We start from the raw sequence: 60,948 nt of genomic DNA on the forward strand, positions 1-60,948 counted from the left end.
GGCTTTGTTATTTGGTTTAAATATTTCTTCTAATGTTACCTTTTTTATTTTTGTTTTACCAACAATCAATTGTACAAAAAAAGTTATATAATAATTCTATTTTATAAAATGCTCTTCAGTGTTTTGCTTGATTTTCTCACTCCAAAATGGAAAAGTTAAGATTCCACAAAGGTGATAAATATGATACCAGCTATAATGTTTATTCTCCTTTTAATCAGCATGTTGTTTATTTGGATCTATGATATTCAATTTAAATTTAGTCGCAGAATTCAAAAATTGTACTTAACTAAAGATGCCCTTTTGCATGCTGCTAACTGCTATAGATAGTTGGGTGGAGTAAGATAACCCAAATAATGTGGAACTACTATAAATAATATAAATGCTGTGAACTTACCTATAAAATCAGAAATCAGTAAGGCATGTGTAAACATTATCTAAAAGGGACAAAACAGCTCCCAGACCCACACAAGGTGGCTATACCCTAATTGAAAGTGCTCTAACATTATCTATTTTAGAAGACAAATGGAGCTTCATTCAGAACGGGCACTGGTCAGCCACTGGTGTACAGGACAGGTAAAAAAGTTAAACTGGGCAAAGTCCACTCCAGTATATTCTAGGTGAGTTGTCTGGTCTTAGGGTCTGGATGTTTCTGATCTGGAAGTGAGACTGTGTAAATACGGCTGCCTGAGGCTATCTTTGCTGATGTTATCAAATCTTTGAATCCTAATTCATAATTCCTGTTAATATTGCAAGTGTCATACCTGTTTTCTTAATATTTTCATAGAATTGCACTGAAAGGCTTAATGGTCATATAATTCAAATAGAAACTCAATCTGCAAGCCTTTCACATGAATTATTATCAAGACATGCTCCTCTATTCACTAATTCTATTTTCTGGCTTTCTTTAAAAAGAGCTCTGTTAAGAAATAATTAAGAATAAGCTGCACACATTTAAAGTGTACAACTCAAAAAGTTTGGACATATGTGTATTTACCTGTGAAACCAACATCACATCAAGATAGTGAACCTCCTAAATCTGTCCTGCCCTTTTGTATTCCTTTCCTCCCTTCCTTTGCTGTCTCCTCTGCATTTGATATGCTTCCATTGCTATATAGCAGTTATATTTTCCAGAATTTTTAATAGGTGTAATATCTTCTTTTTTGCCTGGCTTCTTTCACATAGCATAATTGTTTTGGGGTTCATACACATTGTTACAAATATTGCTGAGGAGTATTCCATTATATAGCTATACCACAATTTCATTATTCAGTTACCTGTTGATAATCACTCTGGAAAATGGTTTTAGCAACTTCCTAAAAAATACAAAAAGGCTGGGCATGGTGACTCATGCCTGTAATCCCAGCATTTTGGGAGGCCGAGGTAGGCAAATCACTTGAGGTCAGGAGTTCCAGACCAGCCAGGACACCATGGTGAAACCCCTATCTCTACTAAAATTACAAAAATTGGCTGGGCTTGGTGGCACACTCTGTAATGCTAGCTACTCGGGAGGCGGAGGCAGGAGAATTGGTTGAACCTGGGAGGTGGAAGCTGCAGTGAACCAAGATTGCACCACTGCACTCCAGCCTGGGCAACAGAGCGAGACCCTATCTTAAATAAATACATAAATAAATAATTTTTAAAAATTTTTAAAAACCTACCTACCATTTCATTCCTAGAAATTCACTCAAGAGAAAAGAATGCATATGTTCATATAAAAACTTATACATGAATATTCATAGTATCTTTATCCAGATTAGCTAAAACTTAGAAACAACTCATCTCCATCTACACATGCACAGATAAACAAATTGTGGTATATTCATAAAATGACATACTACTTGGCAATAACTACTAATACACATGACAGACAATATGGATAAATCTCAAAATAACTAAGCTGCGTAAAAGAAGCAAAACAAAAATATGAGTACTTATTTCTTGCCAATTCTTTTTTTAATGACCTGGTCACGTTTATAGCCTCTTACCTTTTACTTATTTTTTATAATCCCTATTTTATTTATTGAAATATATTAAACCATGTACATATGTATGTATTTATATATACAGACAAACAAGGTCTCGATCTGTTGCCCAGGCTGGAGTACAGTGGCGTGGTGATGTCTCACTGCAGCCTTGACCCCTGAGGCTCCAGTGATACTCCCACCTCAGCCTCCTGAATAGCTGAGTCTACAACCACACCCAGCTAATTCTATTTATTGTAGAAACAGGGTTTCACTATATAGCCCAGGCTGGTCTTGAATTCCTGGGCTCAAGCAATCCTCTTGCCTCAGTCTCCCAAAGTGCTGAGATTATAAGTGTGAGCTACTGCACCTGGCCATAAACATATTTATTTCATGTACTGTATATTTCTAATAGTTGAAATATCTATAGATCTCTTTCAGTTGTTTGCTGTTTATGCTGACTCTTGCTTTTAGTGTTTTGAATTTTTCCCCCCTTGCTACATTTTGTAGTTTTAAAATATGTGTATGAGCTTATTTGTTAGAATTTTAACTACAATTATTTAATCAATGCATTCCTCCATGCAGGATTTTCTATTGTTTTTACCAGGTAACCTAAGAGTATTACAGACTTAGGCCCATTTTGAATTTAAATCCTCCACTTCTGGAGTTTTAGAAACTATAAAAATTGTATAAATTAGGCCTCAAATTCAGGAGAATGTGAGCTGATAACCAGGAATTATTAGGGAAGATTTTAAGTCTACCCAGAGCTGAATATTTTTGCAACATGGTCTCTAATCAGGCTTCTTACCTTTATATGGGACCCAGGGATCTTTTTCTCTAGTCCTCATTCTGCTCCTTAAACAAAGCTTCTGTGCTAACAGAAATCCATGGATGCTCCCAAAGCATTCAGTGACTTCAGCACCTATTTTCTCACAGGATATGTTATACTTGTTCTGTTTCTAGCCCCAGAAAGTTTAACTTATTTTCTTAATAGGCTCATACATTCATGTTAAAGGATACTTTTTATACTGAATCCAGTACTTTAAATGTTTGGTGGAGGGAGGAATTTAGGCTCTCTTGTCTATCATATTGCTACAAATCAGTCTATTACTTCTGTAACTGCTTTATAAAATTTAAATAGAATATTATATTTATTCCTGATACATTTTATTTTGATATGTTGGGTATAGTCTACAAGTCTGTCAAGAGCATTTAAAATCTTGATTGAATCATCATAGTAGCTTACCTTAGAAGTCGTACATCATTTGCAAATTTGTTTCAACCTTCTTAGCCTTCACCAAAGTCACTGATCACCACAGCTTCTGACAAAAAGAAAAGCTTTAATATTAATTTTTAAAATCTTTATAGCAAATCCAACATAATTTCTTATTGCTCTCAGGTATACGGAATCACAAAGTAAATTTCCATCATAATCAAATACTAATAAATCAAATTAAAACAGGTAAATCTTCACATCCCAATTACTTCAAGTGACAGACCTTTCTAACAGTAGTATTTAACTGAATGAAAAATATATTTATCATCAAGGGAAACCATTAGAAGTATAAAGGGTTGGCCTGGGTAAAGGGGGCTCTAGTACCTCTGAAATCTCCAACAGCCCCCATCTTCAAAAGGAAGAAACACGGTTTATTTAAACTAGTACCTTAAAGGTCAGTGTTTACAAAAAGGCTGTGTGAGGCTTTCCTGAATAAAGCATGCTTTCTTTGCCTTAAATGTTCAGTAAAATTTTAGCTCTTCTCATATTTCTATTGTTTCATAGCACAAAACATAGAAGAGCACTGAAGGATCATAAAGGGAAGCTTCGAAGGGTTTCTTGCTTTTAACAACATCATGAAAACCCATGCCTGCTAGATTTTTTTCTTTTCTACTTCACCACTTTTAGTTCATACCTTTTACTAATTTCAGTCACCAATGGCAATTTCTGTAAAATCTATCTCCAACATAAAAGCATGTATATATGTGTGCTTATTTTCCCATCAGAAATAAGAGAAAACTTACACTTCTCTCCTTTAGTGCATTGCATGAAGAACGAATAAACCACTGATTTGTGGTCTGCATCTTTACATTCCGAGTAGCAACTTAACAGCCTTAAATAGAAAACTTTGCTCTTGATATTCTTTCTTCTCAATATTTGATGGATATCCTGCAATAAAGTGGGGAAAAAAAGCACAGGCTTTGGATTCACATCAAGCTGGGTTTAAATCTCAATCTTCTACTTAGTTACTGGCTAATCTGAAGCAAATTTTTAATCTCTCTGGGCCTAGGGAAAATAAGATGGGTCTTAATATATATCTGCAAGAATCAAATGATATAGCATATATATAGTGTCAGCAAAGTGCCTAACACATAACATACACTCTATTATGTTAGCTTTCCTGTGTAATTTTATGTTTCATTTTCAGTTTACTAAATCTGTCAAAGGAATTTCCAGGCTAAATTTTCTTACGTTATAGCCTTGATTAATTCTATAGTTCTGTCCAACAATTATCAACATTATAGGCCAGGCATATTTGGCTCACAACTGTAATCCCAGCACTTTGGGAGGCTGAGGCAGAAGGATCGCTTGAGCCTGGGAGTTTGAGATCAGCCTGAGCAATATAGTGAGACCTCATCTCCACAAAAATAAAATAAAATAAATAAAAATAAAAACAAAAAGATTTTGCAACACTTAATACTTTCAAAATAGCAGCACATCAATACTACTACTACTGAATATATCCCACCAAGAAAGTACATTTGAAAAGCTATATTCTAAAGTCACTGGAATTTGTTCCTTTTTGTGTGTGGTTATGTCATCAAAACATGATATAGTTGTGTAAACTTGTTTCAGCTCCTTTTCAGATTTTTTTTCATTCTACCTTTTTATTTAATCCCACTTTTGAATATGTGGAAATACATGATGATTCTAGGATCAAAACTATAGAAACAACTTCTGTAGTTGTTTCTTATCTCTTCCATCGTTGGCACCTTTACCCTGCTCCTTCCTTCTGCAGATAGATCGCATAGTATTCCACGCCTTTGTTTTTTCCACTCCCTAATGTATTCTGCAGATCATTCTCTATTGGTACATAGAGACTTTCTCCATTCTCTATTATGACCTCTATAGAAAGAGAGTGTCTTGGAAGGGGCACCATCTACCTGGAGAATGTTGTACTGTCTGGACGCACCTTAGTTTATACAACCAGTTATCTATTAAGGGGCATTTTGGTTAATTTCCAACCTTTTGCAAATGCAAGTAATATGCTGCTGTGACTAACCTCCCTTTGACTATTCCCTCTCATGCAATTTATGCTTTTGTAACCAGCAATGTATCAAAGTGCAAAGTGCCTGTTTCCCCACAGTCTACACAGGGTATATTGTATAGCTTTTGGATTTTGTTGAGAAATGCTTATCATAGCTTTAATTTGTATTTTTCTTTGTATGATTGAAGGTGGAACATATATTTTATTTATTTTTTTGAGATGGATTCTTGCTGTGTTGCCCAGGCTGGAGTGCAGTGGCGTAATCTAGGCTCATTGCAACTGCTGCCTTCTGGGTTCAAGCAATTCTCCTGCCTCAGCCTCCACAGTAGCTGGGATTATAGCCACCCACCACCATATCAAGCTAATTTTTGTATTTTTAGTAGAGGTGGAGTTTCACCATGTTGGCCAGGCTGGTGTTGAACTCCTGACCTCAAGTGATCTACCCCCCTTGGCTTCCCAAAGTGCTGGGGTTACAGGTGCGAGCCACTGTACCCAGTCTGGAACATCTTTTATATGTCTGTGATATGCATTTCTTTTTTATATCTTTGGCCCATTTTCCTACTGGGTTGATGGTCTTATTTGCCTGGAATTTTAGGAAGTTGTTTTCACCAAGAAGGTTAGCTCTTTGTGATATAAGTCCAAATATTTTTGCTCGCTTTGTTGCTTGCCTTTTGACTTTGCTCATGGCATTTTTCATCATTTAAATACTTTGTTAAAATCAATATAGTAGGGTTTATCACGGTTTTTATTTTTAGAATGAGTCATAGTTATAAAATCCTTGGCTCACACTTTCATAGACTTTAAACATGCTGTTCCATGGCTGTTTTGCTTTGTATGTTGCTGTTTAGAAGTCTGTTGCTAACCTCTCCTTTCTGTCTGGAAGCCCAGAGGAATTCTTCATCATTTTGAAAGTCCAATTGTTTTACTAGGACATGACTTGGAGCTGACCATTCTGGATCAATTTTCCCAGTACACAATGAGCCTTTTCAACATGTTAATTGTAGTCAGCTCTTATTTCCAGAATGTTTTCATGGATTGAAACTTAAATACTAGCTTTGCTATTGTTTTTTCTTCTCTACTTTTACTTATCTTCTATATTAATCACTTTCTATTACTTTTTAACCTTTTTTCATTTAATTTTCATTCTCTTGGTTGCTTGCATACATTTTCTCAATGCTCCTTATATTCAGCCCAATATTTTATGTACCCTAGAATTCAGCTTCATTTCTTCTTTATGACTTCTTTTTTTGAGACAAGACACTCTATATTGCCCAGGATGGCCTCAAACTCCTGAGCTCAAGCCTCTCAAGTAGCTGAAACTACAGGCGTGTACCACCTCACCTGGCTTTAACTTAATTTTAAAAGCTGACTCTTCTTTTGATTCCTTTTATTTCCTGAGTTCAGTAAATTCACTTTTCATATCTTCCCCTTTTTGTCCTTTTGTTTTGCAGTTCTGAATTTGGATTTGAGAGTTTTTATCTCTACAAATGCTAGTTTAAGGATATTTTAAATTCTGGTAGGAGTGTTGTGTTGTGCTATAGCTGGATGTTTCAGGAAGAGCTTTCATCAGCTAAAGTTTTTTTAAAATATTTTTTTCTTATTTTTTGTAGAGACTAGGTCTCACTATATTGCCCAGGCTGGTCTCAAACTCCTGGGCTCAAGTGATCCACCCATCTTGGCCTCAAAGTGCTGGGATTACAGCTGTGAGCCACTGTGCCTGGCCCTGTTGAAATGTTTTGACTATTATTTTGTTTTCTAGCTAAAGTAACTTTATATGGATGTTGCCTGCCATCTTCTGTTCATCTTGAAGTATTTTATTTTTCCTAAACCAGATATAGTTGTGTACAGGCAGGAGCAAAGAATTTAGATAACTTAACTGGATTTCTTAGTTCAACAGTACCTAATAAAGTGGTTTTTTTTTTTTTTTTTTTTTTTTTTTTCAAAAAAAATTAATGACTCCTTTTTGGGTGGGAGAAATGTTCTATTTTCTATTTTGTTTCACCAAGATCCTTAATTTCTACTACCTCTTCTCTTTCCCACCAAGCCTCCAGGTAGATGGTGACCCTTCCAAGGCAGCCTCTTTCCTTTCCCCAGAAGCAGTACTTTCCTGAGACTGCCTCTTTGGTCTCATTTTCTTTCAAGTCTCTTATTTTGTCTAATGAATCTCATACCTCTTTTCACTTCTCTATTCAGGGTGGGGCTTTCTCTTTCCGGGAATTATCCGTATTCTGCTACCCCTAGGTCCTGCAACCTCTCCTCTTTTACAGTCTCCACCTCACTTGCCACCTCTCAGCGGGTTCCAGTATTCTGCTAGACTGCAGTGTTGATTTCCCTGCATGCCCATAATTTGACATTGTGCTAGCTATTAATGTATGCTTACATGTCAATAGATTTATATGCTTTTTCTCTTGTTAATCTATTAGTTTATTTCAGCCAACTCAGTTATCAAACCTTCAGAAGGGAAATTTAAACTTCCTTGAAAATTGCTGGTTATTATTTAATATTGTTATTATTTTGCCCAGGCTGGAGTGCAGTGGCACAATCACAGCTCACTGTGGCCTCCTGGGCTCAAGACCTCTCAGCCTCTTGAGTAGCTGGGATTACAGGCGTGTGGCACTATGCCCAGCTAATTTTTTGTATTTATTTTTATTTTTTAGAGACAGGGTTTTGCCATGTTGCCCAAGCTAGTCTCGAACTTCTGGGCTCAAGCAGTCCTCCCACCTCAGCTCCCCAAAGTGCTGGGATTACAGGCGTAAGCCACCACACCCAGTTGGTATTATTTTTATTAGTGTTTTATCTTGTACTTCTGAGTATAAGTTTCTACCTGTCAGCTTCAAGGGCTTTTTGCTCCCAGCTAATTCCTAAGAAGCAAACAATCTTACTCTACTTCTCATCCACCCTCTTCTCCTCCCATTTTTTTGTGGGTTTTATTATTTCTATAATGTTAGACCATGTAATATTTACATACTATTCTATCATCATTATCCCTATCTTTTAATCTTGATGCTACACACAACATATATTCAATTTACTCACCCCCTGACCTTATGTTGAAGACTTTCCAATCATTTCTTGGTTGTCTGAATTTGTTCTCTAGTATACTCTTCAGAAGCATTCATGGGAACAATTATAGCCATTTTCCTTGAATTATTTCATGTTTATAAAGGTTTGTCAATGCCCTGAATTCTTGAAGGGTAGTTTGGTGAGATAGGAATTATTTTATTTCTTTGAATAAATACTTTCTTAATATCTGGCATAAAATGCTCCTGGCCAGGCACGGTGGCTCACACCTGTAATCCCAGCACTTTGGGAGGCTGAGGCGGGCAGATCACGAGGTCAAGAGATCGAGACCATCCTGGCCAACATGGTGAAAACCCATCTCTACTAAAAGTGCAAAAAATTAGCCAGGCGTGGTGGTGCGTGCCTGTTATCCCAGCTACTCGGGATGCTGAGGCAGGAGAATTGCTTGAAATCGGAAAACAGAAGTTGCAGTGAGCCAGGATCATGCCACAGCACTCCAGCCTGGTGATAAGCAAGCCTCTGTCTCACAAAAAAAAAAAAAAAAATGTTGCTGCCAAAAAATCTAATCCAATCTGATTTTCTTTCCAAGTGACCTGGTCTATTTCCCCCATCAATGCAAAAAGGTTTTTATATTTTTAAAAATCCACCAATTTTACAAGACCAATCTCAGTGTTTACTGTTGTGGGTTGATTTCTCCAGATTTACAGTGTGCCTTTCAACATATGTAGATTTGAACCTACTTTAATGTTAAGTGTTCTTGAATTATAGACCTAATAGTTGCTCTGGTCCATTGCTTTGGATTACTTTTATTTTTATTGTAGTAAAATAAGTAACACAAAATTTACCGTTTTCAATCCAGTGGCATTATGTATATTCAGTGTTAACATAAATGTCATCATTATCCTTTGGCTTACATTTGGGGAGCTCATTTATATTTATTCTGACTCTCTTTGCCAGTCTTGTCACCTCTTGACTCCTTTTTAAAAATCTTTTTGGCCAGGCGCAGTGACTCACATCTGGAATCCTAACACTTTGGGAGGCAGAGGCGGGTGGATCACCCAAGTTCAGGAGTTCGAGACCAGCCTGGCCAACATGGTAAAACTCCATCTCTACTAAAAATACAGACATTAGCCAGGCATCATGGCACATGCCTGTAATCCCAGCTACTGAGGAGGCTGAGCAGGAGAATCGCTTGAACCTGGGAGGTGGAGGTTGCAGTAAGCTGAGATCATGAGATTGCTCCATTGCACTCCAGCCTAGGCATCACAGTGAGACTCTGTCTCAAAAAAAAAAAAAAATCTTTTCAATTTTCTTCATTGCACCTTCTTCTATGGTGTAGCCATTTCATTTCTTTTTTTCACCCCCTGAATACATGGAAAAAAGTGAATTTTATTTACTTTTTTATAATTTCAAGTTTTCTTTTAGATTTGGGGGTACACTTACAAGTTTGTTACATGGGTATACTGTGTAATGCTGAAGTCTGGAGTATGATGGATCCTGTCATCCAGGTAATGGACATTGTACTCAACAGTTAGTTTTTCAACCCTTATTGCATTCCTTCCCTGCACAGTATTTCACGGTTTATACGTAACCAGTCCACCCCTGATGGACATGTAGGTTGACTCCACATCTTTGCTATTGTAACTAGCACTATAATGAACATATGAGTGCATGTATCTTTTTGGTAGAACAATTTCTTTTGGATATGCACCCAGTAATGGGATTGCTGGTCAAACAATAGTTCTGAGTTTCTTGAGAAATCTTCAAACTGATTTCCACAGTGGCTGAACTAATTTACATTCCCACCAACAGTGCATAAGGTTTCCCTTTTCTCCACCTCACTCACAACTGTTGTTTTTTGACTTTTTAATAAGAGCCATTCTGACTACTGTGAGATGATGTCTCATTGTGGTTTTGATTTGCATGTCTTTGATGATTAATGATATGGAATATTTTTTCATCTGTTTACTGGCCACTTGTTCTGTTGAGAAGTTTGTCTGTTGATGTCTTTTGACAACTTTTTAATGGGGCTGGTTTTTTTGCTTGATGAATTAACTTCCTTGTAGATTCTGGATATTAGACCTTTGTCAGATGCATAGTTTGCAAATATTTTCTCCTATTCTGTAGGTTGTCTGTTTCCTCTGTTAAAAGTTTCTTTTGCTGTGCAGAAGCTTTTTAGTTTAATTAGGTCCCACTTGTCAATTTTTGTTTATGTTGCAATGGATTTTGGGGACTTGGTCATAAATTCTTTCCTAAGGCTGATGTCCAGAATGTTTCCTAGATTTTTTCCTAGGATTCTTACAGTTTGAATTTTTACATTTAAATATTTAATCCATCTTAAATTGATTTTTGTATGTGGTGTAAGGTAGAAGTCCAGTTTTAGTCTTCCACACATGGCTAGCCAGTTATCCCAGCACCATTTATTGAATAGGAAGTCCCGTCTCCATTGCTTACTTTTGTCAACTTTGTTGAAGATCAGATGACTGTGGGTGTACAGTTTTATTTCTGGGTTCTCTATTCTGTTCCATTGGCCTATGTATCTGTTTTTGTACCAGTACCATGCTGTTTTGGTTAATGTAGCCTTATAGCATAGTTTGATGCAATTTACACATTCAATAACACTGAATGTGTGATTGTTTTGGGCAGATTCTTCCAATCCACAAGCATGGAATGGAATGTTTTTCCATTTGTTTGTGCCATCAATGACTTCTTTCAGCAGTGTCTTGTAGTTCTTGTAGAGATCTTTCACCTCCTTGGTTAGATGTATTCCTAGGCATTGTATGTGTGTCTATTGTAAATAGGATTACATTCTTGATTTGGCTCTCAGCTTCAACATTATTGTTGTAGAAATGCTACTGATTTTTGTAGAGTTTGCATCCTGAAACTTACTGAAGTTGTTTATCAGTTTCAAGAGTCTTTGGTGGAGTCTTTAGGGCTTTCCAGATATACAATCAGATCATCAGCTAAGAGAGATAGTTTGACTTCTTTTCCTATGTGGATGACTTTTGTTTCTCTTGTCTGATTGCTCTGGCTAGAACTTCCTATCTCGTGTCTGAGCTCTTATTTCTGATTTATGTGGTTCTTTCAAAGATTTCAACTTTTCCTTAAATTCTCTTAGCTTATTCTGAAATATTTAGATTGTCATTTTTATCTGCTTTGTGGCCACATTTTTGGGGTATGTTTTCATAATCTGATGTAATGTTTTATGGCTTATTTTTAGGATTTTCTTACAATAATTTAGTATATATTTATAATCCCCTTTCCCATATATTTATATGTTTTCGTGGACATATAAATGTATAGGGAAAGGGAATATAACTATATACTAAAAGGAGGTTCCAGGCTGGGTACAGTGGCTCACGTCTATAATGCTAGCACTTCAGGAGGCCAAGGCGGAGGATCACTTGAGTCCAGGAGTTTGAGACCAGACTGGGCAACATAGCAAGACGCCATCTCTACAAAAAATTACAAAATTAGGCCAGATGCAGTGGCTTATGTCTGTAATCCCAGCACTTTGGGAGGCCGAGGCGGGTGGATCACCTGAGGTCAGGAGTTCAACACCAGCTTGGTCAACATGGTGAAACCCTGTCTCTACTAAATATACAAAAATTATCCAGGTGTTGGGGTGGGCGCCTGTAATCTCAGCTACTTGGAAGACTGAGGCAGGAGAATCCCTTGAACCCAGGAGGGAGAGGTTGCAGTGAACCAAGATCGTGCCACTGCACTTCTGCCTAGGCAACAGTGCAAAACTCCATCTCAAAAAAACAAACAAACAAACAAACAAACAAAAGCCAGGCATGGTGGCACATGTCTATAGTTCCAGCTACTCTTGAGGCTGAGGTGGGAGGATCACTTGAGCCTGGGAGGTCAAGGCTGCAGCAAGCTGTGATTGTGCCACTATACTCCAGCCTGGGCAACATAGCAAGATCCCATCTCTAAAGAAAATAAAAAGGAGGTTCCTAGATTATACTGTACGGATGTACTGGAGTTTTAAAAGATCTATTTCCTAGTGGAATCTGGTTGTTTCCATTTTGGGGCAACTACAAATGAAATTGCTACAAATATTTGTGGAGCAGCCAGTATAGGTTTTCATTTCACTTTTCATCAGAGAAGCAAACACTCATCAAAGGGGAAATTAAAACCACAATGAGATACTCATCCATACCTCATATAATGGCTAAAAACTTTTTTAACTGATAATGCCAAGTGCTGACAAGGATGAAAAATTACTGGAACTCTCATATCTTGCTGATAAATTTCAGTCTAGGGTGGGCTTGCTAGATCATGTGGTAAGAATATGTTTAATTTTATAACAAACTGTCATATTGTCTTCTAAGTGGCTATACTATTTGCAGTCTCACCAACAAGACTAAGGTTTCTCCTTGTTGTGCATCCTTGCCAGGAAATGTATTGTTTGTTTTGACATTCTGAGTAAGAAGTTATGTAGTAGTATCTCACTGTGGTTTTAATTTGCATTTTCCCAATGACTATTCTATACTTTTTTCATTTAACACAAAATGGTAACCACTTTCCTGTCATTCAATAGCCTATGCCACTAACTATCCTTTGAAAATATTCCTTTTAAAAGATTGAAAAATATAATGATGGGATGTGTCATAATTTATAAAACCATTCTTCTACTGGTATCTGTTATTACCAATTTTTCACCAGTATAAAATTACACTGTGATTATAAAGCATTGATTCTATCTCTGTTTCCTTAGAAGTTTCTTAGAAAAGATCAAAAGCCATATGAACTTTTGTTTCTTGAGGCACAAGCTGTTTTGACAAAATGTTTTCTAAAAAAGTTATAGAAGTGTACTTTTGTATAATCAGTGACTAAGGATTTCTTTCTCCCTATATCACATACTATGCTATTTTATAGAGGTTTAAAAAATAATTTCATTATTTATTTCTTTAATTACAATTGTTTTTCATGTAAGCCATTTGTTCTTGTTCTGTTATTATGAGCTTATTTCTGTAGTTTGCTCATTTTCTATCAGGGTATTGATGTTTTTATTTGTTGATTTATAAGAGCTGAGCACATTCTGCAAAGCTATAGATTATACTTTTCATGTAAAGCCTAATAGGCCTACTCTGGGACCTTCTCACTCAATTCTTTATTCAACTTGAAATATACTTCAAATGAGCAAACATTTATCAAATGTTATTTGCATACAAAATACTTTGCTAGAATCCAAAAGAATGTGAGCCGGGCACAGTGGCTCACATCTGTAATCCCAGCACTTTAGGAGACCAGGTGGATGGATCACCTGAGGTCAGGAGTAGAGACCAGCCTGGCCAAGATGGTAAAACCCTGTCCCTACTCAAAATACAAAAATTAGCTGGGCGTGGTGGTGGGCACCTGAAATCCCAGTTACTTAGGAGGCAGAGGCAGGAGAATTGCTTGAACCCAGGAGGCGGAGGCTGCAGTGAGCTAAGACTGCAGGGTTGCACTCCAGCCTGGGCGACAGAGTGAGACTCCATTTCAAAAAAAACAAAAGAATGTGATTTTTGGTGGTGTGAACCACTCCTACAGAGAGAAATGCAAAGTACAAAGCAGGCCCCCCAGGTCTGCAAGTAAAAATATAGGCCACAAGCATAGTATCTGAAAGGCACAAGTTACCCTACTCTCTCCCCAATAAAACTGTCAGGAACCTGATAGAACAATCAAAAGTTCATGAAATCCTAACAGCAGTGATACAACTGCTACTTAAAATTTTTTCCTGTGACAATGTAAAAATGATGTTTAAAAAATTAAGGTAGTGAAATAAAATCCTACTCCTACTACCACTTGCAAACATAGTGTCCCCTGCCACAACACATTTTACCCTTCAACTTAAGCATGTAGTATGTGGCTTTCCCTAGCAAGTTGAAGATGAATCTTTAAACTTTCAGAATACCCACGTTTGTGCAGCAAACAGTTACCCAGAACCTCTCAGACTTGCCAACTGAAATCTGGGTTTGTGGATTTGGACAAAGGCAACTTCCTTTTTTTTTTTTTTTTTTTTTTTTGAGACAGAGTCTCTCTCTGTCACCCAGGCTGGAGTGCAATGGCACAATCTTTGCTCGCTGCAACCTTCACCTGCCGGGTTCAAGCAATTCCCTGCCTCAGCCTCCACAGTAGCTGGGATTACAGGCGCCTGCTATCACACCTGGCTAATTTTTGTAATTTTAGTAGAGACAGGGTTTCACCATGTTGGCCAGGCTGGTCTCAAACTCCCAAAATGATCCTCCCGCCTCAGCCTCCCAAAGTGCTGGGATTACAGGCGTGAGCCATCGCGCCTGGCTAGACTGCAGCTTTTTAGGAAACACCATGAGTGCTTCAATTTGAAGGTTCTCAGAATTGTCTGCAGTGACTGTTAGCATTGCCGTAATTGTGAGTGAGGGAGGTGAAAAGTTCCATGAGAAGTAATGGTCTTGGGGACAGAACTCTGCTCAGGGGCCAGGACATGGGGCTCCCTTCCTAGTGGCATTCCCTTCAGTGATCTGCTCCATCCCTGTGGTGAATGTTACTTTCGTGGTTCCTTGGGAACTAGACCTCCTGGTTCCATGTCCTGTGTGGGCCTCCACATGGACTCTGGGTGTGGCCATGAAACTGGCCTTGGCCAATGAGCCATGAGCCAGTATGATGCAGGGGACACGCTGGGCTCGTTCTTGTGGAGCACTCACTTTCAGAGCCCTGGACACTTCATAGAGGTCTGGCCACCCTGCTGGAGAGCCCTGGCCAGCACCCAGCTGTTTTGCCATTCAAGGTGAGGTGCCGGAAACCTGAAAGAAGCCCCGTGGATGGTCTAGCCTCACTGTCCCTGTGCCGGCTGAGCCCCCATCTCAGCTGACCCACCAGGGGCACACAATCATGAGTGACCTCAGCCAGCACCATAGGGAGTGGAGCTATCCTGCTGAATCTTGCCCAAATTCCTGGCTCATAGAATCATGCAAAATAAAATAGTGGTTTGGGCCACTAAGTTTTGGGGGGTAGTCTGTCATACAGCAATAGATAACTGAAATAATCCCCCGTTTTGCCCTCTGTGGAGCTTGTGCTTTTTCTGCAAAATAAAACACTTTCTACCAATACCACAACCAGCATAGGAGTTCTTCATCAGATTACACTAAAGCACATTCTGCTCATCAGAAACGATGTCCTTTCATAAGCATCAAAAAGAACCAGGAATGGAAAAATTCCTGGTCAACAGAAACACTCATATCTGAGAGTAGAGTACTGCTTGCATTATTTTTGTTTGTTTTTTGAGACAGGGTCTCACTCTGTCACCTAGGCTGGAGTGCAGCAGTGTAAGCATAGCTTACTGCAGCCTTGAACTCCTGGGCTCAAGTGATTATTCCACCTCAGCCTCTCTAGCAACTTGAGACTGCAGGTGTGCACCACCACACTTGGCTAATTTTTTAGGTTTTTTTCTTTTTTTTGCACAGACAGGGTCTTGCTATGTTGCCCAAGCTGGTCTTGAACTCTTGGCTTCAAGTGGCCTCCCTGCCTTGGCCTCTCAAACACTATAAAATCTTAATTACATCCATAAAAGGAATTTCTGGTTACTAAAAACAATACATTTAATGCTTGGTACAGTTTCTCTAAATTCCCCTGCTTGTTATTAAAACTTATTTAATCACATCTATACTTATTTACATATATCTTTTCCACCCTGACAAGACATAGAATCTTGAGGTTAAAGGTCCTGGTCGTATTCTTCTTTTTTTTTTTGAAGGGGGGTGTCTTGCTCTGTCACCCAGGCTGGAGTAGAGTGCAGTGGCACGATCTCAGCTCACTGCAACCTTTGCCTCCTGGGTTCAAGTGATTCTCATGCCTCAGCCTCTGGAGAAGCTGAGATTATAAGCCCACGTCACCATGAATAAGGGAGTTAATAGTAAAAACAAAACCGTATAATTTGTAGTTGTATATAAAGTAAATTTTGCTGTGTTGTGTGCTGTTTAATATAAAACCGAATCCCCAGCTCTGCTTAAAATTAACTAACTCCCTGTAAAACCTACATTATCTATTCTCCCACATTCTCAGCAAAGTTCCCAGGTATCTCAAGACTTCTGTTTTTCTTGCTAACCAGCTGCAAAGTCACAGGGCAAGATAACACCCAAAGAATGTACAGTGCTGTACATTCTTACATATTACAAATTAATTAACTGTTCTTTGTACAGTGCTGCACATTCTTACATGCTACAAATTACAAGACATGTTACAAATTAACTGTTCTTTGTTCTGGCTTCTGTAAAGCTGTTAGCTGCTATGTCACCCTGGTTGTATAAAAAGTATCCCATTTTCTTTCTCCTTTGCTCAGCCTTGGGATGCTAATCTGCTGACCAATCACCTGTTGGTCTCTCCAGTCTCCTGAATATTCTGCAACAACCACAGTGGGCTAGGTTTTTTTTTTTTTTTTTTTTTTTTTAAGTAGAGACAGGGTTTTACCATGTTGGCTAGGCTGGTCTCAAACTCCTGACCTCAAGTGATCTACCCGCCTTAGCCTCCCAAAGTGCTGGGATTATTGGTGTGCACCACTGTGCCCAGCCCTATTTGCATGTTTAATGCATTTTTTGAAAGATGTGGAAATCTTTTGGAAACCTTCTAGAGTTTTCCACAAGTGTGTTACACTCACCTTCCAGAGGTTTCCAAAAGATGCCCTGCTTAAGCGTGTAGGATATCTTTAAAAAAAAAAACCCAAACTAGTAGAACTTTCTGGATCCACTAAGTGCAGCCCATGGTGCCAACATGATTATCATAATACCAATCTCTGTGAAGTGGAAGAACTGAAAAAACATATGCCTGTATTTGTTGGGAAGCCAGTTCTTTTCAGTGTAACGTACCTTTCATTCATTTTCTTGAATATCTGATGTACGTCCATCTCTCCAACTAGACTATAAACTCCACGAGGGGAGGGTTTGTGTCTGGTTTTGCTCACCACTGTATCTGTACTCCTCATAGCACCTGGCTCATGGTAAGCTAAGCCCTTGCAAATATTTGTTAATGAATTGTGGCATGTTCAAGAAAAGAACCTGGAGAACCTCCGCTGATTATCATCATGGGTGAAACAAAGTTGGTCAGGAGTTAGGATCTGCTACACAGAAGCCTTCCGGCTCATGGGCTTCCCTTTCTTGCAACTCAACAGCATCAAGCACCACAGTATTTCAAAACTTCTGGCTTAGCTCTTGTTTTTGTTTTTTTCTAACATTGTGAATATGCGCACACACTACACAAGGTACTTCAAGCTATTCAAACCACCCCAGCCCCCACCACACATTAGGTAAAGCCAGGCTGTTTCACTCCACAGAAAGTGAACTCCTACCAGCCTCCTCCCTCTACCTTCTGCTCTTGGGATACATCCCCGGCCAGGGCCTCTCTGGGTGTGGGTGTCAGCACTGGTATGAACTGTGGTTTCTCCCTCATTCATCCTGGACTGGCCCCCAATTTCTGACATGCATGGGGTGGTGGGAAGTATTCCAGGAAAGTCTGGCTCATGTCATTCTGAAAAGACATGTACTTTCCATAACAAATCACTTTGTGCTACGCTCACCAAGGAGCTCCTGTCCCAAGATGGGCTCACTTCTTTCCTTCTCCTTCCCAAGTGTTACGTGGGTTTAGTTATACACATTCCAGGGTCAATAAGCTCATTTATGTATCATAGTGTCACTAAAGACAGAGTTCATGTTTAAAGAGTGTTGGTACCATTCATTGATCCAGAAATAAAGCTAACTTGGCCAGGCACAGTGGCTCATGCCTGTAATCACAGCACTTTGGGAGGCAGAGGCAGAATGATTGCTTGAGGTCAGGAGTTCAAGACCATCCTGGGCAACATAGTGAGACCCTCTATCTACAAAACAAAACAAAGCAAACAAAAACTAGCTGGGCGTGGTGGCGCATTCCTGTAGTCCCAGCTACTTGGGATGCTGAGGTGGGAAGACTGCTTGGGCACAGACTGTCAAGGCTGCAGTGAGCTATGAAAGCAGCACTGCACTGCAGCCTGGGCGACAGAGCGAGTCCCTGCCTCAAAAAAGGAAAGAAAAAGTTTCAGCAGCAATACAATGAAAATACATACACTTGCGTATGCTCTGCATGACCAGGATGAAGGAAACCAGGTGAATGCTTATGCTTAGCTCCCCTCACAGCAGCATATTCTGTGGTCACTTAGGCAGTAAACAAATGGCAGAGTTATTTTTTACAGATTATGAACTTACCATTATCCTCCCATTCTTTGAAATTTAGGAAGACATTGTCTTTTTTAAGTTCTGATTTCTCAGGCTAAGAGAATTCATAGATCTGGATCTGTGAACACTGAGAATTTATAGATCTGGGTCAACAGTGCCCACAGAGCTTCTCCACAGCCTCTCCCACAGGTAGGCTCCTGGGCGGCTCAGCAGTCCTCGAGTACGTCCACAGTCACTCTCCTACCCCACCATCTGTCTCCATCACTTTCAGAAGTTTGTCTCATTCCCACTGTTTGCCTGCTGAATCCCTGGATCCCCTCAGGCCCCACCTCATCACCTCTGCCTCTACAGGCCCCTATCCATGACTCCCCAGAGTGCTGGTAAGTCCTTGTGTGCCCCCAATGTTCCTATAGTTATATCCACAGTGGCAGTTCTCATCGTTAAAGGTCATCAGAATTACCCAGAGGGTAGTAAAACCACAGCTTGCTGGGCTCATCCCCAGAGGTTTTGATTCAGTAAGTCTAGGGTGCACCCTAAGAGTATGCATTTCTAACAAGTAGTCTGCTGGTCCAGGGACATTTCTTTCTTTTTTTTTTTTTTTAGACTAAGTCTCATTCTGTCACCCAGGCTGGAGTGCAGTGGTACAATTTCAGCTCACTGCAACCTCCGCCTCACAGGATCATGCGATTCTCCTGCTTCAGTCTCCTGAATGGCTGGGATTACAGGAGTGGACCACCACACGTGGCTAGTACGTGTGTGTGTTTAATAGAGACGGAGTTTTACCAGGCTGGTCTTGAACTCCTGACCTCAAGTGATCCACCCCCGTCAGCCTCCCAAAGTGCTGGGATTACAGGTGTGAGCCATGGCACCTAACTACTTGATTCCATGCTTGTATCTTCCACTTGACTGTGAGTGTCTTGAGATCAGGAAGCATTTGTCACACATCTCATCCCCAGGGTCTAGCAATGTTCAGCAGTCATTCAATCAACAAATATTTAAGGAATGCCTACTGTATGCCAGGCACTGTTCTAGACACTGGGGTTCAGCGGGCACACACACACACACACGCACCTCCCTGCCCTCAGAGACTTCACCTGAAGCTACACAGTAAACTGTCAATGATTATTTATTGAAATCTGACCAGTTGTACAGAAAAAAAAAAAATGACATTATCACTACTCTCTTAATAGTACTGTGGAAATACCAAATTTTCCGTTCTAAACACAGGTTTTTCCCATTTATATGCTTCTTCCTCTCATATCCCATCTCAACACCCAACACACAAATCCACACACCTGGCAGTATGCCAGGCTTTTGGGTCTTACAAATTATTTGCTGACTGATTTATAAAATGTTTGGTGTACTTGACATGTTAGTAAGAAATAACAAATCCAAGAGCTGAAGCACGAGAGTTAATATAATAAAGCAATTTTGAGGTAAGCAATCTCAGTGTGTTTATACTGATAAGAATATCTCAACTCGTGGTTTTCAAACTAGCCTTAGTTACCTCTAAGTGTACCTTGCCTCTTCTCCCGCCCTATCCCATGCCCTCCATCTGTGTAGTGCTTACGGCAGTTCTTGGCTGCCTGGTATGATGACTCTGAACTCCCCATGGACCGACACAGGCTGCAGTCATAGCCCTGGCATGAAACATTTGGATAGTCTTGTGTGTAATTCTGAGAAACTGTTATGAAGCCCAGTGAGGCCATGTGATATCATGGAAAGGCAGGGAACAAAAGCAGAGGCAAACCTGACCACACAGAACCAGCGAGCCGTTTCTCATGAAGTACCCCAGGCCACTCCCTCTCTAACCTAGGAGAGAACAGAACATGTACCTTCATTTTTGGAATTGATTTTCTGAAAGTTTTTTTAGCAAATAAGAATGTGAGAAATCAGAGAGAGCAATCTGGAATAGCTGAAATGACCACACTTTCAAGACTTTTAGTATTTATTCTTGAGGTTTGCAAATGTTTTTAAAAGGCTCTTCCCTTTTAAGATCAAAGCCATGAGACAACCTGTGCTAATTATATGGAGGGGAAGATTATATGGGAAGCAGCATTTATTAATGGAATTCTAGGAAGGTTAGTTTCAATATCTCAGACTCAAATATTTCTTCTCTGTTAACATCATAACCAAATTTGAGGTTCACTGTTAGTGATTTCAAGAGTCAGTGATCAAGCAGCAACACTGTATCAGATAACACTCTCTTCTTCTTGCTACCCAAACTCTGTGATAAACAGGATCACAGTCCAACACATTATTGTGATTCTACATATGAAAATATTTAAGAAAAATTAACATTTACAAAATATACTTTAAAAATGGTGACCAAGTCCACTAACTTTATTTTTATGAGTGAGTCCTAATTAATTAAATTCAGATTACTAGAAAGCTTTGGGTATAAATGTGACCTTTTGGTTTGCTATACACTGACTCTTAAAGATGATACTTTTATTTCCCTGGAACAGTTTACTAACTGTCACTCTTGTAATTCAAAAGAATTAATATTTCTCAAAAGGTGTGTGATTCCCTGCAGAGGCGTGACCTCCTGTGAAGCAGACCCTTTCAAATTGGCTAATATAAAGTCAAGATAAATAGAAATCAGTCCCTACTTGTGATTACATTTGTTTAAGTTATTGCTCCCTCATTTTGTGTAATAAAATAACACACTGCTACATTATGGAAAACCCACACATAAATCTAAAATACAAATATTCTGATTAACACCATTTGTATCCTAGAAATAAATTAGTTTCCTTAAAAAATCTTTTCAATTATTCACAAAATCCATCCTTATTTTCTGAATGAACAAGGCTGAATTTTAGAAGTGCAATGAAAGTTCTTGAGGCTCCCCTGAAGTGTAGACAGGCCTTCTTAGTGGATTCCGAGGCGCAGCTTCTTGTCCTGGTGCTGCTCTTCCTTCTGTGGGACGGATCTCAACACACCGTCTAGCATTGAGAATAACGCTAGGTCAGGACAGCTTCATTTCAAACCCATGGGCACTTGTTTCAGCCTTATAGGTTGTAAGAGTAAAACAATGCTTAAGTTAAAGTAACTGTTACTTTATTTTATCTTTGGATTCTTAATTGTTAGAGAATTGAATCTCTCAGGCAATATGGAATCTGGCTTTCAAAAACTGGATTCACATTGGGCGGGTGCAATGGCTCACATCTGTAATTCCAACACTTTTGGAGGCAGAGGAGGGAGGATAACTTGAGCTCAGGAGTTTAAGACCAGCCTGGGCACCATAGAGAGGCTCCATCTCTACAATTAAAAAAAAAAAAAGACAAAAAACAGGTGTGGTGGCGCACGCCTGTAGGCCTAGCTACTTGGAAGGCTGAGGTGGGAGGATTGTTTGAGCCCAGAGAGGTGAAGGCTGCGGTAAGCCATGATTGTGCCACTGCACTCCAGCCTGGGTGACACAGCGAGATCCTGTCTCAAAAAAAAGCAAAAACAAAAACTAAATTCATTCAACAGTGTATGGCAAATAATTCACAACACTTTTTGTTTTATGTTTTGGGTGGGGGGAAGTCCTATTACTAGGCTGGAAGAAACAAAATGTATCTCCTAAGGGAGGAAGGGACTGTGTGGGACGGGGAGAATCTGCAGACTGGAAGGAAGATGGACTTATATCTGATGGGGCAGGCTGGGAAAAGAGTCTGGCTTCAACCTCTTCCTGGGTTTTGTTTTTAATATCTTAATTTGTACAATAAATGATGCATGTTTAAAGTATACAATAAACTAAATATATTTAAAGTGTATAGTTTGATGAATTCTTTTTATTTACTTTTTAATTTGTAATATATGTACAGATGGGGGGCTCTCAGTCTGTTACCCAAACTGGTCATGAACTCCTGGCCTCAAGCAATCCTCCCACCTCAGCCTTCCAAAATAATGGGATTATAGGCAGAAGCCATTTTGCTCAGTCCAGTTTCTTGATTTCTGACATACGTACACATTCATGAAACCATCCCCACAGTCAAGACAATGAACATATCTACCACCTGCAAAAGCTTCCTTCTGCCCTTTCTTCCCATATTTTGAAGGATTTCCAGCCCCAGGCCTGTGTGTTTTCCCCTGCTGTTTCCTTGTCCTAAGGACACCTAGGCCAGGGCTCTGATTTGCCTTCCAGAGGTAGATCTGGAAAGCCATCCCTTTCTTTCTCTCTCTCTCTTCATATTATGTAATATTTGAAACATTCTCTCTCTACATATATTATGTAATATATAACAATATATACATAATACAGATGGGAATTCTCAAGGCTAACAATAAATGAACACTCATGAACTTACTGCCCCAAAAAGTTAAATCTTGCTTAAAGCTGAATAAAACTACATTATGTGTGTGTGCGCTGGGGAATGGAAAAGAAAGAAAACATATTATTCAATCCAACAACTAGAACATTACCAATTCCCATGTACTCCCTCTCTCATCCCATCCCTTTCACCCCATTCAGAGGCAACTCCTATCTTGATTTCTGTGTTTATCAATCCATTGCTTCTTAACAATAATTTTACTATATATACTATATAGTAAAATATATACCACATATTAAAGTGTGTATATATATGTGTGTGTGTGTGTGTATATATACATATAGTTTTTTTTTTTTTTTTGAACAGGGTCTGTCTGCGTCACCCAGGCTGGAGTGCAGTGGCGTGATCTCAGCTCACTTCAGCCTCAACCTCCTGGGCTCAGGTGATCCTCCTATATCAGCCCTGGGGTAGCTGTGACTACAGACACAGGCCACCATGCCCAACTAATTTTTTGTGTTTTTTGTAGAGATGGGGTTTTGCTGTGATGCCCAGGCTGGTCTTAAACTCCTAGGCTCAAGCGATTAGCCCACTTTAGCCTCCCAAACTGCTGGGATTATAGGTGTGAGCCACCGTGCCTGGCCTACCACATTTAACCAATATATAATTTGTCTTTTTGAACTTTACACAGAAATTATATCAAAATTCTGTAACTTGCTTTTTTATTCAACATTTATATTTCTAAGACTCATCCATATTGAATAACGTAGCTCTAGTTCATTTATTTTCACTGCTATACAGTAGTTCATTGTGGGAATACACCATAATATTTTTTATCTAATCACCCAAAACAAGCATTTATTTCCAGTTTTTGCCTTTAAGAACAACATAGCAACAAATTCTTTGTCTCTCTGACTCTTATACAACATGCAAGAGTTTCTCTAGGGCATATACTTATAAAAAATGCTACTTCAGTCTGGGTGTGGTGGCTCATCCCTGTAATCCCAGCACTTTGGGGAGCCGAGGGGGGCAGATCACCTGAGGTCAGGAGTTCAAGACCAGCCTGGCCAACGTAGTGAAACCCCATCTCTACTAAAAGAACAAAATTAGCTGGATGTGGTGGTGCACACCTGTAATCCCAGCTACTTGGGAGGCTGAGGCAGGAGAATTGCTTGAATCCAGGAGGTGGAGGTTGCAGCAAGCTGGAATTGTGCCACTGAACTCCATCCTGGGAAACAGAGTGAGACTCTGTCTCAAAACAAACAAACAAACAAGCAAAAAGCTACTTCAATGTGATCTTAATTTGCATTTCTCTGACTACTAATAAGTTTAATCATCTTTTCATGTGTTGATTGGATGAACTAAGTTTAGTTCACCTATCTTGCAAGAGACCCAGACCTGCTCTTAGATCCCAGCTTATGTGGACATTTGTCTCCAGGGTAGCTCTAGCTATTGTGTTCACTTACTATTGCTCCTCAGATTCCAGCAAAATGTCTTCTTACCTCTGTTTTGTTGTTAGGATATTATTTCCTTTATTTTCTTGAAAGCCCTGTGACTCCTTAAAAATAATGCTTGTTATGGGTTACCTGGGTTCCATTTGTACGGAGTGAAAGGGCACTTGAGAGTTGTCAGTCACACTGCCTGCCTCCCTTCTCTTTTTGTCCCTGCTACTGGCACTGAGAGGGCATCCAGAAGTAAGTCCCCCTCTGGAGTTGGACATATTGATTTAGCCAAAGGTCAAGCCCCAGTCCAGCAACAAAGCTGGTGTTGTAACTTTCATCTGTTGATTCTGGTGTCTATTTCTCAACAGAATAAAAAATTGGCAAGGAATTACATACTGTATGATTCCATTTATATGAAATGGCCAGAATAGACTAATCCATAAAAACTGAAAGAGTGGGTTGGCCAGGGCTGGGGGGAGAGGAGAACGGGGAGTGATTGCAAATGGGCATGAGACTTCTTTCTCAGATAATGAAAATGTTCTGAAATATGTTGTAGTGATGAATGTACAACTCTGTGAATATGCTAAAGAGCAAATTTCTGATATATGAATTACATATCAATAAAACTATTATATAATTAAAAAGGAGATGGGGATATTGTTTATTGAGATAAAACACTTGTTCAAAAATGCATAAACATAAACTTAACAGTTCAGTTGAACTGCCACAAAGCAAACATATGCAACCATCATCTGGGTCAATAAATAAAACATTGCCAGCAAACCAGAAGGCTTCCTTTTGTCCCCTCCTTTCAATCTTAGGACTTTAACCACAGCCATGTCTTCCTTTTCCTTAGTGATCAAGAAATAATAAATCCTAGATACAAGCCCTTTGTTGATTATAAGTGGCAAATATCTTCTCATATTCCATGGTTTACCTTTGTACTCTTTTAGTTATATCTTTTTTTTTTTTAAGGCAGGGTTTCATTCTGTTGCCCAGGTTGGAGTACAGTGATGCAAGCATGAATTGCTGTGGACTCAACCTCTCCATGCTCAAGAGATCCTTCCACCTCAGCCTCCTGAGTAACTGGGACCAAAGGCATGTGCCGCCACACTTGGCTAATTTTTGTATTTTTTGTAGAGAGAGTGTTTCGCCACATTGCCCAGGCTGGTCTCAAACTCCTGGGCTCAAGCAATTCACCCGCCTCAGCCTTCCAAACTGCTGGGATTACAGGTGTAAGCCACCACACTGGCCTAGTTATATCTTTTAATGAACAGATGTTCTTCCTTGTAACATAGATAAATTAACCTTTTTATGATTTGTGCTTTTTGTATTCTTTCCCTAACATAGGAAATGATTTATTGGCCCCTTCAAACACTGTCTTTGGATACACATTATTTAATCAGATAGATAGATAGATAGATAGACAGACAGACAGACATCTACAGTCTTTTTTCCCCGATTAATTTTTAAAAAGAAAGATACAGTGGATATATACTTTTTTCCAAATTGCAAACAATACATTTTCTATTTGAATAAAATAAAGCTAATTCAGAACACAATCAATATATTCACAGAGAAATTATTCTGAGGCCTTTATATTTCTTGATTTTTCAAGGTTAAAACAGTCATAAAAAAATTACAGTAAACTTCCATTTACAGTAAACTTCCATTTAGAATCTAAATAATTAGATAATACTGTTTTATTTTTAATTTTTGAAACAGAGTTTTACTCTGTTGCCCAGTCTGCAATGCAGTGGCACTATCTCAGCTCACTGCAACCTCCGCCTCCTGGGTTCCAGCGAGTCTCTTGCCTCAAACTTCCAAGTAGCTGGGATTACAGGCATGTGCCATGATGCCTGGCTGTTTTTTGTATTTTTAGTAGAGATGGGGTTTCACCATGTTGGCCAGGCTGGTCTCAAACTCCTGACTTCAAATGATCTGCCTGCCTTGGCCTCCCAAAGTCTGGGATTATAGGTGTGAGCCACTGTGCCTGGCCTATAGTTACTATTTTAAAATAATATTGTATAGCACTCATGTCCAAAATTATGTGCCTAAGAAACTGTAAGACTTCTCAAAGATTATATTACATTCAAAATATCTGTAGTAGTGTACAAATAATAAAGCTTTGAAGATTAGTAATTAATTATGGTAGCTGTGATGATTCTTAGTTAATCAGATTATTCAAGTAACCAGAACATTTCCAATGTAGGCAAATGAGGCTTTACTCTAGAAGAATGTATATATCCTCATCATTTGGTCCCAGATCCATCTGTACTAATTATACATATTTTTCCTTTCTCACTCCCCAGTAAGCTTCTGCTTTGTTATAGAAGAGCATTGTTGCGTACTGTTTCATATACATTTAATTTATAAAGTCAATTTGTATGTAATTATTTGTATTAACTTGTAGATTCTATAGTAGCAAGTATTAATCGGCACTTTCCATAGCACCTAGCATATGGTAGACACACAAATGTTAATGAACAAATTGAATGGCAAAAATCTAATCTGCAAAAATAAAATGCTCCATCTGTTAACACAACAATTTTCATCACCTGATTATTAAAATTCACTATATCTCCTTTCTCCTCAGCAACAAAGTTCACCTCAATACATAAATACTTACTTTCTCTCCTTTCAGGCTCATTTTGTTCAAGACCATAAGCTCCTGATGGATTCAGCTGCCACTGTAAGAGCACACAAACATTTTACTTACTTGTTTAAAAAGGATGAATACATAGCATTTCAGTACATTGATTTTAAATATCAAAACAACTTCTTAAAAATTGAAGAAAAATGGCTAGGCGAGGTGGCTCACGTAATACCAACACTTTGAGAGGCCAAGGCAAGCAGATCACCTGAGATGAGGAGTTCAAGACCAGTCTGGCCAACATGTTGAAACCCCGTCTCTAATAAAAACACAAAAATTAGCAGGGCATGGTAGTGCAGGCCTGTAGTTCCAGCTACTTGGGAGACTAAGGCAGGACAATAGCTTGAACCTGGCAGGCAGAGGTTGCAGTGAGCCGAGATTGCACCAATGCATTTCAACCCGGGCAATTAGTTAAACTCCATCTCAAAATAAATAAATAAATTTATATTTTTTCCTGATCATTCTCATGAGAAATGTGTGTGTGTTTGTGTGTATGTGCACCTCCCTTTTGTGGGGGACGGGGTAACCTTTAAACTATTGAAGGTGTTCCCAACCCCCTGGCAGTAACCAGTACTGGTCCATGGCTTGTTAGGAACTGGCCGCACAGCAGCAGGTGAGTGCAGGCGAGTGAGCATTACCACCTGAGCTCCACCTCCTATCAGATGAGCAGTGGCATTAGATTCTCTAGGAACAGAACCCTACTGCGAACTGTTCACTTGAGGGATCTAGGCTGCATGCTCCTTATGAGAATCTATTGCCTGATGATCTGAGATGGAACAGTTTCATCCCCAAACCATCACCCCATCTGTGGAAAAACTGTCTTCCACAAAACCAGTCTCTGGTGCCAAAAAGGCTGGGGAAGGCTGAGTTATTTTCACCTCTACCCACCACTCTAAGCCAGAAAGGAGAAGGAAGAGGTGGGTCAGAGATTTTTCTTTTATCAGCCACCAGATGGCACCAAAGAATCCACTGGCTCAGTTCTCTACAGAGATGTAAATTCACACGGCAGGAATTCTTAGCTGAATAGTTGCAGTTAGGTAAAGAATAGCACATATAAATAAACTCAATAATAGTTAATTTGTTAAAACTTGGCTGGGCATGGTAGCTCACATCTGTAATCCCAGCACTTTGGGAGACTGAGGCTGACAGATGACCTGAGGTCAGGAGTTTGAGACCAGCCTGGACAACATGGCGAAACCCCGTCTCTACTAAAAACACAAAAATTAGCCAAGCGTGATGGCAGGCGCCTGTAATCCCAGCTACTCGGGAGGCTAAGGCAGGAGAATCACTTGAACCCGGGAGGAGGAGGTTGCGGTGAGCCGAGATCAGCTACTGCACTCCAGCCTGGGTGACAGAGAGAGACTCTGTCTCAAATAATAATAATAAATTTAATAATAATTATTATTATTTGAAACTCTTTAAAAGGGTGGGAATAACTAACTTAAAATATGCAGCAGGGTACCTAACAACATAACACAAAATACATCTGAAAAAAATGTGTATCTACTTACCGTAAATTTGCTAACACCTTCAAGTTCCCCGAATCTCATGTAAGAGATATCTGCCTTCTTTTTTCCAACATCTACATCTCCTGCATATATTTGTTTTATGCCTGCACCTTTAATTAAAGGTACACACTCATCACATGGGCACTTTGTCACAAAAATCATGCTTCTTTCTTCTGGTTTTATTTCTTGACACCTATTAAAAAATTATAAAATATTAGAAAACTTCCTTCTGAAAGGGTAAGTTATTTTTTAGAAAAATCTTTAAACACTAAAATTGAGCTGTACAGATTTATGCCATTATTAATAATCATCAAGCCTTAGACTTGCTGAATTACTGAATGTTCAAAATATGTAAACCCATAAAAATGTTATAAATACAACCTGACATGAAAATTATAACTAAAAATAATTTATTGATTCTAAGTAAGAGGTTCAGTTTCAGATTACAAAGTAAATGAAATCAGAAAGATACGGACACCAAGGAAAGACAAAGAAAGAGAGAGAAACTCCCCGATGCTTTCTAAGTACCTCTTTAGAATACTAGGATTAGATTAGAAACTGACGCCCTCCTTGCTAATGATGTCTGATTAGACACTAGCTCATCCTGATAGACAAAAGACACAACACCATCTGGTACTTGGTGGATATTCAATAAATGTTTACTAAATGAATAATTTAATATTTAAGTTCTGTTTTGACTTATAGTTCCCTTACTCCTTCCCTATCATAGGATAATTTTAAAAAGAAAAGTTTCTATTTGACATATTTGTACCTCCGCACAAAATGGATCAAGTAAATCTGTAATGATGAGGACAAGGAAAAGAATAGAGGAAAATTTGGGTGAAATTTTAAGACTAAGGACTGCTCTCATCTGGGGCTACAAGGACTGACATCTGGGTTCCGAGATTTATGCTGCTCTCAGCCAGCCATTTTCAGTTCCCCCACTGCCAGTCTTCCATATCCACCTTTCTTGTTGAGACTCTTATTTACGTTCAACTGGAGTATGGCAAAATAATTTTATGCATCTAATCTGTACAAACAATACACCTACCACCCGCATAATCTAAAGAGTGTTGCTATGTCAATGCCATTCCATTTCGCCACTGCCTACCACATGGAGCATAAAGTCCTCTCGAGTCCAGTCCCAGCCTGTCCTTGTGAGCTGCATTTCCCGTGTCCACATTCCAGTCTAACTGGAATATTCACACTCCTAAACACACCATGGATTTTCCTACTTCTAGACCACTGCTTATGCTAGAAGAAAGGATGGTCTTCCCTTCCCTTCCAATTGCCCCAGTCCTAGCAATCCTTTAAAGCTCAGCTCAGATGTCAGGTCTTCCATAAAGCCTTTCCCTTGCACTCTCCCACTTGTCCACAGCAGCGCCTGAATGTCCACAGAGCTTTACATTTGCCCCTCCCACAGAATCCACAGTATGCGGTAGATGCCGTCTCATATCCTCTGCTGCATTAGAAGCCCTCCAAGGACAGGAGTCATGTCTTATACAGTTCTTTAATCCCTTAACCTTAATGGTAAAGGCTGAGAAGTGTTTGTAAAAATGATGTAAATTAACAGCTATTACTTTAACAAAAACCCTTTTAAAGCAATTTGGTTTATTATAAAGTCTATAGACAGTCCTATACCGAATACTGCAGGCCATTGTAATAAATGGTAAGTATCTGTGTATCTAAACATAAAAAAGGTAATGTGTGATGTTATAATGGCTACTTCACTCAATAACAGGAATTTTTCAGCTCCATTATAATCTTGTGGGAACACTGTTGTGCATGTAGTCCATCGTTGGTCAAAATGTCTTTATGTGGCACGCAACTGTATTAACAAATATGTGCTCCAGATTTAGAAAACAAAGGAGGTCTTAACATCCAGAGAAATAGGAGAGCCTGAACAAGATCCCAAAGGACAAACTTCAAGCAGTTTCATATTGGAGACAGGGAAGGAAAAAAAAAAAAACACGCTCAATAAATGGGAAGGCCTGCAGAGGCGATGATCTCAGGTCAGGATATAGCTTCAGGTCTGGCAGTGAGGACCAAGCTTTACCAAAGTTATACTTCTGAAAGGAAACTTTCTTGGAATTTGAAAAAGGAGATAAATTACAATTATAAGAAAATAAATTTCAACCAACCTTTGCTACATTTTAAAGAAAAGTACACCTAGAAGAATTTCATACCTAAATGTCAAGGCATTCTGTTCCGCATGTATGATGTATCTGAATTTTCTTATTTCTCTGTCTTTCTGCTTGTCATCCATGTGTGGGAAGTCAGCATACTCAGATCCAACAGGAAAAGCATTGTAACCACATCCTACGAAGTACATGGCACCTGTTCCATCACAACTTCTCTAGAGAGTGAGCAAACCAATGGTTAGTCTCAACATTCTGAAAAGGCACTTTGAAATGTATTTTTGAAGCTTGCTATCATACTTTGCATAATAAATACTTATTCAATTTTCTACAATAAACTGAACTATCAAAAATACAATATCAGATCCTCCTACTGCAGTTTGATCTTGTTAAAGCTAAATTCCAAGAAGACTGACCATCTCTCTAATCTGTAATCTCAAGGAAGTCCTTGGTTTTTGCAATTCATTAAATACTATCTTACTTAACTCACAATTATGTCACTTGATTCGGACATTACTTCCCAAATAAATTATAACATCCTGGAAAGCAGAAACCATGTTTTATTTGTGCTCTGTGTGGTGCTACTGGTTAACAAGTCAAAAATTTTTAAATACTTTAAACAGAAAATTTCTGTTGTTAGGCTAAAAATGTGCCATTGTGATTTGGTTGAAAAATAAAAAATGCACTTTCATCTTCAGTATTTATTAAGCCTCTGTTATATGCATATTATTATAGAACTTCTTACTTCAGTGGCTCTTTCTTATTTCTCTTGGTCAATGGCATAGTAGTTGTTAATATGAATGGTTTATCAATTATTAGCATGAAATATTTTATCAATAATGTGTTTTTAATAGTTTGGAATATGCTATAAACCTTATTAAATTTCAATACATTATAATTACTCAAGTGATAGTATCAACAGACTCAGTACTGTACCAGCTTCATAAAAATCATGTAATAATGAGCCAACAAAAGCCTGCAAACAAAATATTATCTCATTAATAAATCTGTTTGAACATTTACTGTCAAACATCATGCTGAGTTTTTAATTTATTTTAATTTATTTTTTGAGACAGGGTCTCACTCTATTGCCCAGGTTTGACTTCCTGGGCTCAAGTGATCCTCCCACCTCAACCTTCCAAGTAGCTGGCACTACAGGTCCACATAACTATGTCTGGCTAATTTTTTCATTTTTTGTAGCGAGGGCATTGTACCATGATGCTCAGGATTGTCTCGGACTCCTGGGCTCAAGCAATCCCCCCTCCCCAGGCTCCTAAAGTGCTGGGATTACAGGCATGAGCCACTGTGCACGGTCATATTGAGTTTTACAAGCATGATTTCATTTAATCAAATCTTGAAACAACCTAAAGAGTGATAATATTAATATTACTGTTTTACAGATAAGAAAACTGAGGACAAGAGTGATTTGTTAACTTGTCTAGGGTCACAAAACTAGTAAGTAACATAGCCAGAATTCAAGCCCAGGTTACTTGACTCTAAGCCATGTGTCTTTCCACTTCACATGCTGCCTGCCAGCCTACTCCAGAGATAACTAGAAACTGACATTCTCCACAAAGTCATTAAGAACCAGATGTTAAGCCAAAAGGCTACTGAGCATTCACATAAACACAAACGAGAGTTCCAACCACCAGCTGGACCCGTGCTAGGTGCTGGAATACAGCTGCAAACAAGACAGAGTCCCTATCCTCATGAGCTTTCTAGTCTGGGGGTAAGAAATTGGACAGATAACTTTAACTGTGATAAATGTCACAGAGAAGTTGTACAAAGTGCTATGGAATTTCTGACAGAGGAGCCTAGTATTCTAGTGGGAGTTAACAGTTGACGTAGAAGTAAGTAGAGTCAAGAGGTATTTTGAAGGTGGAATCCATTGTGCTAGGTGATTGTATGTGTACAGTAACAGACAAGATGGTGACCACTGACGAAGGAGTAGGTTAGCAGGGAAGATACTGGATGGGTTGAACTTGAGGGGTTTATGAAACATCAAATTGTTGGATTAATTTCTGTGAAGTCCTTGAGGCAAAATGTAGGCTTGCCTTTCAGTCAGCTATATAGTTACTAAATATCTCTTGATTCTAGCCCTCCTAATCCATCCCCATAACTCCAAGTCATCTCTTTTTTATTAATCTCTCTCTTTCCTGTCTAGCTCTATTTCATTCTATTTATAATACAAATCTGATCAAATCATTTCCCCACCTACAATATTCTTGGATTGCACTGTCCAATACAGTCACCACTAGCCACATGTGGTTAGTCTAGATTGACAGGTGCTGCAGGTGTAAAATACACATAAAATTTTGAAGATGTAATACCTTAAAAATTCAGGATATTTCATTAATAACTTTTCATTGATTATATGATTAAATAAAATATTTTCTTAAAATTAATTCATCTGTTTTACTTTTAAAAATATGGCTCCTAGAAAATTTAAAATTTGGTTTGAGGCTTGCCTTTTCTCTCTACTAGTTAGTGCTGTGCTACAGTATGTCACTGTCAGGATAAAGTTCAGAATCTTTACATGGGATATAGAGTTCTTTGTTGTCCAGTCCGATTTGTTGCTTACTCTATGTGCCAGATCAAATACATTTTCCCATATTCTCTCTCTCACCCCCCATCTCTGGATGTTATCCTCCTGGTCCCATTAAATTGCTCTGTCTGATGATATCCTCCTAATCTTTAAGAATATTAACATTATTAATATTAAGAATATTCAGGTCAGGCATGGTGGCTCACACCTGTAATCACAGCACTTTGGGAGGCCAAGGAGGGTGGATTGCTTGAGGCCAGGAGTTCAAGACCAGCCTGGCCAACATGGCAAAATCCCGTCTCTACTAAAAATACAAAAATTAGCCAGGTGTAGTAGTACATGCCTGTAGTTCCAGCTATTCAAGAGGTTGAGGCATGAGAATTGCCTGAACCCAGGAGGCAGAGGTTGCAGTGAGCCAGGACTACACCACTGAGCTCTAGCTTGGTTGACAGAGGGAGACTCTATCCCAATAAAAAAAGAATATTCACCAAAAACATTCATGTTATCCTCCTGGTCCTATTAAATTGCTCTGTCTGATGAAATTTTCTTACTCTGCAAAAATATTATTAACATTAATAATATTCAAGAATATTTACTCATTTCTCTAAAGAGAATAAAGCTTCCTCCTCTATGTTCTCATGGTATCAGTTATAATTACACTTACGTATCAGTTATTTTTTACTTCTCTGTCTCCATCACTAAACAATGATGCCATAAAATATGATCTTTAATCCCCAACGTTCACTGTGGCACAGTGCCTAACCTGTAGAAAGTGTTTTAACAAATGTTTGCTGAATGAATGCGTCTATCTAGAAAATTGTTGAAGAAATGAGCAAATGTTTATAAAACTTAATAAATGCACCATTATAAAAAAATGTGTCTTAATGGGTCAATAACATGTAATGCACTGAACACTAAACTATGCTTAAACAATCCAGGTTAAATATTTAAAGAATTGTTTTCATACTTACAGATTTTCCTTCTGCCCAAATGACTGCCCCAACTCCTGTTTTATGATCCTCTGAAAGATACATGGCATTTAACTCAGTAAAAATGATGATGTTAGTTTTAGAAATATTTTTTTCAAAAATAAAAATTTGTATTGCAACATACTTCATAAATGTAGGAGCAATTCTTGATATCTTCACTAATTACAGATAATTATTATTATTAAACTCTTTTAAGTATGGAATATGGGAGTTAGGTACCAAATAACTAGAGAGAGTCACTACCAACCCAGTCACACATGATACATGTGTGGAGGCCACTAAATGGCCGTGTCCACAATCAGGTGTCTCAAAGCTGTAGCCAGAACTAAGTGCAACTTCATTGATTCTCCATTAGCAAGCCGATTTCTAAATGACTACTTCTGATAGATGATAAAATTGAATAAAGGTTTCAGAACTAATGGATTTTGTGTAATAACTGTTCACAACAATCAAATTTGTCTTTCCCCAGGATTATTTATACTCTAATCATGGAAAATACATCTTATAAAAATGTTCTTGCTAAGAAAAAAGTTCAAACTTCTCATATAAACATAAACAAATCTTTATAGATCTATCTATCACTAGAAAGTATATGAAGAAAATTCTGATTTAAACAAAATGTTGTCCTTTCCCTGACCTTCAGTTTACCTTGAGGGAAAAAGAATGCAAGTTAATGACATCTTGCCCATTTCTAAATCAAATAGCAGAAGTTATAAACAAACATAAGATTATAATTTCCCTGTAGAACCAAAACCTTTGCAACAAGCAAAGCTGTACTTCTTAAAACCATTAATCTGAAACAGAAAATAAAAAACCAAAATAGAAATTCTACATATTAAAGTTTTAATTTTTCCCCATATACAATGTTGGGTTTCAAATTTCTAAGACAAATCACACTAATTATGAAAACCATAGTATTTATCAAAATCTTAAGGTAGTTAAGTGGCACATTTACACAGAGAAAATAACAATTATCTGTGAACTCACCCTAGGGCATTTTCATTTTGGGGAGGATGAAGTGAAACTGTGGTTTCACCCTACAATTTCCTAAAAGTGAATCCTTCCAATGACAACATTTTTAAATACCTACTTTCCAGTAAAGGTACAAAGAAAATTTGTGCCACGATTGATTAGAATAAATGCCTTATTAAGAAGTTAACTTTAAAATAGTTGATACTCTAAAAAAATTTCCAATCTCAAATTCTAGCAAACTCTGGGTTTCAAAAATTACACCACAAAGCACTTGTACAATTTATGTTAAACATCTCATTTTTACCCTAAAGGTAAAGCAGGTAAAATTTCCATTTCTAGATGCAGAAACAGGCAGAGAAGTAGACTAAAACTTAGCCCTCCAGAGCCAACCTGCTTGGCCTTTCCTCCAAATTGCCCTGTGACATAAAGAATTCCTTGACACAGCCTGGCCAATGTGGTGAAACCCCGTCTCTACTGAAAATACAAAAATTAGCTGGGTGTGGTGGCGGATGCCTGTAATCTCAGCTACTTGGGAAGCTGAGGCAGAAGAATTGCTTGAATCTGGGAGGTGGAGGTTGCAGTGAGTTGGGATGGTACCAATGCATTTTAGCTTGGGGGACAGAGAAGGACTCCTTGACAAAGATTTCCATTTATTGAATGCCTCTTATGTGCCAAGTACTGTGAGAACTGAGGATGCAGTGGTGAGGGAAACTGTAGTCCCTTCCTCATACAACTTACAGTTGGATGGTGAAGGAGAACAGCAACAAGAAAATAAACAGTACTTTATGTGCTGTGCTCCGAAGGAAATGAACAAGGCTGAATGGCAGAGTGCACAGGATGACTTCCTTCTATAGAATAGAGGGAAAAGGGATGTTAGAGTAAACAAAATTGAGTTCCTTCCTAAGCCTTTAGAGTTTAACATGAGTGGGCAAGAATCAATGGCTTTATGCTCATTTCTAAGGTAAGTGGCAGAAGTTATAAACATAAGATTATATTTGCCTGCAAAACCAAAATCTTTAAAGTTTTATTTATGTATAACTCTAAAATAATTAAAAACCAGAATAAAAATTCTCCATATTAAGAGCCCCCTTTTCTATCATCTATGCTGCGTATTTTTAATGTTATGTTTCTTAGTCTCAGAAGCCACTTTTTCTGTTTCAGCCTGGGGACAGACTAAATCTTGTTAGGAGGGAAAAAAATGTGCTTTTTCCATGAGCATGCAGCTCTACTGCTTAGCTAAGGTTGGTTACATCAATAGAACATTCTTTACTATTTGTCTTTTCAAATACGAATAAATTTTCATCCACATAAAACAGATTTGATATCATCCAGCACAAAGGCTGGTGATAGGTGAGGAACTTTCTCAAAAATCTTTTCATATCTGTAATTTGTGCAGAAATTGCTCCCCATGATCTGGTCATTCACAGGGTTTTTTCTGCACAACTTTGAAGGAAAGGTCAAGTTACAATCACTGAGTCAAATTCCCGGGGCTCTTTGATCACTGAAACTCAAAGGGAACTCTTTGTTCTGGAACGCAGGTGTGGTTATTTTAGTTCCAAATCCTTGTGGTCAACTACTCTTGAGAGGCAGACAAGGCTTAGGAATCTGCATTTCTCCTGATCTCCCCGTTGATTCTCAGGCACATTCAAATCTGAGAACCACTGGGTCTGTTTTAAAAGTTAACTTTTGTGATTACTCCATCCTGCTTTCATCATTACTGTGGTCCAGGAGAAAGGCATAATCCTTAGCTTTGGAAAACACCTAATCTGATGAGAAAACAGGACACAAAAAGATCACAGCTCAGTACTTAAACCAGATAGATGTGATGCCTTCCTGCTCTTTTCCCCCCAAGAGTCTAAACACTTTTTTTTTCACTTTTTTTGCTACCACCAGGGATTTTAGAAACATACTTTTGGAACTCCCAGCCTCAAGCAGTCCTCCTGCCGCAGTCTCCCAGTCCTGGTGTTACAGGTAGGAGCCACCGCACCTGTCTAGAAACATACTTTTCATGACACCTCTATGGATCCTATTTATCATTCAAAAAGCAATTATAAGCAACTACTTCCATTTTAGAACTGCTGTTAGAAGTTTTGGAATTCATTTTAATCATATGTACATTTTTAAATGAAATGGTATCTTCATCTATTAATTACAGAGAAATGATGTCATCAACCCAAACTGAAAAATGTGAAATTAAAAGCTTGAGTAATTGAAAGCACACTATAACACAGGGATATCCACCTTGCTGGAGTACCCTCAATGTTAAACGAGATACATATATAAATCACCAAGCTCAGTACCTGACACATAGTAGTGTTCCATAAACTGTCATTGTTATTATTTATCAACAATGAAGAATTACAGGTCCAGAGTCCCTGATCCGAAATCTCTTACATCAAGTTTTTTTGAAGTTTGATGCCCTTATTTATTGCCAAATCTGACTCAAATTTAGTTATTTATAGACCAATTATTCTGCTTAGTGCAAATATTCCTACTTTTTCACTCTGCATGTATTAATGTGTTTGATTACAGGGAACTGTCCTAGACCCCAGTGGGAGTGCTACATAACAGTATATGTACCGTATTACCTTTTTAAAATCTGGAAATGGGCATGGTGGCTCATGCTTGTAATCCCAGCACTTTGGGAGGCTGAGGCAGAAAGATTGCTTAAGCCAAGGAGTTTGAGACCAGCCTGGGCAACACAGTGAGACACCGCTACAAAAAATAAAAAAACTGATTGGACATGGTGGCCTTTGCCTGTAGTACCAACTACTCAGGAGGCCAATGTGGGAGGATTGCTTGAGCCGGAGAGGTTGAGGGCTACAATGAGCCATGAGTGCCACTGCACTCAGCCTGGGCAACAGAGTAAAACCTTATGTCAAAAACATAATATAATAAAATCTCAAAAATTCTGAATTCCTTTTCATCTGGCTCCAAAGGTTTTGCATAAGGGATAGCGGACCCTTTATCTTTCGATATAAAAAAGATTTATTTTATCCAGTTAACACACATTGTGTTTCATGCTAAGGAAAAATGATTAAGACATGATTTCTTCCCTGGGAGAGTGCACAGTGGAGTGGAGTGAGTGACAGAGGAGTTGCATCCTATTCAAGATTTGAGTTCCATGTAAAAAAAAAATCACCAACAATTAACCTTGAAAAATCTTTTAGAGTGCCCATCAAGTGCATAAGGAGGGCTTTATGTACAAATTTCTGCACAATAGTAGATATATTTATAATATAAAATATAACTATACAGTAGAGTATCTAATAAAGACTATAAATGCAAATGTATACATACTGCATCTTTAAACACTGGAGTCACAGCTGGTATGATGAGGTGTTCTATGAGAAGCAAGAGGTACTAAGATCCAGTAAAACAGCAGATTCACATCTCCCTCTTACTCTGGAACACAGGCAGGGTTCTGCTGAATTCTAATTAGTGAAGGGTAATTAGTGAATCATAGCTACAACAGCTGTTCCCATTTATGTTTTCTGTCTTTTTGAATGGTTTACAGAAAAATTCTTTACAAAGCTGGAGTTGGCAAAGAAACTAACATATAAACCACAATAGGAGATAATTATATGAAACCAGATTTTACACAATGCAATTGTTTGGGGTCATATAACGTGTGCCTACAGAATCAAAATCTTTAATAAGAACTGAGCAATTATTAACTCTGCTGAACATCAGAATACCTTGTGGAACTTTTAAAAACACAGACCTTGGCCATATTTGATTAGGGACTTGCTTTAATGGGTCTGGGTTAGGGTTTGAGCATTGGTACTTTTTACAGAAGTTTCAACAGAGATTCTAATTTGCTGCCAGCTGAGAACCTCCCTTCTGCTGACTTTATTTTGACCTGTGGTCTTTGTTTGGAACTACTGCAGACCAGCAGCATCTGCAGAGACCTTTTCTGATGACTTTCTCTTCTTTCTTAGGATAATTTTAAAATTCTACTACAGTACACTCCCCGAACAAATCTTACTCTACTGCTCCTCCTGCCTACATTTTCTCCCTTTATTTCAAAGATGCATTTTAAAAAGTGATCATGATTCTACTTTGAGAAATCTTACATCAGGTAAGATGTGAAAATACTGTTCCATGTTTGGAAATACAGATGCCATGTTTTATAACAAAGAAAAACCTCAAGTAATATTTTTCTTTTCCAAATATAAAACTTAATACAGTAAAAATGTTTGATTTCTCAACTTGCTGACTAAAGACATACCAGCAAGTGGAAGACTGCAATAATCATCATTGCTTTACCTTGATTCTATTAGTTATTTTGACATAATGTTATTGTAAAGCTCTTAAATTTTTTTTGTTAATATTCAGTATATCAAAATATTGAAGAGTTAACAAAAATGAATGATTTTGCCTCTTTTTTTTTTTTTTTTTTGGCAATAGGGTCTTACTGTCTCTGGAGCTGGAGTGCAGTGCTGCTATTGTAGCTTACTGCAGCCCCAAACTACTGAGCTCAAGCAATCTTCCTGCTTAGTCTCCCAAGTAGGCGGGACTACAGGCACGCACCACCACACACCACCATGCCCAGCTAATTTTCTGTATTTTTTGTTAGTCAGGGTCTTGCTATGTTGCCCACACTGGTCTTATACTCCTGAGCTCAAGCAATGCTCCTGTCTCAGCCTCCTAAAGTGTTGGGATTACAGGCATGAACCACCGCACTGGGCCTCTCCTTTCTCTTTTTGTCCTATCTTTAGTGGAGGGCTCAATGAACAGTGAAATCATAAAAGCAAGAAGCAGAAAGAAGGGCCTAGATTAATGCATTGTGTTGAAATGTGGTACTGAATATAAGGCCACAAGGAATCCCAAAACTGCTGGAAGAAAGAGTTGTCTACTCAAGGGTCTCACTAACTACTCTATATTGTATGAATAGCAAAACTTTAGTAACTGTGAGTAAATCAACCCTACCATAAATGAGACAAACATTTCAGAGACAAATACAACCCAACCAGTCAGCCCCAATTTATGATCTATGTAACTTACCAGTTCGATATGCCAATAACCTGGCCTGAACCATGCAGTGCCTTGCAATTTCTTGTGGCAAACTTTGATTGTGAATTTCATTAATTTGTTCTGGATTGCTACAGTAAAATCCGAAGTGTTTAAAGTTCGGCACACTGGAAGCTACTGTGGCCAGAAGTAGGATAAGGTCTTTCATGTTTTGCCTTAGATTGCTAAAGTATGGATTTTCACACAGGTTCTCCAAACCTACAGTCATCAGTATTTGCTTATGCATTTCTTCATTTGAAACCAAAAATATCATTTCATATTCTTTTATTCTTTCTTGTTTACATTCATAATAAAAGTCAGTGTTAGCATCCGGCAATGTTTTTGTAATTTTTTGAATAAAGTCACATTTGTAAGAGGTCTCCTCTACAAACTGCACCATATAACACACCAAAGGTTGAAGTAAGACACACACATGGGCCCGACTATTTGACTTCAATCTTTCCACTGCTTTGGCATCTAACTTTGCATCTTCAGAACTAGAAGCCTCAGTAAGCAAACTTATTTCTGGATCAGCAGGCCAATATGAAATTCGGTTAACTCCAGCTGAAATACAAAATAGGAAAGGTAATTATGTGATACATGTTCAATTTAGGATTTTCATGATAAAATCCATCCTATCATTGCAGTAGATCTAGAGGCCCCAATGTAATAAATGTCTATTAACCAAGTCACCTATTTTTTTTTTTTTTAAAAGACATGTTTCATCACGTCGGTCAGGCTGGTTTTGAACTCCCGACCTCAGGTGATCCGCCCACCTTGGCCTCCAAAGTGCTTGGATTACAGGTGTGAGCCAACATGCCTGGCCCTACAAAGTCACCTATTTTATAGCCTTAGGGTTGGCAAAGTACTACTCACAGACCAAATCCAGTCCACTGCCAGTCTTTGTACCACTCACAGGTTAAGAATGGGTTTTACATGTTAAAATAGTTGGACAAATCAAAAGAATATTTTATGACACATGAAACTGTAAGAAATTCAAATTTCAGTGTCCATGAATCAACCTTTATTGAAACACAGACACACATACCCATTCATTTATATAGTCTTTGGCTGCTATCATGTGGCAGAGTTGAAGAGCTGTGACAGACACCATATGGCCTGCAAAGCCTAAAATATTTACTATCCGGCCTTTTCAAGAAAAAGTTACCCAGCCTCTAACAGAGCCTCTAGGAATGCCTTTGTGAAATTACTGGTGTTGTGGAGTATGATCCCAAAGCCCAGTGCCAAAACTATATACTCGAAGAGTCCTCCACGGTGCCATGGCTGTTTTTAAAAATGTTACAGGGAATAACTAATATTGCCTAGAGTTTTCTATGTGGAATAAATACTTCCTCCATGCATTAAAAATGTTCCTGTCCACAGATTGAGAATTCTTCTGAGAATCTATACTAGGAAAATATTCTAAATACAGAGAAGAAATCTCATGCATGCATGTTTAGTGTAGCATTCTTTAAAATAGCAAGAAAAAATGTTAAACAAACAAACAACCAGAACCCAAAACCTAAATGACCAAAATAGGGGAATGGCTGAATTAATTATGGTCCTAATAATAAAAGTTATCAAAAATGTCACAAATAATTTATAACATGAAAAAAATCTTATGTGATATTGGGACGGTGTTTGAAGGGCAATATTAACTTTTTAAAGCTCAGAAAATTAAAGACAAAACAACAAACAGAACATTTTTCAATCAGTGTGACAGAGGAAAGGTTAGTAATATTTAATATACAGAAAACATTTCAATTCATTAGAACACATATGAATTGACAATAATAAGGCCTAAAGAGAGACAAAAAGATATGAATAGACAATCTGTAAAAGAGAAAACATAACAGGATAACAAACATGAAAAATATTTTAATTTGTATTTGAAATTGAATGATGAGATGCCTTATACATAGTTAAGCACACAAATGTTTGTCAATTAATGAACAGTTTACAACAAAGGGACCCCTTTGCTACTATCCCACATAATTTCAAATAGGACAGACTTTTTTGTGATTGTATATGGAAGAAAATAGACCAATAGCCCACAGAGTGTACCTTTCAAAATAATTGATGAACTAAAAAGTCTAAGTTAAACAAATGAACATTCTATCCACTCCCTGGTATTCCTGACTCACTGTGGCTTCTGCTGCAAAGCAATTTTGAAGGCCTCAAAGCTCATATCAGTGTTTCCTCTGGTTGCATTTCACTTTCCCTCTGATCAAGTTCTCATAATCCATTTCCTAACCAGCAGTGATGGTAAACCTTTCACCTAGGTATCTTAGTTGCTCCCAGTAATCCCGATTTAATAAGAGGGGACAAATCCTCTTTAGACAGACATTTGTGTATTAGTGGCAAATGGTAAGGCAGAATTTCTCCAATTTTTTAATCTCAGGATTCATTAACACTCTTAAAAATTATTGAGGACCTCAGAGAGCATGTATTTATGTGGAATATATCTACTAATATTTATTGTACTTAAAAATTAAAATAAAATTTAAAATATTAATTCATGAAAAAATCTATTAAGTAACAACAGCTTTATGAAAAAATCTGTTTTCCAAAACAACAAAAATTTTTAAGAATGACATGGTTTTAAATTTTTACAAATATCTTTAATATTTGACTTAATAGGAGATAGCTAGATGCTCAAATTTGCTTCTGTTTTCAATCTGCTACAATACACTGTTGTTACTGAAGTATACAAAAATTATCTGGCCTCATGTAGATATGTGGTTGAAAAAGGAGTATTTTAACAGCCATTTCAGATAATTGTGAATATTATTCTTTGGCATTACATAAAAATTTGACAAGGGATAGTTTCTTAAAGGTTAGTTATAATGTAGAATCTGAAACCATATCAACAAATTGTTTGAACTGTTACGTTAAACTCCATTGGTCTGTCTTGCACTTAGAACGGCTTTTACTCATGCATGATTTTGTAGCATTGTGCACTGGTCATCTGGAAAACAATGATTTCCTGATTTTACAACATTTAAAAAAATCCTGTTAATTAATATTGCCACCAATCCCAGTAAAGAGTCTAAGTGGTGAGATGCTGTCAAGCTCATAATGGAGAATACGAGTTTTCCAAAATTCTAATTTTCACTTGATAGCTCAAATCTTATCAATGGCAACAAATACTGTCAGCTGTTTACCTGAAAGTGACAAGTTCACTATATTTTCTGCCAAATATCCAAGTCTAAATAACCATTGTCAGTTTATGCTGTTCCATTAAAAAAGTAGATAATTCAGTCTGCAACTCAAACAACCACATACATGGTTTTCCTTAAAGCCAACTTCATACCTTAGGTCTGTAGCAAAAGTGCTTTATTCCAACTTCCTGTTTCCTCACACAGAATATTAAAAAGATGCAGACTCAAGTTGGGATTTAATAAAATTAACACTTTTTACTGTTTCATCAAGGACCTTCTTATGTAAAATCAGTTTTCTTGTTTCCCTCTGAGTACAGTGAAAAGTACAATGACTACCAGTGCGGTTTGGCACCACTGTCTTGACTAATGATACATCAATAGTAGTTTTACCTATCATTGTTTTGGTACCATAGTATGAGTGCAGTGTTCTCGTTTTTGCTTTTTGGGACAGGGTCTCACTCTGTGGCAAGGCTGGAGTGCACTGGTGAGGCACATTCACGGCTCACTGCAACCTTCGCATTCCAGACTCAGGTGATCAACTCACCTCAGCCTCCCGAGTAGCTGGGACTACAGGCGCACACCACCACGCCCAGTTAATTTTCCTATTTTTTAGTAGAGACAGGGTTTCTCCATATTGCCCAGGCTGGTCTCAAACTCCTGGGCTCAAGCAATCCATTTGCTTCAGCCTCACAAAATGTTGGGACTACAGGCATGAGCCACCATGCCCAGCCTGAAAGCAGTGTTATTATGAAAATAACGCTGACGTCATGGACCATCAGCAGTCCATAGACCACACTTGGAGAACCACTGTGCTACAACAATCTTTGCCTTGTAACTGAGGAAATAGCAATTCTAACTAAAGTAATTTAGCTATAGCATGGGGTTCAACCATATCCCACTCCCAAGATAACTAAATATGATATATAAGCCTAATATAACATAGCAATTTTGTTTATATGTTGGTCCAACACCAATATACAAGCATTTGCATTGTAGGTCCTTCCTGACTTTCCATACTTCATTATCTCTCTTGTCAGGATGAAATGTCTTAAGACATCAAGCAGTGATGAGTTACTTGTACTCTCCTATTCTTCCCTCTAATTTGTGCCTCCAAGGCTATTAAGAGTGCTTTCAGCACAGTTAGCTCAGCACAAAGCACAACTATCTTTTATTCATTTTTCTCCCTTGACTCTAGAACAGATCAGCCAACAAACGTTTTGGTTCTTTCACATTCTTTCATTTCTGTATCAATGTCACCATCTGAACCCTATTTTATACCTTACCTAATGCAATAGTCTACTAATAAAGCTCCCAATCTCTAATCTCTCCCTGCTCCAATTCAATAACAGCAACAACAAAAATTTCAATCATGTTACATCTTTCTCGAGAATCTTCAGTGGCTCCACATTACCTACAAACAGGAACTGTAGGTCAGTTGAACATGAGTGTTAAAATACATGTCCAATCTGCCTGGTTAGTAGGGAAAAGGAGAAAAAAAAATGCCATCACCACTTTCATATTTGTCTTCTCAATTCATTGGCAACTGCAGTTGAGAATACAGAATCCAATCCTATACCACAGATACCTACCTGCTTGAAATACTTGCTGCAGGCCAGGAGGTTTCTAGCCACATGACCTATTTTTTCTAGAAGTTCTGCCATTTATAGCTCAAGGCACTGACCTTGACATAGATCTGATCATTACTCTTAAGTCTTTGATATAAATAATAGCTCTTCCTCACAACAGGCCTAGGAACTCTGTTCTATAAGATAAAGTCCACAGGCCCTACAGTTTTTCCAAGTTCTCTAGTATCATTATAGTTCTTCTGCCACTATTCTCTAAAAATAATTCTCCATTTCAAATACTGACTCTAGAACCTTGCTTCTTACAACTTAATGACTCCACATGCACTGCTCCCCCTGACCAGAAATGTGTTCCTCTTCCTCTACCTATGACACACCAAGATCAAGCTTAAGCCTCAGCCTTTCACAATATGGCAATCTGCAGGAATCACTATTTCTCCCCTGAGACCAAGTATCACTTAAAACCTGTATCATTGATTTGGTACTAGATAATGCATCATATTAAATGGTTATTTTGGCCCCCAAATAACACCTTAAAGGAAAATATTAGGAATCACATTAGTTTTTTTTTTTTTTTTTTTTTTGATCTGCCATGATGGCTATGCACAAGATATATATGTTTTAAATGAAAGAACGGCTGGAATACATAGCTGGGTGTGAAACAGAATCATAAGCACTAAGAGGTTTAGTGAATAGCCTGGTGTGGATGGATAGCTATACACTAAAATTTTGTGTTCCTCTTTCCAAAGTGTAGAGTAGACACTGAAAGACAGCTGCCCAGTAGGAATTACAGTTCCCACAATGTTTGAGAACAGAAATGATATATGTAACTTCCAGGTCAGAATTTTTAAGAAGCAGGTTCACCCTTTCTACTCATTCTTTCTCAGTCTGCCTCTGGATGCAGAGGACTCAAATCCCCAGAGATGACAACAGCAATGAGATAGAAGATGTCTAGTCCAGGAATCAACCACATGGAGAAAGCTGCCTGTTGCTTAGCAACACATGCACTGAACTATTATACAGGTGATAAATATCTAGTACATTAAGCCACTGAAATTATGTTTGTCATGTTATAGCAGCTAGCATTAGTCTACTCAAACACTGAGGGACATTTAACAGGTTAGTACACAGGGATGAGACCAGAATCCATGTTTTCTGATGCTTCCGCTTATAATGTATCCAACTGTCTTCAAATATATATTTATATATTTTTAATTTAATTTTATTTTTTAGAGACAGGATCTTGCTTTGTCACCCAGGCTGGAGTGCAATGGAGCCATCAAAGCTCACTACAGCCTTGAACTCCCAGGCTTGAGCAATTCTCCTGCCTCAGCCTTCTGAGTAGCTGGGATTATAGGTGCAAGCCATAGCACCTGACTTTCAGATATATAGTTCTAAATTATCTCTGTGGTATCTAACAAATGTGTTCCACTGACTGCTCTCAAATAAATGCTCTTTTTTTCTTTTCTTTTCTTTTTTTTTTTGGAGACAGGGTCTTGTTCTGTCACCCAGGCTACAGTGCAGTGGTGCAATCATGGCTCATTGTATCCTTGACCTCCTGAGCTCAAGAAGTCCTCCCACCTCAGTCTCTAAAGTAGTGGGGACTACAGGCATGCTCCGCTGTGCATGGCTAATTTAGTTTTTGTAGTGATGGGGTCTCCCTATGTTGCACAGGCTATTCTTGAACTCCTGGGCTCAAGTGATCCTCCCGCCTTATCCTCCCAAAGTGCTGGGACGACAGGCATAAACCACAACACCCATCTCAGATAAATGCTCTTAATCTTCAACAAAGCCTTATCTTCACTTACCATTTACAATCATTTTCAAACAAGCAGAACATGGTTTTCTGGAAAAATAAAGATCACAGTTTTTCAGCCTTGACCCGTGTTTAATAAGAGCAATCTGCCCGGCATGTAAATCTTCACTAGAACAGTGGAGACCAACAATTTTCATGTTTTTCACCACCACAAGACCAGTTCTCTTTACCTACATTAAGGTATAAAATAACAACTTATTAGTTATAACACCTAATAATCATATTATGGATTATACTTATTAAAAAATGGAAGTTTTGTTTAGTTCTTTAAACAGTTTATACAAAGCACATTTCTCATTAGATCCAAAAAACTTCTGAAACTTTAGTGTTGACTTTAGACCAGAAATTTTCTAAACCTAGGCTCTACTAATCAAACAATTAAGCATGTAATTATCATTAATTTGTTCTAGTGAAAGATGAATATATTATAACCAAGCAAAGGGTAAGAACTAGGTCAATTTCACTTGTTTCTTATAGCACTGAGTGTAGTACTATTTAGTATTAAGCTTCTAGATGGTAATAAAGAAAAATTTATAAAACCCTGATTTTACACATGGATAAGTAAAGCCCAGAAAGTTTACATGACTTTCTGAAAGACACATAGATGACAAAAGGCAGAACTAAAGCAGAGGTCATCTTAAATTCTAAAATATTTTAAATATTGGCCAAAGTAAAGATAATCTTCAACTTCTTTCTAAAAACTACTGGCTGTATCAATTTACAGCACTATGGCAGTCTAGACTACTACAGTTGGGTCCCACCTACTACTACAGATAAATTATAAACATAAAAAGAAGAGAGACATACCATCAGGTGTCAAAAAGGATGAGAGAACTTGATGTCAGAGCAGTGAGCTTGAGCTATCTTAGCAGTATTCCACAGAGCAGGGGACGGCTGAGCCTGATGTAGGCCCTGCAGACGTGGGACTGACTGGGGTTCTAAGCACTTACAGTGGATCTCTTTTAGTGAAGGTTTTGTGTTACTAAACCTAAAGTGTCTCTCAACTTAAGCAAATACTAATCAATGCTGGTATATCAATATCAGATAAATCAGACTAAGGTAAAAAGTCAGTTCTGCATAAGGCACAAAATAGTCTATGCTGCTTTCCCAGCAAAAGCCTCTGAAGTAAGGAATGTAAATCTGATCCCTGGGCTTGGGACTGACTGTTATATGAAGGGAGCTTGGGCTGAGGAGATGGTGTCCCTAGTTCCCATCCCCTTCCAAAGCGATTTTACCCTATACTTATCTCCAATACAGCATATCTGAAATCATTTAAAGGATTAGACCAAAGCTATATTAACTAAAATAGTCAAGTTTCAGTTTCAGTTCTGAGTATAAATGTTTGAGATTATGGAGAATGATAATTTGTAAAATATCTAAAAAAGGAGGAACAGAAATTTTATGGAGTTCCTTTTTTTTTTGCGACGAAGTCCCACTCTGTGGCCCAGGCTGGAGTGCAGTGGCACAATCTTGGCTCACTGCAACCTCCACCTCCCAGGTTTAGGCAATTCTCTTGCCTCTGCCTCCTGAGTAGCTGGGATTATGGGTGTGTGCCACCATGCCCAGCTAATTTTTATATTTTTAGAAGAGACAAAGTTTCACCATGTTGGTCAGGCTGGTCTCGAACTCCTGACCTCGTGATCCACCCGCCTTGGCCTCCCAAAGTGCTGGGATTACAGGCGTGAGCCACCGCACCCGGCTGAATTCCATTTCTGAGTTAACCAATCATCTCCTAAACTAGGACATTTAAAAAAGAATACAAAAGTCTTTGCTTTACAAAATATATACCTAAGAATATATGTAAAATATAAAAAAACCTATCTATATTGGCTTTTAAAATAAGCTTTAAATTTACCTTGAATTTGTGAACACATTACCCTCCCTACCAAAATTTCTTGGAGTTTTATGCTTCTTAAATGTGAAGTATATATTATTGATTTCTGAATATTTTCAATAAGTTTATTTTTTAAAAGAGATCATTTTGGAAAAGAAGTAATGTTGCCTCATCAAAAGTTCTTGACAGAGTTCCTGTTGTTAAATTGAATTCCACTGGTTAACGTGACCAGTGGAAGTGGCTGCAAGGGAATGATTTCAGCTTTATATTTTCCTAGTTAAGCAGACAGAAATAAAGCCAGGAAAAAAAGCTTAAAAATTATTCCTCATAAATGAGAAGAATACTCATCAACTTATTTGTTATTAGAACAATCTTTTGGGTAGAGTTTATCACTTTTTGTCTAGAGTCCTTTTTACCTCAGAAAATACATATTTTTTCATTTTGCATCTAGGTAAGGCCAAATATCAGGCTTGAGACAAATATTTTTCCATCCCAAACTCAACGGAACAAATAAAAGCTCAAGTTGAATTCCATTTCCACACTTCCATTTACTGCAACTCCCAGAGGACTGAACCTTTTCAGTGAATCACTGCTCTGGATCTGATGTTGCTTCACTTCAACATTTTGACAAGTAATCTATGTGATCCTAGTCACAGAGTTTTACATTAAAACATGGGCAAAAGAGGACAGTCTGTTTTGTATTTGGACTAGTACATTGACTTAAATGGTGATTTCCTATTTTTTTCCCATGGCCTTTCTTACAATAAAAACTCATAAATATTCTGAGACAAATTATTTCTATATTCTTGTTGGGCTCACTCTCAGAATGAATTAGGAAATCTCTAAGAATATACATCAGAATCATCAAGGTAACTCCTCAAAACATACATTCTTAGCCTCCACTCTGTACCCAATGAATTGGAACCTCTGGAAAACTCAAAAGAATAAAGTAACAAGGAAATACTATACAATATTTAAAAAAAAACAAGGTTCATTTTTCAAGTGCGCACTTTGATTTTACCCTACATACCAACTAATAAGTTAACCTGTTACTGTTTCATGGATATTAGCAGAAAACATAAAACTTCTGGGTTAGAAACAATGAACTTTATAATTTGCAGCACAGCAGTCGGTATGACCATCATTAACTGTTTCCTTGCCCTCAAGCCCCGTGATGGGTAATACAGATGGGCACAGATGGGTGCCTGGACACAGAGTGGGCAGTGTTATAGGAGAGGAACACTGAGCTTGAGAGCCCTACTGTTTCACAGCAGAAAGTAAGCCAGTTTGCCCTTTGTCCTAGAGGGACACATTACCTCAACCCTCAGGGTTGATTACTGCAAACACAACTCTGAGAAATGACCCAGGTAAAAAAGTGGCTAGGGCCTTGCATTCTTGGCATAAGCAGCAAGGTGTGTGAGAGTGTGAGAGAACAAAGAAAGACTATTTCTCAAAACATCTATATGAACTATCAAGAGTTAATCTTTTTTTAAAGGCAAAATGTGGGACGTCAGAATAATCCCATCTGTACTTAAAAAAAAAAAAAAAAACAGGAGTGACATATAATCTTGTAAACATGCAGAATATTTTTAGAAGAGTATTTTTAAAACTCCCATGAAAGTAGGAAAGGAGGAACTTTTATTCAACTTTATACTATTCCTTTTGCTTTGTTATTATGAGCATATATATATATGTTAAATCATAAAAAAAATTACCTGTTTTTTGTCAGTAGATACTCTGGCCATCTCTTCATTATCTCCTAAGGGTCCATGCTTTCCCTCTTCATTTTTCTAATAAAATTCAGATTACAAAAAAAAAGATTAGTACATAAGATATATGACTAATTCAATATTCCCATATTTAAAGGTTGACTTCTTTGGCTTTGACCATTTTTTTTTTCCATGATGAAACTCTACATTGACTTCCTACTTTGAATCAAGTTCATACTACTTTACTTAGTAAATAAGACTTTTACAATCTATTCCCTATGTACTGTCCCCAAATATAGAAGGATTGGAAATTGTCATCAGAAAATAAGATTCTGAAGTTTACAGCTTCATAATTGTGGCAGTTTTGAACAATGGAAAAGTCCAAAGTGTGGCCATGAATAACTAAAGTGGAATACAGCTAAGTTAATTGGAATTGAGATGATAAGGAATTATGGTAGCAAAGGTATTAGATCTGGATTATGATTATCTGGAATGGCACAAGGAGATCTCTGGTGGGGCATTATTCCGTTAATTATTCTGAATTCCCCCTTGCTATGTAACGAAACATAGTCACAGGCTCCAGGGAATGGCACAAGGAGATCTCTTGTAGGGCATTATTATTCTGTTAATTATTATTCTGTTAATAATGCCCCACCAGAGATCTCCTTGTGCCATTCCCTGGAGCCTGTGACTATGTTTTGTTACACAGCAACGGGGAATTCAGGTTGCAGCTGGAACTGAGGCACTAACCACTTACCTTGAGAGGGGGAGATTATTCTTGATTATCTGATTGGCCCAATGTTATCACAAGGGTCATTATAAGTGAAAGAGGGATGTGGGAGAGTCAGTGATGCAACATGAAAGACTCAACTGACCATCCCCGCTGGCTTTGAAGATGGAAGGGGCCCATGAGCCAAGGAAAACAAATAATCTCCACAGGTAGAAAAGGCAAGGAAACAGATTCTCCCCTAGAACCTCAGAAGGGAATTTAGCTCTGCCAACACTTTGATTTTAGTCCAGTAAGACCCATTTCAGACCTCTTACTTACAGAACTATATAATAAATTTGTGTTGTTTTAAGCCACTGACTTGGTGGTCATTTGTTATAGCAGCAATATAAAACTAATGCAGGTATATCCATGAAGGGAAAGAAGTAGGAAGAAAGTTTTGAGGTAGAGACCAAAGTCGTTTATTAGTTCAACAAATACTTATTGAACCCTTGCTATATGACAGCCTCGTTGCTCAAGATGCAGCCCTCATAGAGCTTATGATTTATGAAAACAGGAAAGTGACTATGAAGTAAGTTGATTAAGACAAAGAAAGTGAGATAGAATTCTGTGAGCTCCAAAAGAGGTGGGATAGTTAATAAATTGATACAATTTTAAAGTAGGAATGGGAAACTTTGTAAATGCTGACCTGCTAGTCTTATGAAACAACTGCTAGATGCTAGAAAAGAAACAACCTTCAAAAAGAAGTTTACAAGAAAACCCATGTTCTGGGAATGAGGTTTCTGTTCAAACAGAACAGGAAGTAGAGGAAGTGATGGTGTCAGTGGCAAAACGGTAAGGATGTGGAAGCTAGTAGTGATAATAATTAAATGAGTAATGATAGTAACAGTACCTAACATCTACTGCATGTTTATCATGTACCAAACCCTAAATTATCTCATTTAATCCTTATAACTTTATAAAGTAGCTCCTATTATTCCCATTTTACAAATGAGGAAATTGTGGCTTAGGGAGATTAAATAACTCAACCATGGTCACACAGATAATAAGTGGATATGCCAGATCCAGCCCAAGATCCATCATCTTAACTATTACGCTACATTACTTCTGTTCTGGAAAAGTACAGTAAGGGCCTTTAGCATGAGGTACCAGAAGACACAATGGAAAGAGTTAGGAGGCTGAATGCGGTGGCTCATGCCTGTAATCCTAGCACTTTGGGAGACTGAGGAGGGTGGATTACGTGAGCCCAGGAGTTCGTGACCAGTCTAGGCAACAGGGCAAGACCCCATCTCTATTATAGTAAGTAAGTAAATAAATAAATAAATAAATAAATAGAGTTAGAAGGCAAGAACAATAAGAGATATGTAGAAAAAAGTGAGGAACAATGCAGTTATTCTAAATCAGATTCAGTAATAAGTAACAGTCAAGCAATTTAGATTTAAATTCTAATTTAAATTAAAAGGAAAAACTATGAACAAGTAGAAAGATTTTTAAATGACAGCCATTTCCACAGTGCTTGATTTCTACCTCAAAACTTTTCACTGTGTTTTTTCCTTATAAGTCTCATAAACGACTTTCTCTCTTACTTATTTAGTTTTGAATTAGACTCTTAAAAATTATAGCCGGGCGCGGTGGCTCAAGCCTGTAATCCCAGCACTTTGGGAGAATGAGGTGGGTGGATCACCTGATGTCAGGAATTCAAGACCAGCCTGGCTAACATGGTGAAACCCCATCTTTACTCAAAATACAAAAATTAGCCAGGCATAGTGGCACATACCTGTAATCCCAGGTATTAGGGAGGCTGAGGCAGGAGAATAGCTCAAACCTGGGAGGCAGAGGTTGCAGTGAGCCAAGATCAGGCCATTGCATTCCAGCCTGGGCAACAGAGTAAGAGTCAGTTTCAAAAAAAAAAAAAACTTGGTTTTCAACACAGGAACAGAAAACCAAATTCTACATGTTCTCACTTATAAGTGGGAGCTAAATGATGAGAACACATAGACACATGGTAGGTAACAACACACACTAGGGCCTGTCAGAGGGGGAATGGTGGGAGGAAGAAAAGCATCAGGAAGAATAGCTAATGGATGCTGGGCTTACTATCTAAGTGATGGGATGATCTGTGCAGCAAACCACCATGGCATACATTTACCTATGAAACAAATCTGCATGTGTACCCCTAAACTTAAAATAAAGGTTGAAGAAAAAATAAGAGACAATATATGTTAAGCACAGTGTCTGGCAGATAATAGTTACTCAATAAATCATAATTGTTATTATCATTAAAAAATTATTAGTTTTTAAACTCAATGTGTACCTTGCTGAACAATCTTTAAGGAGTACCCATAGAGTGTAAATATTTGACAACATAGGAAAGCTTGTATCAGTTATATTTGGAAGTGGTTATATGTTAATAATACACTAAGTCTATTAAAAATTACAGACAGTTTCAGTATCCAGTAACAGGGGAATAGACAGGTTTATCAATACAACTGATTGTTATGCAATTATTAAAATAATGATTAAAAAAACACATAGTACCTAACATGGGCCAGGCGCTAAGAGCTTTACAAATATTAACTCATTCATTTCTCATAAAAGCCTCATGTAGTTTATACTAGTAACATTTCATTTTACAGATGAGGAAGCTGACACAGAGAGGTAAAGTTGCCCAAAGTTACACAACTAGTAAGAGGTGGAGCCAGAATCTGAATCCAAGCAGGGTGGCTACAAAACCACTGGCTACTCTAAAGCGCTAGACTAAGGTGATGCTCTAATGTTTATTTAGCGTAAGTATTTTCTTATGTTAAGTGAAAAGGGCAGGATCCAGAGTTAAATGATCTCATATAAGTAAAGAAAAATAAGAGAAAAAAGATTGAGAAACAATTTTTAAAAAGTAATTAGTTTTTAGGAGGTAGAATTATGAGAAATTTTTTTCTTCTGTTCATTTAAAAAATAACAAACATATATTATTTTGGTAACTCATAAAAACACTTTTAGTATGACAAAAGGTTGATAAAGTATCAAAAGCAATATTTCCAGTACAATTACATGTCTAATTGCATCTTGGTGTTTCTATGATTTACTCTGTACAGCAAAAACAGACTAAAGAATTTAAATGGCGGGGCGCAGTGGGTCACGCCTATAATCCCAGCACTTTGGGAGGCTGAGGCAGGCGGATCATTAGGTCAGTAGATTGACACCATCCTGGCCAACATGGTGAAACCCCGTCTCTACTAAAAATACAAAAAAAATAGCTGGGTGTGGTGGCACATGCCTGTAGTCCCAGCTACTTGGGAGGCTGAGGCAGGAGAATTGCTTGAACCCAGGAGGTGGAGATTGCAGTGAATTGAGATGGCACCACTGTACTACAGCCTGGGAGACAGTGTGAGATTATCTCAAAAAAAAAAAATAATAATAATTAAAAATTAAGAATTTAAGTGAAACAATCATTACTTTAGCTTAAAGAAGATTTTTTTTCTCTTAATAGGAAAAAGTTCTTACTCAACTCTATGAATATCATGTGCAATTAATACTGGAAAAAATATACTATAGTAAATGGTAAAGAAATATTAGGCACAAAAATTGGGTAATATTTCGAGGATTTAATATTTCTACAAGTATAAACACAATGGCAGCATATACTATACGTACATGAAATTTAGATGTATTCTTATTGTATAATTTAAAATTAATAACTTATCAACCCTGTAACAGTACAAAAACTGGCAAATACAAAATTGTATTCCTGCAATGACTGCAACTACCTGCAAAATTATGTGGATATTAACTAGCACAAAAAGGGAATCCAAGAGAAAAAAATATAGTTTGATTTTGAAAATGATGTAGCTAAAGATTGTCTTCAGTTTCAATGACAATGTTTGTAAAATAAATAAATACCCTATAAAAGTGGAGTACATTATACTCCCTTTCATTCTGTATTCTTCCCCCACACTATTATTGCTCTCACTTTTTTACAATAGCCATGATATCAGAAGAACTAATTAAATTATATACTCCTGCTTTATTGACATTAAATATACAAGTAATTAACAATCTGCAATCATGTTCTAAATATTTGCTAAATCTGCTTTTTTGGAATTTAAACCACATTTTTCTCATATAAACAATGTTAAAGATGGCAGTCAAGTTCCCAAGCTAACATGCAAAAGCCTATTTCACTCATAAGATAATTGCTGGAATAATCCTGAGGCTTCCCCTCCACAAGTGCCTGTTGAGTCCCAAGGCCTATAGGTAAGAACAGAAGTGGAGGCCTACCCAAGACCAGGGTGAGAGGGTTGTAGTCCTAGGAGGCATGGGTGTGGGAGCAGAGCTGGAAAGACACCAATGCAGTGAATAGGAGCTGGGCAAGCTCCAGGACCAGGAGCTAAGTGTGATAACCTTTCATACAGCCAAGTCAATCCTACTTCCAGGTTGCCTGGCTTTCTGAAGACATGAATGTTCTTTGTTTTGATATCTTCTGTACTCATTTCTATGTGTTTTAACCTTCCATTTAAAAGCTCTAAATAGGCCATGTGGCGGTGGCTCATGCCTGTAATCCGAGCATTTTGGGAGGCTGAAGCGAGTGGATCACGAGGTCAGGAGTTTGCGACCAGCCTGGCCAATATGGTAAAACCCTGTCTCTACTAAAAACACAAAAATTAGCCAGGCATGAGGGCGCACGCCTGTAGTCCCAGCTACTCGGGAGGCTGAGGCAGAAGAATTGTTTCAACCCGGGTGGTGGAGGTTGCAGTGAGCCAAGATCATGCCACTGCACTCCAGCCTGGGCAACAAAGCACGACTGCATTTCCAAAAATCAAAAACAAAAACAAAACAAAATAAAAGCCTTAAATAGACATGAGTATAAGTCAGATTCTAAATAAGATCCCAAATAAAATATTTGAAACAGAAGACTTCTTTCATTTAAAAAAAATGTCCACGGTGCCCACCTGATGAAGGAATGAGATGCCAGGAAAACTAGGCATCACTGGGAGAAAACAGAGTCATAACCCTGATCTTTTGTTAAACACGATAGAAAGTTGTATAAAATCTTGTTGTTAATATAGTTTTGAAATTTACTTGTAGTATTTTTTTTACCAAAATGCTAACTGAAAGCTTTATCTCAGTTTTCTCGGATACATACTTTTTTCTGTAAAGTATGAGGAAACAGTAGGGTATGTATTATTTGCAAACAAACTTCAACAATTAGCTGGGCAATCAATCCCTTCCTAACAGAAACATAAATATCATTTATCACTAATTAAATAGAACTTGTGCCTATCTGTTGAAAAAAAAATTTCAACATAGGATGTGGTATGTATGTAAAAAAATAGAGCTAAAATGAGATCAAATCTAGATACTTGAAAAAGAAAGCTTCTTCAAAAATTTTATTCAATCTCTAATATGTCCAGTTTAAAAAAGTCTTAAATCTCTAAATATTTGCTTCTAATCTGGCTCTTCAAAATAAATTTATCAGCAAAAAAAAAAAAAAAAAAAAAAACCAAAGTCCCTGACAGCTTAGAAACCTATTTTATTTTATTTTATTTTATTTTTTTTTGAGACGGAGTTTCACTCATGTTGCCCAGGCTGGAGTGCAATGGCACAATCTCGGCTCACCGCAACCTCCGCCTCCTGGGTTCAGGCAATTCTCCTGCCTCAGCCTCCTGAGTAGCTGGGATTACAGGCATGCACCACCATGCCCAGCTAATTTTTTGTATTTTTAGTAGAGACGGGGTTTCACCATGTTGACCAGGATGGTCTCGATCTCTTGACCTCGTGATCCACCTGCCTCGGCCTCCCAAAGTGCTGGGATTACAGGCTTGAGCCACCGTGCCCGGCCTAGAAACCTACTTTCATAAAATAATACTAAGTTGTTAACAAGTAGAAGGAATAAAAGAACTTCAAAATTCATGAAGGAAATAAAGAGCCTTTTCAAAGCCATTAGTAAAATGTGGAGCCAGAGTAGGGGATGAGGGTGAGAAATATGGAATAACAATGCATAATATTTTAAATAATGTTTTACTATCTATAAAACACTTCACATAGGAAGTGGGGGAGGAAACTACGCCAAGAGATATCACTTTTTTATAAGAAGTGAATATCCTCACATCTCATTAAAATTCCTCAATGCAATTCCTATATTGATAGGATAAAATCTAAACTTTGCAAGGCATACAATGCTTTTTACAATATGATTCCTGTCTACATTTACAAGATCCTTTCCAGTCTCTTCCCTCCACCTAACTTCATTCTCTGGCCTGAGGACCACAAATTCTCTGACTCCTCCAAGCTTTCCCTCTAGAGTTCCTGGGCGTGGGCAAATGTCCACATATTCTTCATGTCTCAGTGCAAATACGACCTTCTCTGAATCCTTCCTTCACTTTCCCATATAGAGCTTTGCTTCCAGTCTTGCCAGTATCTCTGCTTATACTGTGTACTCGCTCCACGATCTAATTCTATTTTAATTGTTTAAATGCCTAGTGTTTCTTCTCATTAGAAAATAAGGACCATGTTTTTTTCTGCTTTGTGTCTCCAATGCCAAGCACAAAACCTCATCCACAGTAAAATGAAAAGAAAATCTCCTAAGAGTACTGTGGGAATTTAAGGATTTATAGCCTTTCTCTGGAAAATTTTAAAAAACTTTTAGCAGAATTATTGGCAAGTTGGAAACCTCAGTGAGTACATGCAGAATATAATCACAGCTTTGTAAAATAAAAAACCTCATGCTTAAGATTGGAAGTACCAAAATGTTAACAGTAATGTTACAGTGGTGAGAAACCATAGGTAATTTTCTGGCCCCTCTCTGCCCTTTTATCTCTGTTTTCAAAAATGTCTTAAATGCTCAACCTAACCTAATACTATTTTCCAATGGCCATGGCCCCCTATAACCATTAATGCCAACACCATAAGCTTCCAAAATTACCAAACAGAAATGATGAGAACCTAGCACCATGCCATTCCAAGCATGGAGGAAAATGAGAACCTAGCACCTTGTTTCCCCAAGGGTAGAAGACAAGACAAGACGTAGGATGTCCATACTTCCAATATATTGGCTTTTATGATTATTGTTACTATACATTTCTGATCTTGTGTTTTTTTTCTGAGATGGAGTCTTGCTCTGTCACCCAGGCTGGAGTGCAGTGGCACAATCTCAGCTCACTGCAACCTCCATTTCCCGAGTTCAAGCGATTCTCATCCCTCAGCCTCCTGAGCAGCTGGGACTACAGGTGTGCACCACCAATCCTGGCTATTTTTTTTTTTTTCTTTTGAGAAGGAGTCTCACTCTGTCGCTCTGTTGCCAGGCTGGAGTGCAGTGGAGCGATCTTGGCTCACTGAAATCTCCACCTCCCAGGTCCAAGAAATTCTCCTGCTTTAGCCTCTTGAGTGGCCGGGACTACAGCCACGTGCCACCACACCCAGCTAATTTTTCTATTTTTAGTAGAGACGGGGTTTCACCATGTTGCCCAGGCTGGTTTTGAACTCCTGACTTCAGGTGATCCGCCAGCCTCAGCCTCACAAAGAGCTAGGATTTCAGGTGTGGTCCACTGCGCCCGGCCCATTTCTAATCTATTTTGATCATTTCAAGATCCAAAGAGACTTCTTTCATCCAGCATACACCAATCAGCCTTCATATAATGGTAGACACTGAAGGGTATATAGGAGGTAAAATAAGACATGGTCTCTATCTCTAGGCAATTTATTTATTTCTGTGGCAGAGGGGTAAACCTACCTAGATAAAACACCAACAGTATATCTTATTGGGAGAAATTATGTGGTATAGACAATAATCTTATTAGCCAAACTGACATATAAATATAATTAGTACCTGATAAATACAGCAGTCTTGGAAAGTATTTTTACAATGGAAGATGACTTACTACAGCTAGGAGTTATAAAGTGTCATGTTAAACAATAAAGGTATTTTTAAAATGTTAAGGCTTGTTAAGTTTGGTTTTAGGTATGACAGAAACTGGAGCAATAAAGTCAGATTGTAAATCACTGTTTCTCTAAGGGGAAAAACTATGAAACAAATTATACCTGAGATTTTTGCTTCTGGGCTTCTACTGCTGGGAAGAGCTCCATCCAGAGGCTGAGCAGAGTGAAAAGGTTGACTTTAGAAAGCCTTGGTATCTGACCTACAAAAGAGAGGGCAAACACTTAAAAATGTGTTACTAATGATGAAAAAGGGAGCTAATCTCAATGTCACTTGGGTGCTGCAGCCTAAGCCCAACTGCTTTTGCATGAGGCATAGAAAAGGATTCGAGGAAAAGAGAGTCAGAGGTGTGTTAGCAGGAGACCTTCAGCCTCAGTCGCGGCGACCTCCTTCTCCACTTAAAAAGTTGGGCCCAGGCCGGGCGCGATGGCTCACACCTCTAATCCCAGCACTTTGGGAGGCCGAGGCGGGTGGATCACGAGGTCAAGAGATCGAGACCATCCTGGTCAACATGGTGAAACCCCGTCTCTACTAAAAATACAAAAAATTAGCTGGGCATGGTGGCGCGTGCCTGTAATCCCAGCTACTCAGGAGGCTGAGGCAGGAGAATTGCCTGAACCCAAGAGGCGGAGGTTGCGGTGAGCCGAGATTGCGCTATTGCACTCCAGCCTGGGTAACAAGAGCGAAACTCCGACTCAAAAAAAAAAAAAAAAAAAAAAAAAAAGTTGGGCCCTCTTTCTCCAGCGCTCACCCTGTAGGAAAAAAAGATACAGCGAATACACGTAGCTGGGGGAACAACCCAAAGCAAGAAAGTCTTCGCATCTGATGTCGTCGTGGTGCAAGCTTTCCTTTGAACTGTGATGGGGCGTTGCTACAAGGGAAGTGATTAGAATATAGCCCAAAAAATACAGTGGCCCTCGACGGTAAAGCAGACGAAATACAGGAAAGCGTCACGTGCAGTTAATTTGGAAATCAAGGCAAAAGCGCGGTTTGGATATGTTCAGGCTCTTTGACCCCAGAAACCCCAGCTCTAGGTCCTGTGAGGAACAGTAACCAGGGTAAAGAGCGAGACTTCAAAAGCCAGTGCGACCGAGCCAAGCGGTCCGAGTGACCGAGGAGGGGACACGCAGAGGGCGGGGAGGAGACTTCCAGAAGCAGCAGGGGAGCCAAAGAGGGGCAGGCAAGGAATCTGGAGTTCAGTGACGGGAGACGCACAGGGCAGAGCGAAAGGTAGGGTGGCGGGAGCAGGGTCCCGGACACTCACCTGTCATGCTGCCAGTCTGGGTGCTGACTGACCGCCCGGCCCTCGCGCTCTCCAGATTTTGCATCTGCCCAGCTTCTTTCATCCCAAACCTAGCGTCCTCTGCTGCCAAGGAAACCTCTCCCAGTCAGACATGATCTTGGCCCCAGCGTCCCCGCCTCTCGCCTCCTCGCAACAATTGTAAGGCAACGGCCCACTAGGCGCAGCCGGATGACGCCTCAAGCTTGACCGCCACTTCGGGGCGCCTCGTGTGACGTCATAGCGAGGCGGGGCCGCAGCGCCGCGCGGCTGCTTCGCGGCCGGTGACCGAGTGGGTGAGAAGTACCGAGCTGTAAATCGCTCGAAAACTGTATTTGGTTGTTTTGTTGGTTTTGCCAAATAAGGCCACTTGAGGATTTCTTGGCTCGAAGTCCCAGGTTGCGCAGACTCTGACTGCATCGAGTTGAGAATTATGGTCAGAATGTGAAAGTGGAAACCTACCCCATGTCATGGTCAGTGTTTTAGAGAACTTCGTGGGTGGGGTGTGGAGCTGGGTAGTCAAGGATGTTCTGTCATCAGACATTGGCGGGTTCTGGGGAACTTAGTGCCGTGGAACGCAGTAGGGACGTTCTGCTCATCAAGAACTTGAAGACATTAAGAGGTGGAATTGTAATGGGGAAAAGGTGAGAGGAGGCAGTAGTAGTTATTTTGTTTTTGTTTTCTAATGTATAGTTTATTTCCACAAAACATCTGTATGATACCAGTTCTTTGAAATTTGTTCAGACTTGTTTTATGGCCTAGATCAGCTCTGTCCAATAGGACTTTCTGTAATATCCTATATCTCTACTGTCCAGTATGGTAGCCACCAACCACATGTGGCTATTGAGCATCTGAAATGTGGCCAGTACAACCAAGGAACTGCATTTTTAACTTTATTTACTTTTACTTAATTTACATTTTAAGTAGTGACATGTAGCTATTGGCTACTACTGTATTGGACAACATCGCTCTAGACTTTCCT

The 60,948-nt window shown here is 38.4% G+C and overlaps 1 protein-coding gene and 1 long non-coding RNA gene across 3 annotated transcripts; both read right to left on the minus strand.

Annotated features, from left to right (window-relative positions):
- Positions 1–2,323: 2,323 nt before the first annotated feature.
- LOC116562411 lies at positions 2,324–5,442 on the minus strand. The gene is made up of 3 exons (XR_004273927.1): positions 4,429–5,442; positions 3,981–4,125; positions 2,324–3,283 (listed from the first exon to the last, which is right to left on the minus strand). It is a non-coding gene; the product is annotated as an uncharacterized LOC116562411 (long non-coding RNA).
- A 14,077-nt stretch (positions 5,443–19,519) lies between these two features.
- CDADC1 (cytidine and dCMP deaminase domain containing 1) lies at positions 19,520–60,200 on the minus strand. 2 transcript variants are annotated; one of them, XM_032294632.1, is made up of 10 exons: positions 59,952–60,200; positions 58,792–58,889; positions 50,037–50,111; positions 46,480–46,657; positions 39,922–40,491; positions 33,925–33,974; positions 30,457–30,626; positions 28,274–28,463; positions 26,739–26,799; positions 19,520–21,359 (listed from the first exon to the last, which is right to left on the minus strand). In XM_032294632.1, exons 1-10 carry the CDS (start codon positions 60,031–60,033, stop codon positions 21,286–21,288), a joined length of 1,548 nt encoding a protein of 515 aa, XP_032150523.1. In that variant the 5' UTR covers positions 60,034–60,200; the 3' UTR covers positions 19,520–21,285. The 2 variants fall into 2 exon arrangements, with proteins under 2 accessions (XP_032150523.1, XP_032150524.1); XM_032294633.1 differs by having other exon boundaries at positions 19,520–21,424.
- Between the last annotated feature and the right edge of the window lie 748 nt (positions 60,201–60,948).

The sequence above is a fragment of the Sapajus apella genome, unplaced genomic scaffold, assembly GCF_009761245.1.
Source record: "Sapajus apella isolate SASKATOON/1434 unplaced genomic scaffold, GSC_monkey_1.0 scaffold32, whole genome shotgun sequence".
Lineage (NCBI taxonomy): Eukaryota > Metazoa > Chordata > Mammalia > Primates > Cebidae > Sapajus > Sapajus apella.

What these genes read in the sequence shown, in the direction of transcription:
- CDADC1 (XM_032294632.1), bottom strand. Translation starts at nt 60,033, where the DNA reads ATGAAAGAAGCTGGGCAGATGCAAAATCTGGAGAGCGCGAGGGCCGGG. An exon ending in GTTATTGGCATATCGAACTG is followed by an intron (nt 33,975 to 39,921) that starts GTAAGTTACATA and finishes TGTATCTTTCAG; the next exon opens with AGGATCATAAAACAGGAGTT. An exon ending in CAGAATGCCTTGACATTTAG is followed by an intron (nt 28,464 to 30,456) that starts GTATGAAATTCT and finishes ATTTTTTAATAG; the next exon opens with GTGTCAAGAAATAAAACCAG.